Source organism: Nerophis ophidion, linkage group LG10 (assembly GCF_033978795.1).
Source record: "Nerophis ophidion isolate RoL-2023_Sa linkage group LG10, RoL_Noph_v1.0, whole genome shotgun sequence".
NCBI lineage: Eukaryota > Metazoa > Chordata > Actinopteri > Syngnathiformes > Syngnathidae > Nerophis > Nerophis ophidion.
In genome coordinates this window covers 45,321,822-45,387,180 of record NC_084620.1, presented here as the reverse complement: position 1 = coordinate 45,387,180, position 65,359 = coordinate 45,321,822, and the positions used below count along the sequence as shown (strand labels likewise).

At 40.1% G+C, this 65,359-nt stretch overlaps 3 protein-coding genes, 1 long non-coding RNA gene and 1 other non-coding gene across 5 annotated transcripts; 4 read left to right on the top strand and 1 right to left on the bottom strand.

Moving 5' to 3' along the window:
* Positions 1–10,616: 10,616 nt before the first annotated feature.
* On the top strand, positions 10,617–12,160 carry LOC133559913 (E3 SUMO-protein ligase ZBED1-like). Its single transcript, XM_061911910.1, has 2 exons — positions 10,617–10,872; positions 11,616–12,160. The coding sequence occupies exons 1-2, from the start codon at positions 10,634–10,636 to the stop codon at positions 11,857–11,859; spliced, it is 483 nt and encodes a 160-aa protein (XP_061767894.1). The 5' UTR covers positions 10,617–10,633; the 3' UTR covers positions 11,860–12,160.
* Positions 12,161–28,401: 16,241 nt separating this feature from the next.
* LOC133561296 (uncharacterized) lies at positions 28,402–35,471 on the top strand. Its single transcript, XM_061914661.1, has 3 exons — positions 28,402–28,959; positions 30,175–30,306; positions 35,172–35,471. The coding sequence occupies exons 1-3, from the start codon at positions 28,510–28,512 to the stop codon at positions 35,469–35,471; spliced, it is 882 nt and encodes a 293-aa protein (XP_061770645.1). The 5' UTR covers positions 28,402–28,509.
* Positions 35,472–44,494: 9,023 nt separating this feature from the next.
* Positions 44,495–48,655, top strand: LOC133560891 (uncharacterized). The gene is made up of 2 exons (XM_061913908.1): positions 44,495–46,043; positions 47,300–48,655. Exons 1-2 carry the CDS (start codon positions 44,793–44,795, stop codon positions 47,327–47,329), a joined length of 1,281 nt encoding a protein of 426 aa, XP_061769892.1. The 5' UTR covers positions 44,495–44,792; the 3' UTR covers positions 47,330–48,655.
* A 2,694-nt stretch (positions 48,656–51,349) lies between these two features.
* Positions 51,350–51,431, top strand: trnas-uga (transfer RNA serine (anticodon UGA)). Its single transcript has one exon. It is a non-coding gene; the product is annotated as a tRNA-Ser (tRNA).
* Positions 51,432–59,047: 7,616 nt separating this feature from the next.
* LOC133559912 (uncharacterized) lies at positions 59,048–59,589 on the bottom strand. The gene is made up of 2 exons (XR_009808330.1): positions 59,256–59,589; positions 59,048–59,197 (listed from the first exon to the last, which is right to left on the bottom strand). It is a non-coding gene; the product is annotated as an uncharacterized LOC133559912 (long non-coding RNA).
* Positions 59,590–65,359: the final 5,770 nt, after the last annotated feature.

Below are 65,359 nucleotides of genomic sequence, written 5' to 3'. Positions count from 1 at the left end.
CCTTGGGCAAGACACTTTACCCACCTGCTCCCAGTGCCACCCACACTGGTTTGAATGTAACTTAGATATTGGGTTTCACTATGTAAAGCGCTTTGAGTCACTAGAGAAATAGCGCTATATAAATATAATTCACTTCACACTTCACTTCACTTCATATACTTTCACACATACCTTAACACCCCTTCCCACACCTTTATACATCTTCATACACATCTTCACACGCCTTCTCACACCTTCATACGCCTTCATACACTTTCAAATACCTTCACACTCCTTCACACGCATTTCCACACTTTCACACGCCTTCCAACACCTTCACACACCTTAAAACGCCTTCCCACACTTTGAAACACCTTCACACGCCTTCCCACACCTTGAAACACCTGCACACGCCTTCCCACGCTTTCACACACCTTCAAACACCTTAACACGCCTTCACACACCTTCCAACGCCTTCACACATCTTCCTACACCTTCAAACGGCATCCCAAGCCTTCACACACCTTCCCACACCCTCACACGCCTTCTTACACATTCACACACCTTCATACACTTTCACACACACCTTCACACGCCTTTAAACACCATCACACACCTTCATTCACTTTCACACACACCTTCAAACACCTTCATAGATCTTTACACACGCCTTCATACGCTTTCTCAAACCTTCACACGCTTTTAAACACCTTCACACAACTTTATATGCCTTCATACACTTACAAACACCTTCATACATTTTCAAACACCTTCACAAGCCTTCACACACCTTCCCACACCTTAACACGCTTTCACACCTTCCCACACCTTCACATACCTTCCAACACCTTCACACACCTTCCCACACCTCCACACACCTTCAAACACCTTCACACACCTTCATACACACTTTCACACACCTTTAAACACCTTCAAACACCTTCATACACTTTCACACACACCTTCAAACACCTTAATACATCTTCACACACACATTCATACGCCTTCTCACACCTTTACACGCTTTTAAACACCTTCACACACTTTCATACGCCTTCATACACTTTCAAACACCTTCACACACCTTCATACACTTTCAAACACCTTTACACACCATCCAACACCTTTACACGCCTTCCCACACCTTCACACACCCGCACATGCCTTCTCACAACTTCAAACACCTTCACACACACCTTAACACGCCTTCCCACACCTTCATACATCTTCACACACACCTTCACACGCCTTCACACATTCACACGCCTTCAAACACCTTCACACGCTTTCATAAACTTTCAAATAACTTCACACTCCTTTGCACGCATTTCCACACTTTCACACACTTTCAAACACCTTAACACACCTTCACACGCCTTCCCACACCTTCAAACACTTTAACACTCCAATTCTTGATTCAAAACAATTCTCAATTCAAAATCATCCATCCATCCATCTATTTTTCTACCGCTCGTCCCTTTTAGGGTAGCGGGGGTGCTGGAGCCTATCCCAGCTGCATTCGGGTGGAAGGCGGCGTACACACTGGACAAGTCGCCACCTCATCACAGGGCCAACACAGATCAACAGACAACATTCACACTCACAGTCACACACTAGGGTCAATTTAGTGTTGCCACTCAACCTATCCCCAGGTGCATGTCTTTGGAGGTGGGAGGAAGCCGGAGTACTTGGAGGGAACCCACGTAGTCATGGGGAGAACATGCAAACTCCACAAAGAAAGACCCCGAGCCCGAGGATCGAACCCAGGACCTTCATAATGTGAGGCACATGCTAAAACCCCTGATCCACCTTGCTGCCCTGATTCAAAATCAAAACTTTTTTAATAGCATTGGGTGCCAGTTCTATGATGAACTACATTCATCCACAAAATAGATAAACATCTCTAATAAGATTGTATATTACTTCAAAGAAAACTGGTTTTGTTAAAAAAAAATTCCACCCAAACATTAAATAAAGTCAAATACAAAAATGGTACAAGCTTCCACCTACTATTGGTACCTGCTCACTCTCTCAAATTGATTGATGTGAGTCCCAAAAACTGTGTAAACACGACATAATGAACTAAACAGTCCGTAGCACAGGGCAGAAGGAATACAAAAGATTGGGAGGAAATACATAATCAAAGAAAAAGGTCAAGCGAAGATGTTAGTCATTGAATAAAGCATCAGGTAAGGATTATTTATGTATTTAATATTTGTTTACCTACTTTGTTATATTATTTATTTATTTGATGTTCCGTTATAGAGAACAAGGACATTGGATAAAATTGCTATGGTATAAAAAGGGTTAGGATTGAATAAGCTCAGCTTCTTCCTACACCTTTTCGGATGTGATGTAATGAAACAACTGGAAATAGGTGATGCATTATACGTTGTATCGCAGTGTTTTTCAACCTTTTTTGAGCCGAGGCACATTTTTTGCGTTGAAAAAATGCGGAGGCACACCAGCAGCAGAAATCATTGAAAAAAACGAAACTCAGTTGACAGTAAAAAGTCGTTGTGCCAATTGTTGGATATGACTTTAAAGCATAAGCAAGCATGCATCACTACAGCTCTTGTCTTAAAGTAGGTGTACTGTCACAACACACCATTTTTGCTGTTTTCCTGTGTGTAGTGTTTTACTTCTTGTCTTGCGCTCCTTTTTTGGTGGCCTTTTCTCTTTTTTTTGTATTTTCCTGTGGCAGTTTCATGTCTTCCTTTGAGCGATATTTCCCGCATCTACTTTTTTTTTTTACCAACTAAGAATAATTCAGTTGTTTTTATCCTTCTTTGCGGGGACATTGTTGATGGTCATGTCATGTTTGGATGTACTTTGTGGACGGTGTCTTTGCTCCACAGTAAGTTTTTGCCGTCGTCCAGCATTCTGTTTTCGTTGACTTTCCAGCCAGTTCAGTTTTAGTTTTGTTCTGCATAGCCTTCCCTAAGATTCAATGCCTTTTCTTAGGGGCACTCACTTTTTGATTATTTTTGGTTTAAGCATTAGGCACCTTTTTACCTGCACTCTGCCTCCTGCTGTTTCCGACATCTACAAAGCAATTGGCTACCGGCTGCCACCTACTGATATGGAAGAGTATTACACAGTTACTCTGCCGAGCTCTAGACAGCACCGACACTCACCAACAACACATTTGCAGACTATAATTACTGGTTTGCAAAACATTTTTTTAACCCAAATAGGTGAAATTAGATCATTTCCCACTGCACACCAGACTGTATCTCACGGCACACTGGTGTGCCACAACACAGTGGTTGAAAAACACTGTTGTATCGTATGCATGTTCCAAATAAACAGAAACTGATCTGAAACTGAACTGAACGGAACGGAATATAAATGTTGCCAAAGGCAGTAAACCTTGGGTAGTAAACAGTGTTTATTTCCAACCGTGCTGTTTATTTCAAGGTAAGCCTGCATGATGTGGTCCGTTGCCATGTTTCAATTATTCTGAGCAACGACAAAGGGTCTGTGCAATCCGTTTCCTCAAATCACTTGAAGCAGTTCTTAATCTGATTTGAAATACTTTTCAGACAATTTAGTCTGTGTATGCTTCCTTTATTTGACTACCAGGGTGTGTGTTGTGTGTTTAAGGCTTTTATTAATTTTTTACTACACACTGTCTCTTACATGTCCTGTTATCTTATCGCCATTTATGTTCGATGCTTTAACAATCAAACTTGCATAATTAAAAAAAAAGTGCATTTACCATTGGAAAAAAAAATCTTTATCAGCGGCCTTTGGACTTTCATCGTTGCAGAGATAACCTCGTCATAGAAATCACCCATAGCTTATGTAGTGGAAACCGGAATTGGTTGCCACTGAGTACAATGTAGCAGAGACTGTGTTTACATTTCTTTATCTCCACACAACATTGTTAACTTTACAAAAAACCTACACTTTTCCTTAATTAAAACATCTTAAGGCCTTCGTGGCCACATGTGTGGACAGCACCTTTTCGCTCTTATTTCCAAAATTGTGTACACTACTGAATTTTGGTCTTACTGCGGCTTATGTGGACACTTATACTGCCATCTGGTAGTGTCAGAAGAGTATAACATACAATGGAATTTGGAAAAAAAAAAAGTGTAACAATAAGAATTAGCGTGTCACTAAACTTGAAATACACGTTTGTTACTTATGGACTAAGTACATCAAATCAAAAGATGATTCTTAGTTTTTAATCTAATTAGGGTCCAATAAGCTCAAATAGCAAAGAGAAATTAAAAAAAAAGTGTGTAAACAAACAGCTTGGGCCTAAAGAGGTGTTAAGGGAAACCAGTTATGTGCAGGTGAATTTAATTAATTAACTCAAATTATGTTCTATATATGGTGAATGTTTATATTCACCAAGAAGAAAGCAAACCACCAAGTTCAATTAAATAGTGGTATTTCAGTTTGAGCACATAAATAGATAAAGACCATTTGTTCGATATTCACAAGTGGATTGAATCATTTCTCGTAGGAAAAGAGGCTCTAATTGGGACTTCGGAATGCAAAAGTGATAACCATATTGTTTTTTGTTTATTGAATGGATCCCCATTAGTTGACGCCAGGGCGACTGCTAGTCTTCCTGGGGTCCATATGGGAGCATACAAAAATAAAAATACAAATAGTACATACATTACCAAAAATTATACAAAGGAAAAATACAATACAAGATAAAAAAAGCTAGTTAAAGTTTCATGAATATGTGTGTTAATTGATTTTAAAAGCTGTTCGTAAAAGTAATCTGGTGATTGATCTAACATGATAGTTCTAAAGAACATACGGCGACTACAATACATCATTTGTTCAGCAGAGAACCAGGACATAAATGCAATATTAGTGCGCAAAGAACTTTAAGTACCAGTCCAGCCGCTCTGTTCTGAACAAGTTGCAGTTTGTTCAGGTCAGACTTAGTCGTAGCGGACCATATTATAGGACAGTAATGAAGATGACAGAAAACCAAGGACTGTATGACTTGACCTGAGGATGTCAAGCAGTTGGAGCATTTCCTGACAATGGCTAAACCTCTTCCCATTTTCATTAAAATACCATCAATATGATCGGCAGACTGGGGTTCCTCTTTTTAAAAAGGGGAACGGGAGGGTGTGTTCCAACTATTGTGGGACACACTCCTCAGCCTTCCCGGTAAGGTCTATTCAGGTGTACTGGAGAGGAGGCTACGCCGGATAATCGAACCTCGGAATCAGGAGGAACAGTGTGGTTTTCGTACTAGTCGTGGAACTCTGGACCAGCTCTATACTCTCGGCAGAGTCCATGAGGGTGCATGGGAGTTTGCCCAACCAGTCTACATGTGCTTTGTAGACTTGGAGAAGGCATTTGACCGTGTCCCTCGGGAAGTCCTGTGGGGAGTGCTCAGAGAGTATGGGATAACGGACTGTCTGATGTGGCGGTCCACTCCCTGTACGATCAGTGTCAGAGCTTGGTCCGCATTGCCGGCAATAAGGGAGACCCGTTTCAAGTGAGGGTTGGACTCCGCCAAGGCTGCCCTTTGTCACCGAATTTCTAGGCGTAGTCAAGGCGTTGAGGGGATCCGGTTTGGTGACTGCAGAATTAGGTTTCTGCTTTTTGCAGTGATGTGGTCCTGATGGCTTCACCTGGCCAGGATCTTCAGCTCTCACTGGACTGGTTCGCAGCCGAGTGTAAAGCGACTGGGGTGAGAATCAGCACCTCCTAGCCCGAGTCCGTGGTTCTCGCCCGTAAAAGGGCGGAGTGCCACCTCCGGGTTGGGGAGGGGACCTTGCCTCAAGAGGAGGAGTTCAAGTACCTCGGAGTCTTTTTCATGAGTGAGGGAAGAGTGGATTCTGAGATCGACAGGCGGATCGGTGGGGCGTCTTCAGTAATGCGGACGCTGTATCGATCCGTTTTGGTGAAGAAGGAGCTGAGGCGGAAGGCAAAGCTCTCAATTTACCGGTCGATTTACATTCCCATCCTCACCTATGGTCATGAGCTTTGGGTTATGACCGAAAGGACAAGATCACGTGTGCAAGCGGCCGAAATGAGCTTCCTCCGCCGGGTGGCGGGTCTCTCCCTTAAAGATAGGGTGAGAAACTCTGCCATCTGTGAGGAGCTCAAAGTAAAGCCGCTGCTCCTTCACATCGAAAAGGAGCCAGATGAGGTAGTTTGAGCATCTGGTCAGGATGCCACCCGAACGCCTCCCTAGGGAGGTGTTTCGGGCACGTCCGACCGGTAGAGACCGGGAAAGACCCAGGACACGTTGGGAAGACTATGTCTCCCGGGTGGCCTGGAAACGCCTCGGGATAAACCGGGAAGAGCTGGACAAAGTGGCTGGGGAGATGGAAGTCGGGGCTCCCCTGCTTAGGCTGCTGCCCCCGCGACCCGACCTCAGATAAGCGGAAGAAGATGGATGGATGGATGGATGAGCGGACCATGACGGTTGACTGTCTAATCGCAAACCAAGCAGTTTTGCTTTTTTAACCTGCTCAATAGGTATATCTGACATTGAAACATGAAGCTGAGGGTCATCAACAAGCACAGGCCTGGATCCAAAAAGAATGCTCTCAACCTTCTTCTAGTTGACTATCATTTACCCAGCGTGATTCTCTCATCAGGTCCTGATTTAAGTTATTTTCTAGGTCATTTGAGGCAGTGGTTCTCGAATGGGGGTACGCGTACCCCTGGGAGTACTTGAAGGTATGCCAAGGGGTACTTCATATTTTTTTTAAATATTCTCAAAATAGCAAGAATTCAAAAATCCTTTATAAATATATTTATTGAATAATACTTCAATAAAATATGAATGTAAGTTCAGAAACTGTGAAAAGAAATGCAACAATGCAATATTCAGTGTTGACAGCTAGATTTTTTTGTGGACATGTTCCATAAATATTGATGTTAAAGATTTCTTTTTTTGTGAAGAAATGTTTAGAATTAAGTTCACAAATCCAGATGGATTTTTATTACAATCTCCAAAGAGGGCACTTTAAGTTGATGATTACCGTATTTTTCTTGACTTGCGCCTGCCTTGAATTACTGCCGGGTCAAACTCGCTTCCCAAAATAATTAGCGCATGCTTAGCATTACCGCCTGGTCATACTCGTGACGTCACGAGTGACACTTCCCCTGTCATCATTTTCAAAATGGAGGAGGCTGATTTCAATACCGGTAATTTGAAATCGCATAAAGGGAAGAAGATTAAGAGCTATTCAGTAGGATTTAAGGTCCAAGCTTACATCACACTCAAATTTTTACTGCATACCTTTGGTAAATGCCAGAGTGAGAAGAAATTTTAAAATAATTAGCGCATGCTTACTTTTACCGCATGCCTTTGGTAAGCGCAGGAGTGAGAAGAGGTTTTAAATTAATTCGCGCCCCAGCGGCATTTCAAGGAAATACAGTACTTCTATGTGTAGAAATCTTTATCTATAATTGAATCACTTGTTTATTTTTCAACAAGTTTTTAGTTATTTTTATATCTTTTTTTCCAAATAGTTCAAGAAATATGGGTTGTACTTGTATAGCGCTTTTCTACCTTCAAGGTACTCAAAGCGCTTTGAAAGACCATGACAAATGAACAATATTTTGCACTGTTATGCAATTGAATAAATCAGAAACTGATGACATAGTGCTGTATTTTACTTCTTTATCTCTTTTTTTCAACCAAAAATGCTTTGTTCTGATTAGGGGGTACTTGAATTTAAAACATGTTCACAGGGGGTAAATCTCTGAAAAAAGGTTGAGAACCACTGATTTCAGGAATAGGCAGTACTGTAGAGTTGTGTCATCTGCATATGTAACCATATTGGTGTTTGTGGTAAGACAGGGAAGATCATTAGTAAAAAAGAGTAAAGAACCTAAGCAGCTTCCTTGAGGCACGCCGCAGTAATTGTACTTGTGTTTAGATAGGCTACCATTAAAACACACTCTCTGTGCTCTTCCTGATAGATAGCTCAACATCCAAGAAAGTGACATACTATTAAAACCATATTTTCTCAGTTTGGAGGTCATTATGTCGTGATCTATAACATCAAATGGCGCATTAAAGTCAATCAGGACAGTACCAACCATCTTCTTGACATCTATTTTGACAGCCAGTCATCTGTGAGTTGAGTTAGAGCAGTAGATGTTCAGTGACCTTGCCTGTAAGCATGCTGGGAAAATGACAACAGTTTGTTGTAGGTAAAGAAATCTTGAATTTGTTTGAAAACAACTTTTTCCATCAATTTACTAAGAACAGGAAGTATGCTTATTGGTCTACTGTTTTTATCAGAAAAATAAGTATTTTTGTCTTTGGGTAGAGAGATGACCTTGGCCTCCTTCCAAACTTCAGAAGAGACTTCATATCTTAATGACTTATAATATATGACAAATCGGAGTTGATACATGGCATGCCGCAATTCTTAACAATTTGCCATCCAGCATGTTAGCAGGTGGGGCTTCACGGTGGCAGAGGGGTTAGTGCGTCTGCCTCACAATACGAAGGTCCTGCAGTCCTGGGTTCAAATCCAGGCTCGGGATCTTTCTGTGTGGAGTTTGCATGTTCTCCCCGTGAATGCGTGGGTTCCCTCCGGGTACTCCGGCTTCCTCCCACTTCCAAAGACATGCACCTGGGGATAGGTTGATTGGCAACACTAAATGGGCCCTAGTGTGTGAATGTGAGTGTGAATGTTGTCTGTCTATCTGTGTTGGCCCTGCGATGAGGTGGCGACTTGTCCAGGGTGTACCCCGCCTTCCGCCCGATTGTAGCTGAGATAGGCGACCCCAAAAGGGAATAAGCGGTAGAAAATGGATGGATGTTAGCAGGTATATCAGATGGCAGTGATGACAACAATTTTTCAATATCAGAACTACTAACTGGTACAAAATCGAACCTGCAGCTTTTACCCTTCATTATATGATTTTCAATTATTGTGCATGAGGAGGAGCCATTAGAAGGCGTCTTATTTACTCTTCGGATTTTCCACCTTGTTTGTGAAGTAATTTTTAAACAATGTGGCAATTTTCATTGTCCATCAACTTCTATAAACAAATTTGTTTTACATGATACTGATCTTCCCATTATTTGATTTAAATTTAAAACTAATGTTTTCCATCATGTCTAAAGTCATAGATCTTTGTCTGATGCTATACCTTTTTACTACCTCTATTTATTTTAGTTACACGATTTCTTAATTTACGATAGATCATCTCATCAGAAAGTAGACCAGAAGAGTCCGCCAACTTTTTAGCTTGGTTACGTTGCTTCTAAGGCTGCAACAACTAATCGATTGAAATCGATTATAAAAATAGTTGGCGATTAATTTAGTCATCGATTCGTTGGCTGTATGCAATGCGCATGGTGAGGCTCTTTTTTTTTAATATACCGTATTTCCTCGAATAGCATAGGGGCGCTAATTAATTTAAAACCTCTTCTCACTCCTGCGCTTATTCAAGGCATGCAGTAAAAGTAAGCAGGCGCTAATAATTTTAAAACCTCTTCTCTCCCCTGCGCTTACCAATGGCATGCAGTAAAAAATTGAGTGTGATTTAAAAAAAAAAAAAAAAAAAAACTAAATTCTTCTGCTGCCGCGGCCTAGTGGTTGGGGACCACTGTTCTACAACATGTCATTGCGCCCACATTTACACCATGCTAACTGCGTGCTGGTAGGACACACTCATTTTGCTGCTTCTCAATCGAGATTGCAATGCATACTTGGTCAACAGCCATACCGTTTACACTGATGCTCGTGATATAAACAACTTTAACACTCTTACTAATATGCGCCACACTCTGTGAACCCTAACCAAACAAGAATAACAAACACATTTCTGGAGAAAATTGGCTCTATAACACATTATAAATGCAACATAAGAATTACCCAGAATTCCAATGCATCCATGACTCTTGGCTATATTATACACGTGCCCCCAACCCCGCCCACCTCAACCGACGCACGGAGAGGGGGTGGGGAGCGGGTGTATAATATAGCCAAGAGTCATGGATGCATTGGAATTATGGGTAATTTTTATGTTGCGTTTATAATGTGTTACAGAGCCAATGTTCTCCAGAAATGTGTTTATTATTCTTGTTTGGTTAGGGTTCACAGAGTGTGGCGCATATTAGTAAGAGTGTTAAAATTGTTCTATATCACAACCACCAGTGTGTTCTGTATGGCTCTGGAACAAGACCCCGGGTCTACACATAGTAAAAGCAAAAAAAAACTACCCCGCCATTTTGAAAATGACGGCAGAGGAAGCGAAGCGTCACTTGTGACGTGACGAATTTGACCTGGCAGTAAAAGTAAGCATGCGCTTATGGATTTGGGGAGCGAGTTTTACCCGGCAGTAATTCAAGGCAGGCGCTTATTACATGCCCGGCGGCTATTCAAGGAAATACGGTATATATATATATATATATATATATATATATATATATATATATATATATATATATATTATTTTTATTTTTTTGTTTTGTTTTTTTTTGTTTGTTTTATCTCCCTAAACCTTTTTTTATAAACTGCAACATTTACAAACAGCTGAGAAACAATAATCAAAATAAGTACAAAAACAGTACAAAACAGCGCCAGGGCGGCGCTGAGGCTACGTCTCATGAGGTGTCAGTAAGCCAGCTAATGATGTGTCATGTGCAACTCACGTGACCACGCAGTCTCATTTGCTTGGAAACATTGGAAAAATGGCGGAAAACAGTATCGATAGTTTGGCACAGAAACATCTGGAGGTTAATGCTGCATTGGAGAAAAGTGTACGACCTAAGTTGTCAAAAGTGTGGGAATACTTCACTTTAAACACTGCAAAGAAGACAGTTTCCTGCAAAATGTGCAGCATGGACCTCGCGTGGCATGGAAGTACTACATCGCTGCGGGAGCACCTGAAGAGGAAGCATGTTTTATCCACGCATGAAGAAAACTCACGGTACGTAACTTTTTCAGTCCATAGTCCGAGTACATTGATCCGTTGTGTCCGTGTTTTTAATAATTTGTTAACGAGGAGAATTTTTTCAGGAAGCGCAGCAGCAACTGTTGTGTATTAACTTTCAGAGTGTTAGGAACGTTTTGTATAGTGCGACGTCTTCATTTTCTGTGTTGTAATGAGTGGCAACAGCCATTCATAAGTTTATCTTTTTTGTGAGTAACGTTAACGTTATGTCTTTGTTGCAACGCGGGGCTGATAATGTGTCTCCAGCACATTGGACTCCGTTTTGAGAGAGAAAACGCACGGTTACCAATTTGGAAATAAACGTAACGAACAGAAATATCTCAGGTTGGTTTCATAATGGATCAATGTAGCCGTACCCGATAAAGTTATATAAATATATTTAGATTTGAGTGACGCTTTAGTATAACTAAACGTTACGAAGATGATGGAATATTTCATGCTATTATTCACAGGCAGCCTAAAATGAATCCTTTGTTATTCACAACAGAAACGTGTATAATATCTGATCCAGTTCTGATCTGATGAGTTACATTTCTGTGTTATTATTGGTGTATGCTGCATCCCCAATGTCCATTTATTTAATTTAGCTGTTTTTTTTTCAATGTGGTGGCGTATGTCTTTCACGTCAGAAATTATTAATAAAATCAACTGGGTATATATTGAGTTACATGTAAATGATGCTACTATGTACATTCATTATATGGTTTCTCTCATTTCAGAAAGAAACAAGCCAGCATTAGCGACTTGGTAGAAAGGAAGGTGTGCACACCAAAGCACGCGGCTGCATTGACTGATGCTATCCTGAATATGTTGCTAACTGACATGAGGCCACTATCAATTGTGGAGGATGAAGGTTTTAGACAAATAATTCACATCCTCAACCCTGGTTTAACTCTTCCCTCGAGGACCCATTTTACCAAACTGATGGAGAGGAAGTACGAGCAGAAATACCATGCAGTGTAGACTGACATAAAAGGCACCCAGAGCAAAATTGCTCTCACTACTGATGTGTGGACAAAAGTAGCCTTTCTTGGCAATACATGCCATTACATTGGAGACAAATGGAACATGAAGTCAATCTGCCTTACGACCATGCCACTAAAGGAAAGACTTTCAGTATCCAACATTGCAGAATGGTTGGAATAGGTAATAGCCAGGTTTGAAATTCCCCTAAGCAAAATTATTGCTATTGTGCAGGACAATGGTGCACTTTATACAAAAAAACATTTTTGTGATACTTGCATTATTTTATTTAGCAAGTCAAAAGGACATGGTGTCAGTATGCATTTTTTTTAAATAAAGTATTTGAAAGTCTGTCTCTTTTATCCGATTATTAATCGATTAATCAAAATAATAATCGACAGATTAATCGATTATCAAATGAATCGTTAGTTGCAGCCCTAGTTGCTTCATAAGTGCTTTGATCTCATTCCCTAACCAGGGGGCGCCATTTTTCCTACAGTTGTTTTCCTGACAGGAACATGCTTATCTGCAATCTGCAAAAATCTCTTCATGATTGTGCTCAAAGCAGCTTCAGGATCCTCCTCAAGACACGCAGTTTTCCAGTTAACATGTTTCACATCATCTTTAAATTTCACCTCATTAAAATATTTATAAGACCTTTTATGTATAGTCACACTAGGAGCTTTGGAGAGCTTGGTCTTCCTCCTTATTGCAAATAAGTTGTGGTCCGTAAAGCCAAGACCTATTGATACTGTTTTAGTTAGACTGACCATACATCCTCTTTTCCCCGGACATGTCCTCTTTTGTGGGACTGTCCGGTGTGTCCGGGCGGGGTCTTTTAAATGCCTCAAATGTCCGGCGTTTTGTGTCATGGTTGCGTGTATTTTCAATGTACGTACAATTTTAAGTTGGGTTAAAAAAAACAAATGTGACAGGGTGCGCACGCAGCAACAGTCGTGAGGGTGGTGCAGAGACAGCGTAAAAGCGAATTAGTAGATTGCTTGTCAATCAAGGCATACTTAGTCAACAATCATACAGGTCACACTGAGAGTGGCCGTGTAAACAACTTTAACACTCTTACAAATATGTGCCACACTGTGAACCCACACCAAACAAGAATGACGAACACATTTCGGGAGAACATCCGCACTGTTCCGTTTTCCCCACGGAAAGGGCAACCAAGTGTGCACCGATTATTACTCAAGATTTCCAGTTTGTATATTTTTCGTTTATTTATTTTCCAAGCAGGAGAACAACAGCAGTAGTTGTTATTATTTGGTGGTTGGTTCTTAGTTGGTTAGTTTTGCTCAATCTGAAAGGAGGAATTCAGTGCAACACTTTCGTACCAAAATCAATGCCCTTAATAATAAATAATAATAATAATACTAATAAATATCTATAATAAATATCAACCATTTATAAACTCCTGTTGATCATATACAATAAAATTCAAATAAGGTTATATATTTCATGAGCACGTTTCATCTATCAAACATAATATTTACCATTTACAAGCCTCTGTAAAATGCATTTAGTAAATCACTACAACTCCCAAAATGCCCCATGGCAAACCAGGAAGTAGCGATACCTACGCTAAGACAGGTGCTGCGATAAACAAACATTTATCTAAGCGCCCGGATCTACGAGAGCGCTATAGCGGAGTTTAAAAAGCAGCGGACACAACACAATACAGGTGAGCATGGTGACAGCGTACAACATAAAGCAAGGCAAACGGGAACTTACCAAGTGGCTGCGCACCGGGTTGAGCGTGAGTACAGACTGAATGAACTGCTACGCCATTTAACAGTCCTAACGCCGATCAGCTGGGTTAACGGTACACGCCTCTCTTAAAGAGACACTTCGGTTTTAGACTGCTGATCCTCAACTCAGTTTTACTTAAACTTAGCATCCGATCTAAACACATAAACAAACCCACAAACACAACACACACCATAACACAACATAAACACAACAGAAGAAGTACCCAGAACCCCTTGCAACACTGACTCTTCCGGATGCTACCCCCTACCCTCCCACCCCAACCCCTATTACGTCACATCAAATATTCCACTTTGAAAAATATTTTTGGTGGAAGATTTTGCGTACTTTCTGTTTGCCGTAAGAAAACATAGTTTTGTTTAACAAAAAAGGGTGGAAAACATCCATCCATCCATCCATTTTCTACCGCTTATTCCCTTTTGGGGTCGCGGTGGGCACTGGCGCCTATCTCAGCTACAAAAAAAGTCGCCACCTTATCGCAGAGCCGGGAGGAAAACAAACAAACAAAAAAACAACATTAAAAAAAAAACTACGGGCTTCATGGTGGCAGAGGGGTTAGTGCATCTGCCTCACAATACGAAGGTCCTGAGTAGTCAGGGTTCAATCCCGGGCTCGGGATCTTTCTGTGTGGAGTTTGCATGTCCTCCCCGTGAATGCATGGGTTCCCTCCGGGTACTCCGGCTTCCTCCCACTTCCAAAAACATGAACCTGGGGATAGGTTGATTGGCAACACGAAAATTGGCCCTAGTGTGTGAATGTGAGTGTGAATGTTGTCTGTCTATCTGTGTTGGCCCTGTGATGAGGTGGCGACTTGTCCAGGGTGTACACTGCCTTCCGACCGATTGTAGCTGAGATAGGCACCAGCGCCCCCCGCGATTCCAAAGGGGAATAAGCTGTAGAAAACGTATGGATGGATGGAAAAAAACTACAACATTTTGAAATGAGGAATAGATCTGAAGTTGATGTAGAGAAGGGGTCACTAACGCGGTGCCCGCAGGCACCAGGTAGCCCGTAAGGACCAGATGAGTAGCCCGCTGGCCTGTTCTAAAAATAGCCCAAATAGCAGCACTTACCAGTGAGCTGCCTCTATTTTTAAAATTGTATTTATTTACTAGCAAGCTGGTCAGACTTTTTTCGACATTTTTAATTCTAAGAGAGACAAACCTCTTTTTCTCTTTCTATCCCCTCCTGCTCTGGCCCGGCTGCACCAAATGATAATATAAATAAATACATTTAATAAAGTCAAATTCAAATAAGGCAACAAGAGAAGTATCCTACACTTCTCTTTTGTATAGTAAATCTGAACAGCCGATATGGGCATCTATATCAACTATATGATTTGCCTGAGAAGCTGGACAGGACAAAAAAAAAAAGAGAGACAAAACTCAAATTGAATTTGAAAATCCGAGAAAACATTTTAAAGACTTGGTCTTCACTTGTTTAAATAAATTCATTTGTTTTTTTACTTTGTTTCTTATAACTTTCAGAAAGACAATTTTAGGAAAAAAATACAACCTTGAAAATTATTTTAGGATTTTTAAACACATACCTCTTTTTACCTTTTTGAAGCCAAGAGCTACTTTTAGGGTACTGATAAATGCGAAGGGCTACCAGTTTGATACACACTTAAATAAATTGCCAGAAATAGCCAATTTGCTCAATTTACCTTTAATAAAAAAATATTTAAAAAAAGGGTATTTCTGTCCGTCATTCCGTCGTACTTTTTTTTTCCTTTTACAGAAGATTTTTTGTAGAGAAAAAATGATTAAAAAAAAAAAAAACACTTAATTGAATGGTTTAAAAGAGGAGAAAACACGAAAAAAATAAAAATTTAATTTTGAAACATAGTTTATTTTCAATTTTGACTCTTTAAAATTCAAAATTCAACCCAAAAAATGAAGACAAAAACTAGGTAAATTCGAATCTTTTTTTTTTTATTTAAAAATAAATTTATGGAGCATCATTAGTAATTTTTTCTGATTGGGATTAATTTTAGAATTTTGATGACATGTTTTAATTAGGTTAAAATCCAATCTGCACTTTGTTAGAATGTATAAAAAATTGGACCAAGCTATATTTCTAACAAAGACAAATCATTATTTCTTCTAAATTTTCCAGAACAAAAATTTTAAAAGAAATTCAAAAGACTTTGAAATAAGATTTAAATTTGATTCTACAGGTTTTCTAGATTTGCCAGAATATTTTTTCTAAATTTTAATCATAATATGTTTGAAGAAATATTTCACAAATATTCTTCGTCAAAAAAACAGAAGCTAAAATGAAGAATTAAATTAAAATGTATTTATTATTCTTAACAATGTAAAAAAAAAAATACTTGAACATTGATTTAAATTGTCAGGAAAGAAGTGTAAGGAATTTAAAATGTAAAAATGTATATGTGTTTAAAAATCCTAAAAACATTTTTAAGGTTGTATTTTTTTCTCTCAAATCGTCTTTCTGAAAGTTATAAGAAGCAAAGTAAAAAAAATAATGAATTTATTTAAACAAGTGAAGACCGAGTCTTTAAAATATTTTCTTGGATTTTCTAATTTTATTTGAGTTTTGTCTCTCTTAGAAGTAAAAATGTTGAGCAAAGCGGAACCAGCTTGCTAGTAAATAAATAAAATTTTAAAAAATAGAGGCAGCTCACTGGTAAGTGCTGCTATTTGAATTATTTTTAGAACAGGCCAGCGGGCTACTAATCTGCACCTTACGGGCTACCTGGTGCCCGCGGGCACCGCGTTGGTGACCCCTGTTTTTGAACCATAGGTTCCCTACCCCTGCTCCAGAGATTTAAGCGCTAAATATTAAAAAGGAAACCAGGAAACCCTGTAATAACTGCCGCTAGCATATAGCATTTAGCGAATAAAAGTCCGGTTTTTACAACAATTTCACAGAAAGTCGGGGAATTTAACCCGCATGCTTAACAGCACCTCACAAGACAGAGTGCATTCTTATAAAATACTTTAAAAGCGACAATTAAAAAGTTTATAAAACAAATAGAGGGAGAGCCTTAAACATGACTTACCAGCTCCGAGCGTCAGTGTTCACTGAAGCTGGCCACACAGATGCGACGCCAAATCACCCCCAGGGAAACAATAAGGTATGTAATGCAAAATAATAGAGTGAAACCTATTTACAATTAAGTTCACAACAAGAACTGATGTGAATAAATTACCAAAATTAAAATAAAATACAATTTAGCTCGGCTACATGTAAACAAACCCTGTTTCCATATGAGTTGGGAAATTGTCCATCCATCCATTTTTTACTGCTTATTCCCTTTGGGGTCACAGGGGCGCTGGTGCCTATCTCAGCTACAATCGGGCGAAAGGCGGGGTACACCCTGGACAAGTCGCCAGCTCATTGCAGGGCCAACACAGATAGACAGACAACATTCACACTCACATTCATACACTAGGGCCAATTTAGTGTTGTAAGCACAATACCAATGGCGCGCAATTTGCAAAATGCGCAACCGCATTTTGCAAATTTAATGTCAAATCAAATGAAATGTTTATTAGATTCATCACCATACAGTGTACATCCCAGGGACGTCACTAGACCTAATACTGTACTGGGGCACACCTGGGGCACAAATAATTCATGTGAGTGTGCAAAGCGCGCAAGCAAAAACATCTTTAGCACTTATTTATCATAAAAAATACATTAATTGTGCTTTAAACTATGAAATCATATCAGATTATGTTGTATGGATCTTTGACTAACCACCTGAAATTAACTAATGCATTTGACCTGCTTGTGCACTTTTTTACTTCAGACTTCTGAACTGCTACACCTAAAAGCAAAAAGGAAGAGCAATGAATCTTTTTGAAATATTTATTGCAGTAATCATCTGCAAATTTAACATCTACAAAAGTAAAACAAAAAATAAAGCACCCCTACATCTCTGGGTTCTTTTATATTATTTAATTTCCATTTATGGCAATGTGGCTAATCCTATTTCAGATACACAAAACTATAAAATATACACAAAACAATAAAGCCACAGTAGTATAATAAATGAACAACTGTTGTGTGTCTGTTCAGGGAATCATTTTCTGTGAAGTAAACTGTAACGTCTTGTTTTCATTTTTGCAAAGTGGTCAATCATTCTGGACAGACACGGAAATATTACAGTAACTGTTATACAGTTGACCAGTGGTTCCCAACTGGGGGGTCGTGACATAGAAGTGGATTGTGTGTCATTTTCAGTGAGTCACAGTCAGATGTGTGCATGAAAAAAAATAAGTTTAGGGAGAAAAAAATCAAATTGTGGCAACAAAACCAGATATTTTTAGCCATTTTTCTAGTGACTATTAGTGAGTATTTTAGCAAAAGGCAAACCGACTAACAAGTTGGCGGAGAACTCAGGACAGACATGGAAATATATATTTTTAAAAATCTAAATGGGGCAACAAAACCCGATATTTTCACCCATCTTTCTGAAAACAAATACAGAAATGTTACTATTTTTTCTGGAAACAAAACCAGATGCTTTAGCTGTAGCCATTTTTCTGGTGACAAAACAAGATTATTTTAGTCAAAGTCACACCGATTAACAAGACAAGTCTACTGTGCTATTTTTCTGTGAAATAAACTTGAATGATTTAAAAATTTGGCTCACGACTTGATGATATGGAAAAATGTTTTTCTTCCCGAAGATAAACCATTTGCGGAGCACTCAAATCACACATGCTCACTCCAAATCATCATTGATGCAGAACCAGCAGACAATAACCAACATTATGTTTCATGTTTATTGGAAATTCCTCCGACAGCTCGAACAGCAAATGAATATGTTTGTCTTGATACAAGGAATAACGTTAGCTAACTTAGCATGAACTTAAGACAATGATGTTGCCTAGCTAGCTAGGACTTCACTTACAGCTCTCATTCCTCGCTGCTTCTTCTCTGCTGCGGGCGAATAACTTTCTTAAATCCATCTAGGAGTTACAGTTTGAGTCAAATCAAAATCAAAATAATGTAATTGACAAATTGTTGTTGGCTAACGTTACCTACCTCAGCAGTGATTCACATCCTTTCTCTCTCTCTCTCTCTCTCTCTCTCTCTCTTTCCCTCTCTCTCTCTTTCCCTCTCTCTCTCTCTCAACCAAAGTCTCATCCACACGTGAATAAATTACCATATTAATTAGCCATGTGCTCATTGTTACGTGGAGTGAAAACAGTAGCAATCAATTACCATACTAAGTAGTATGTGCGCTGTTGTCTATATTTAATCCATTAAAGATTTGATTTGATTATATTTGTCATTAAATTAGCAAAATGCGCAAGTCAATCAACCTATCCCCAGGTGCATGTCTTTGGAGGTGGGAGGAAGTCGGAGTATCCGGAGGGAACCCAGGCATTCATGGGGAGGACATGCAAACTCCACACAGAAAGATCCCGAGCCCGGGATTGAACCCTGACTACTCAGGACCTTCGTACTGTGAGTCAACGCACTAACCTCTCTGCCACCGTGAAGCCCGAGTTGGGAAATTGTGTTGGATGTAAATATAAACGGAATAGAATGATTTGCAAATCCATTTCAACCCATATTCAGTTGAATGCACTACAAAGACAAGATATTTGATGTTCAAACTCATAAACTTTGTTTTTTTTTGGGAAATAATAATTAACTTAGAATTTCATGGCTGCAACACATGCCAAAGTAGTTGGGAAAGGGCATGTTCACCACTGTGTTAAATCACCTTTTCTTTTAACAACACTCAATAAACGTTTGGGAACTGAGGAAACTAATTGTTGAAGCTTTGAAAGAGGAATTGTTTCACATTCTTGTTTTATGTAGAGCTTCAGTCGTTCAACAGTCCGGGGTCTCTGCTGTCGTATTTTACGCTTCATAATGCGCCACACATTTTCGATGGGAGACAGGTCTGGACTGCAGGCGGGCCAGGAAAGTACCCGCACTCTTTGCTTGGCATTGTCTTGCTGAAAGAAGCAGGGGCGTCCATGAAAAAGACGGCGCTTAGATGGCAGCATATGTTGTTCCGAAAGCCGGATGTATCTTTCAGCATTAATGGTGCCTTCACAGATGTGTAAGTTACCCATGCCTTGGGCACTAATACACCCCCATACCATCACAGATGCTGGCTTTTTAACTTTGCGTCGATAACAGTGTTGATGGTTCGCTTCCCCTTTGGTCCAGATGACACAATGTTGAATACTTCCAAAAACAATTTGAAATTTTGGACTCGTCAGACCACAGAACACTTTTTCACTTTGCATCAGTCCATCTTAGATGATCTCGGGCCCAGAGAAGCCAGCCGCGTTTCTGGATGTTGTTGATAAATGTCTTTCGCTTTGCATAGTAGAGGTTTAACTTGCACTTACAGATGTAGCGACAAACTGTATTTAGTGACAGTGGTTTTCTGAAGTGTTCCTGAGCCCATGTGGTGATGTCCTTTAGAGATTGATGTCGGTTTTTTATACAGTGCCGTCTGAGGGATCGAAGGTCACGGTCATTCAGTTATGGTTTCCGGCCATGCCGCTTACGTGGAGTGATTTCTCCAGATTCTCTGAACCTTTTGATGATATTATGGACTGTAGATGTTGAAATCTCTAAATTTCTTGCAAATGCACTTTGAGAAACGCCTACTGAAATGAGATTTTCTTATTCAAACGGGGATAGCAGGTCCATTGTATGTGTCATACTTGATCATTTCGCGATATTGCCATATTTTTGCTGAAAGGATTTAGTGAGAACATCAACGATAAAATTTGCAACTTTTGGTCACTAATAAAAAAGCCTTGCCTGTACGGCAAGTAGTAGACGATGTGCGTGTGACGTCACGGGTTGTGGAGCTCCTCACATTGTTTACAATCATGGCCACCAGCAGCGAGAGCGATTCGGACCAAGAAAGCGACGATTTCCCCATTAATTTGAGCAAGGATGAAAGATTCGTGGATGAGGAAAGTGAGAGTGAAGGACTAGAAAAAAAAAAGACGAGGGCAGTGGGAGCGATTCAGATGTTATTAGACACATTTACTAGGATAATTCTGGAAAATCCCTTATCTGCTTATTGTGTTACTAGTGTTTTAATGAGATTATATGGTCGTACCTGTAAGTCGGAGGGGTGTGGCCACGGGTGTGGTGACCGGCAGCGTCTCCGAGGGAAGCCACGTTTCTCGACGAGGCGAAGGCAGCCGGGCTGAGATATTTTTTTTTCCCCCTCCTCCACGGTGTAAGCATCCGACGGTCGGGGGCGGCCAGTGGGAGGAGGCAAGAGAGTCCACAGCTGCAGGAGGAACGACGCAAGCTCTCCGCTCATGTCTACGGTAAAAGCCGACTTATTACCACCATTTTCTCACCGAAACCTGCCGGTTGACATGTGGTAGGGAACCATGTTCGCTAGACCCCTCTGTTCCATAGTAATGCTTCACCGTCATCTTTCGGGAATGTAAACAAGGAAACACCGACTGTGTTTGTGTTAAAAGGCGGCCGCAATACACCGCTTCCCACCTAAATCTTTCTTCTTTGACGCCTCATTATTCATTGAATAAATTGCAAAAGATTCAGCAACACAGATGTCCAGAATACTGTGTAATTATGCGATTAAAGCAGACAACTTATAGCTGGGATCGGTGCTGGAACAAAATGTCCGCTACAATCCGTGACGTCACACGCACGCGTCATCTACGCGTCTGTATAAATGCTCTTGCTTGGGTTCTTCTGGATCAGGAATGGCAGCACACTCCAGGCAGCGTTTACAATGTTTTAATCTTGTTACACACACATATAGTGATGGCTTTTTCAGCCCGTACTCGCAATCAACCAGTGTCACTTTTCGCTCCACCCATGCAGTCGGCTATTCAGCCGCTCGTCCTCCTCCGCGTGTCTTCCGCGTGTCTTCCGCGTTCTCCCTCTCCTCTCAAGGTCTCCCGTGCCGCTAATAAAGGAACAGGTGATTAGATAACTCGTTCCAGCTGAGATTTACCACTCACCTGTCAGCTGCTTCATGGCGGATCGCTGCACACACACCGCCCGCAGGGAACGTGTGGACCACACCCCGTGCCACATGCCTCCACCGCCAGACTCAGGCCGGACACCCATCTGGCCGCGCCCACTCCCCCCCTAGGCGAGAGAGGAAGTCGGCCACGGCCATCTGCGCGCCCTGGCTGTGGACCACTCGGAGGTTGTAGTGTTGTAATGCAAGGTACCAACGGGTGATCCATGCATTGGCGTCCTTCATGTGGTGGAGCCATTGTAGCGGTTTGTGGTCTGAGCAGAGACTGAAGGCGCGCCCCAGCAGGTAGTAGCGGAGGGCCCCGACCGCCCACCGGATGGCGAGGCACTCCCTCTCCACTGTGCTGTACCTCGCCTCCCAGTCTGAGAGCTTCCGGCTGATGTAAAGTACGGGGCGGTCGACGCCTCCCACCCGCTGCGACAGCACCGCCCCCAGTCCCCGGCCCGGCGCGTCCGCCTGCAGACAGAAAGGGTTGTTAAAGTTTGGCATGTGCAGTACCGGCTCCTCACAGAGTGCTGTTTTCACCTTCTCAAACGCCCGCTGGCACTGCTCCGTCCACTGGACCAGTTCTGGAGCACCCTTTCGGGTGAGCTCAGTCAGTGGGCTGGTCCAGTCCGCGAACTGAGGAACGAACCGGCGGTAATAGCCCGCCAGTCCCAAAAACTGTCTCACCTCTTTTTTCGTCTTGGGAGGTAGACAAGCCGCAATGCCCGCCGTTTTGTCCACTTGGGGCCGCAGCTGTCCCACCACCCAAGTGGTACCCCAGGTACTGTACTTCCCTCCGGCCAACGGCGCACTTTGCCGGGTTGGCGGTGAGCCCCCCCCCCCGCCTTAGGGACTCGAGCACCGCCCCCACCCGCCGCATGTGATGTTCCCAGCTGCCACTCTGGATGATGACGTCATCCAGATAGGCAGCCGCGTATGCCGCATGGGGTCGCAGCACTCGGTCCATGAGACACTGGAACGTAGCAGGCGCACCGAACAAGCCGAACGGAAGTGTTACCAATTGGTATAGATCAGGGGTCACCAATGCGGTGCCCGCGGGCACCAGGTAGCCTGTAAGGACCAGATGAGTAGCCTGCTGGCCTGTTCTGAAAATAGCTCAAATAGCAGCACTTACCAGTGAGCTGCCTCTATTTTTTAAATTGCATTTATTTACTAGCAAGCTGGTCTCGCTTTGCTCGACGTTTTTAATTCTAAGAGAGACAAAACTCAAATAGAATTTGAAAATCCAAGAAAATATGTCAAAGACTTATATTATATATTTTTTATATAGCGCTTTTTCTCTAGTGACTCAAAGCGCTTTACATAGTGAAACCCAATATCTATGTAACATTTAAACCAGTGTGGGTGGCACTGGGAGCAGGTGGGTAAAGTGTCTTACCCAAGGACACAACGGCAGTGACTAGGATGGCTGAAGCGGGGATCGAACCTGCATCCCTCAAGTTGCTGGCACGGCCGCTCTACCAACCGAGCTATACCGACTATAAAGACTTGGTCTTCACTTGTTAAATAAATTAATTTATTTTTCTTACTCTGCTTCTTATAACTTTTAGAAAGACAATTTTAAAGAAAAAATACAACCTTAAAAATGATTTTAGGATTTTTAAACACATATACCTTTTTACCTTTTAAATTCCTCCCTCTTCTTTCCTGAGACTTTAAATGAATTTTCAAGTAAATGTATTTGTTTTATTGTAAAGAATAATAAATACATTTTAATTTAATTCTTAATTTTAGCTTCTGTTTTTTCGACTATGAATATTTGTGAAATATTTCTTCAAACTTATTATGAATAAAATTCAAACAAATTATTCTGGCAAATCTAAAAAATCTGCAGAATCAAATTTAAATCTTATTTCAAAAACTTTTGAATTTCTTTTAAAATGTTTGTTCTGGAAAATCTTGAAGAAATAATGATTTGTCTTTGTTAGAAATATAGCTTGCTCCAATTTGTTATATATTCCAACAAAGCGTAGATTGGATTTTAACCTAGTCATCAAAATTCTAAAAAAATAATCTTAATCAGGAAAAATTACTAATGAAGTTCCATAAATTCTTTTTTAAATTTTTTCAAAACTATTCAAATTAGCTAGTTTTTCTCTTCTTTTTTTTCGGTTGAATTTTGAATTTTTAAGAGTCGAAATTGAAGATAATTGTCATTTTTTCTCCTCTTTTAAACCGTTCAACTAAGATTTTTTTCATCATTTATTCTCTGCAAAAAACCTTATGTAGAAAGAAATAAAATGTACGACATAATGACAGACAGAAATACCCCTTTTTTTCTTCAACATTTATCTGTTTCTATATATATCATTAAGATGATCAGTGTTCCCACAAAGATGAATATCACTAATTATCAACAATAACATAGAGTTAAAGGTAAATTAAGCAAATTATTTCTGGCAATTTATTTAAGTGCGTATCAAACTGGTAGCCCTTCGCATTAATCAGTAACCAAGAAGTAGCTCTTGGTTTCAAAAAGATTGGGGACCCCTGGTATAAACCTTCCGGAGTGGAAAAGGCTTGTCCTCCTCCGCGTGGCTTCCGCGTTCTCCCTCTCCTCTCAAGGTCTCCCGTGCCGCTAATAAAGGAACAGGTGATTAGATAACTCGTTCCAGCTGAGATTATCCACTCACCTGTCAGCTGCTTCATGGTCGATCGCTGCACACACCCTGCCCGCAGGGAACGCGTGGACCACGCCCCTTTCCACAGCGTCATCGTACCGCGACGCTTTCAGCAGGGTAGTTCGGGCGAAATTTAAAATTGCTATTTAGTCAACTAAACCGGCCGTATTGGCATGTGTTGCAATGTTAATATTTCCTCATTGATATATAAACTATCGGACTGCGTGGTCAGTAGTTGTGGGTTTCAGTAGGCCTTTAAACTGTTTGACTATTTGCTCACGCAGTTGTGGACAAAGGGGTGTACCTCGCCCCATCCTTTTTTCTGAAAGACTGAGCATTCTTTGGGAAGCAGTTTTTATACCCAATCATGGCACCCACCTGTTCCCAATTAGCCTGCACATCTGTGGGATGTTCCAAACAAGTGTTTGTTCCTCAACTTTATCAGTATTTATTGCCACGTTTCCCAACTTCTTTGTCACGTGTTGCTGGCATCAAATTCTAAAGTTAATGATTATGTGCAAAAAAAAAAATGTTTACCATTTTCAACGTCAAATATCTTGTCTTTGTAGCATATTCAACTGAATGTGGGTTGAAAATAATTTGCAAATCATTGTATTCCGTTTATATTTACATCTAACACAATTTCCCAACTCATGTGGAAACGGGGTTTGTACATCCATCCATTTCCCACTGCTTTTAACCTTTGAGGTTGCGGGGGGCGCTGGATATAATTTTAATTAATTTTTTTTACAAGGGGCTCTGTGCTCTTGTTTCATCATTTTGTGTTCCTGATGTCCCCCTCTTGTTTTCATGTGGGGTTTTTCTTTGCCTTTTGGTTCGGGACCCTTTGGTACTGTGTGACAAGGAGTAGCACTTTGGTGACTTGTGCAGTGCTTTTTTGTGAACGTTTGAATCTGCCTTCTGGGAGCTTTTTGGCCATGGAGACCAGCTGCTGGGTCTCTGCCACCCCAGAGTCCATTCGGTGAGACTGGAGGAGATGCGGATGAAGAGACAGGACTGCACAGCGCCGGGACGGACAAGCTTCTCAGTGTCTTGGCTGAATGAGCAGGTACAGTGGGGCAAAAAAGTATTTAGTCAGCCACCGATTGTGCAAGTTCTCCCACTTAAAATGATGACAGAGGTCTGTAATTTTCATCATAGGTACACTTCAACTGTGAGAGACAGAATGTGAAAAAAAATCCAGGAAATCACATTGTAGGAATTTTAAAGAATTTATTTGTAAATTATGGTGGAAAATAAGTATTTGGTCAACCATTCAAAGCTCTCACTGATGGAAGGAGGTTTTGGCTCAAAATGTCACGATACATGGCCCCATTCATTCTTTCCTTAACACGGATCAATCATCCGTTGCATCCCAAGAACACCATAACTACTGTGAAGCATGGGGGTGGAAACATCATGTTTTGGGGATGTTTTTCTGCTAAGGGGACAGGACGATTGATCCGTGTTAAGGAAAGAATGAATGGGGCCATGTATCGTGAGATTTTGAGCCAAAACCTCCTTCCAGCTGTGAGAGCTTTGAATGGTTGACCAAATACTATTTTCCACCATAATTTACAAATACATTTTTTTTAATTCCTACAATGTGAATTCCTGGATTCCACATTCTGTCTCTCACAGTTGAAATGTACCTATGATGTAAATTACAGACCTCTGTCATCATTTTAAGTGGGAGAACTTGCACAATCAGTGGCTGACTAAATACTTTTTTGCCCCACTGTATCGCACCTGTCTCCTTGTACGAATCCTCGCTCATCCATGCAGACTGGACACTTGCCGAGAGTTGGTGGGCGTCTCTCTTGGTTGCTTTGTTGGGTCTGCTCCTGTCTCTGGCCATGCTCCCCCCACCCCAGCAGACAATGGCGTGGAACACCACAGAGGCCACCACGGTGGATATATATTTTTTTTTTAACTTTTGTGGCTGTATGTAGAAATGGCTGGTTGCATCAGCTCTGCTCTTTTAATTTCTTTAATGTCTTTTGATGTGTCTGTGATGTGCTATGTGATTGAGTAGGCTACTTTGGATGTGGAATGCTGGTCTGATATCTTCTTAGGACAAGGACTTCGGCCAGAGAGTAGGGCACAGAGGGACTTGCAGGCAGTCTTTAATGGTGAAGTTGGACAAGTGTGGTATAGGTGTGTGTGATCTAAAGGGAACACATACAAAGAATGATTAAGATACATTTACGCAATATAATATGTAATAATACAACAGGATATGTATAATATATACAATATACTCTACAATGTGTTATAAAAGAAATATAGAAACAAATGTACATGGCCTATTAAAGCAGTCCATTAGAGATAAAAGGAGAATAAGCACCGTTGATTTAGACCAGGGGTCACCAACGCGGTGCCCGCGGGAACCAGGTAGCCCGTAAGGACCAGATGAGTAGCTCGCTGGCCTGTTCTAAAAATAGCTCAAATAGCAGCACTTACCAGTGAGCTGCCTCTATTTTTTAAATTGGTTTAATTACTAGCTAGCTGGTCTCTCTTTGCTCAACATTTTTAATTCTAAGAGAGACAAAACTCAAATAGAATTTGAAAATCCAAGAAAATATTTTAAAGACTTGGTCTTCACTTCTTTAAATAATTTCATTTATTTCTTTACTTTGCTTCTTAAAACTTTCAGAAAGACAATTTTAGAGAAAAAATACAACCTTAAAAATGATTTTAGGACTTTTAAACACATACGCCTTTTTATCTTTTAAATTCCTTCCTCTTCTTTCCTGACAATTTAAATCAATGTTCTAGTACATTTTTTTTTAATTGTAAAGAATAATAAAAACATTTTGATTTAATTCTTCATGTTAGCTTCTGTTTTTCGACAAAGAATATTTGTGAAATATTTCTTCAAACTTATGATCAAAATTCCAAAAAATGATTCTGGCAACTCTAGAAAATCTTCAGAATCAAATTTAAATCTTATTTTAAAGTCTTTTGAATTTATTTTAAATTTTTTGTTCTGGAAAATCTAGAAGAAATAATGATTTGTCTTTGTTAGAAATATAGCTTGGTCCCATGTCATCAAAATTCTAAAATTTATCTTAATCAGGAAAAATTACTAATAATGTTCCATAAATGATTTTTTTAATTTTTTCAAAAAGATTTGAATTAGGGTTAGGGTTAGGGTTGGGTTTAGGAGCCCCTAAAGGGACATGGGGATTTTTTTTTTTTTTAGACATGTATCTCGTGCGCATGAGAAACTTTTTATTAAAAAAAATGTTTAAAAAAAATGTTTTTAAATAAAAACTATCTCGTGGCCACGAGAAAGTTTCTCGTGCGCATGAGAAAGCATTGGATGCGTGCACGTGGTTTGAGGTGTGTGTTAAAATGGCAGTTTAGGAGTTTATGCGGCTCTATTTCCAACAAAGACGTTCCCTCGCCCATAATCTCCCGTTGCTCAGCAGTTTTGCTACCTGTTATTAAACAAAGATGGCTGCAGTAGATTTATTCATGTTCCTTCAAATGCGGAATATACCTGAAAGTGTCATCAACAAACTAAAAGAAGACAAGGTGAGGATACTTATTAACTTTTATATAAAGTAAGAAATAGCCTACTTTTAATGTTGCTATTTTACTGTAGGAAATATCCTTTAGCAAACCCATCCATCCATCCATTTTCTACCGCTTATTCCCTTTCGGGGTCGCGGGGGGCGCTGGCGCCTATCTCAGCTACAATCGGGCGGAAGGCAGGGTACACCCTGGACAAGTCGCCACCTCATCGCAGGGCCAACACAGATAGACAGACAACATTCACACTCACATTCACACACTAGGGCAAATGTTTTGCTTTTTACAGATCGACACCAATGTCATAGGCATTATGACGGATAAGGAGTTAAGCAAGTATATGGGACGGCGTGGCGCAGTGAGATAGTGGCCGTGTGCAACCCGAGGGTCACTGGTTCAAATCCCACCTAGAACCAACCTCGTCACGTCCGTTGTGTCCTGAGCAAGACACTTCACCCTTGCTCCTGATGGTTGCTGGTTGGCGCCTTGCATGGCAGCTCCCTCAATCAGTGTGTGAATGTGTGTGTGAATGGGTAAATGTGGAAGTAGTGTCAAAGCGCCTTGAGTACCTTGAAGGTAAAAAAGCGCTATACAAGTACAACCCATTTATTTATCATTTATATCGAAAGATATGGGGATCGACTTGCGCTCAGAGCATTTTGCCGTCAAAGAACTGTGACAAACGAAGAGTCGGGTGGAGCCGAGACAGTGAAGTCCTCCCTCATGCAGAAATTAAGAGACAGGTTAAGAACTCCTAATACTGTACAAGGCACCGCTACTGGCCAAAAAAATGCAGCCAAAATCACCCGGCGGGTTGAAATGGGATGGCTCCACTTTGAGAGTGGAATGTATCACCAGGTTAGAACGAGAAAAGGAGGAGGAACACGGAATCTGTCGGTCCAGAAATCAGTGACTATGGGTGAACTGTTGGAGACAGGCAAATGCTTGTTTTTTGCAAATGGGCATTCATCAAAAGGACTGATAGAAGACTTCGAGTTTGACATTTGTGATTACAGTCCCAGTCCTGTGCCCCGTGAAGTCACGGTGGGCCAGCTGTACGAACAGACTAAACTAAAAATGCTACGCGTCTACACAGCCACCAAGTCTAACAACATTCTACTTCTCTCTGATGAATCATCGGACATGGAGCCAACACAGAAAACGCCGCTGAAGGTAATTATCCTCTGCCACATTTGTGATATCAATACATAGATTACTGTAGGTATTCTATTTATATTGATTGCATGCGTCGCCAGGCTCTGCTTTTTATCCACAGACTTATCAGATTTAATGTTTTATTATCTCTAGCAGGGGTGTCAAAAGTGTGCCCCGGAGGCCATTTGCGGCCCACAGCTAATGTTTTAAAGGCCCACGTCACATTCTAAAAATACTAATAAAATAAACAAAAAATAACAAAAGTGGAATAAAAAGTTTAGAGGTGAAATGTAATTTAGAAAAAGGTGCAATGTTGACTAATAAAACAAAGCTGTTTTTTCTTTAAAACTGTCATTGCTCAAAACATAATATTGAATGAAAATTTATGTTTTTATGAATTATTGACCTATCCTAGGCAGCTGAGATAGGCTCCAGCACCCCCTGTGATCCGGAAAGGGACAAGCAGTAGAAAATGGATGGATGGATGGATGTTTGTTTGCCACAAAAAAACATAGTTTTGTTTGACAAAAGGGTATAAAACAAACAAACGAAACAACATTTAAAAAAAAAACTTAGAAATGAGGGATAGATCTGAAGTTAATGTAGACTCTAGAGATTTAAGCGGAAATAAAAAATATATGTATGCCCTGGCACACCATTATCATCATTTCATGACCCAAGCAAAAAAGTGTTTACACTTTTATACTGAAATAAATACACCTACCACTTATTAAATATTAATACAGAAACAAATTAAGTTAGAATCCATGAAGGAAAGAAGAATGTGAATGAATGTTTATAACTGAAGACATTTACATATGCATTAAAATGTGTTTTCTTTTGTATTATTTGTTTAATGGATTAAGTAACGTCAATAACAACCTTTTTCCAAAACACAATACAGAATGTGAGATATAACAGGATAATGCATACATTTATCATTTGTTTTAAAAAGCTTACAAAAAAGTGGAACCCCCCAAATTTAGTGTGGGGCCCCATTTTGAAAATTCCTAGCGCCAATACTGATTATGGTTGTGTACCACACCTGTCTCATATGACGGATATGATGTTGATATTCACCTTTGCTTTCTTACCTGTGGTCTTATTCAATGTGATCTGTACTTTCACAGATGTCTTTTTTTTTTTTAGGATAAATCTAGTGTCTTATTTCTTTGTCAAGTCTGTATAAGCTCACAATTTGCTGCTCACAATTTGCTGCTCACCGTTTTATAGGCTAGGTCTAGGACAATGAAGACACGATCCTTGAGGAACAAGACCAGGAGACTCAATGAAGTGGATCATCCAGAGAGCTCCTCTGATTTAGATCTATCTCCAAGTGGCTCAATGCAGCAAAACCATGAACAAGTAAGCACTCGTATTGCATTTTTATGGAACCAGTCCGTGCTAAACAGTACTGAACTTGTGTTGTCTGAAGATTTTATTGTACCAAAATGTTCGGTATTCTTTAAAATTCAAACATATTTTTATAGTTATAGTTTCCTGTAGTGTCATTTAAATTAAATCCGCATGACACAGGAGCTATGTTTATTATAAATCACAGGTGAAATATATGAGGGCACAGAAATGGCCTTTAAGAAACCATAATTTATGATTGCATTACATCCGGAGATGCTTTCTTCTTCATTCACCTTAGGTGAATGGAGCCTTGGCCAGGAGAACTTGATATCTTCAGACGGTGTCCAGCGGTCATTGGGTGTTTCGACCCTGAACCGTAACACCCTACCGCTGGTGGGCCGGCAGTGGTGGCCAAGTCACTGCCTATCTCCTCCTCCTGGCTTCCAGCTCATCCCATCTCTCCTGCTCCATAACCAGCAAGAGGCTCTCTCCGCTGCCTCCCCCATCCTGCGAGCTGCTGTCTTTCTCTCCTTCCCTGTTATTCCCAAAGCTGTGAGCATTCTCCATACCGACTGGGCAGGGAATCCTCTGCAGCCGACCTCGACCGGGAACAGCCATGCCTGCCATCCTTTTCCCCTGCAGTCATTTAAAAGGTCCTGGTATTTAGCACTTTTCCTTTCAAAGGCTTGGTCGCAACCTTCTTCCCATGGGACTGTGAGTTCAATGAGAATTATCTTCTTTGCCTCTTCAGACCACAGCACCACATCCGGTCTCAGGGTTGTTTGTACAACCTGGGGGAACTGCAGCCTTCCTCCCAGGTCTACTTTCATATCCCAAGACCGTGCCATTTGCAGTAGGCTCTTCCTTGCTGTTGCTGTGGTTTGTGGCTTTTCTCCCTCCCTCATAAACTGGATGGATTTTGTTTTCCCTTGGGGTTGCTGTTTCTTGCATCTCTGCTGCTCCAGGGTGTTAGCCAGTGTCATGAGCACCTTGTCATGACGCCATCTGTATCTCCCTTGGGTGAGTGCTGTTTTACACCCTGACAGAATGTGTGCCATGGTACCCTTCTGCCCGCAAAGCTTGCATAGTGGATCCCCTCTCATGCCCCATCTGTGCAAGTTTGTTGGAGTCGGGAGTGTGTCATACACTGATCTCAGCAAGAAAGAGATGCGGAATGGTTCCAGCTTCCACAGATCTGCCCATGTGATCTTTCTCTTAGGGAGGTCCCATTTGGTCCAAGCTCCCTGGGACGCTAGTTCCACTGCTCTTGATATCCGACCTTCCTCTTCCAGGTTTCGTACTTCCTCCTGGACCATAGCGCTTCTTTCCCTGGGTTCTGCCTTACTCCATTGTTGGACATGGGAAGTTCCAAGACCCTGTCTCCCTGTGCATGGCATCCCTATGATGTCACGTAGCCTCAATATGCTCTCAACTTGTGCAACAGTTGTGTCAGCTGCCCACTTGCGTCCTGATCTTGTAGTGACGCCTGCGTGTCTGACTTGTTCGTCCTGGGTGTCTCTGTATGTCCTTAAGACTCTGCACTTTGCTACCTTGAATTCCTCCACCACGGATGACAAGGGAAGCTGGAGCTGTCCTGATCTTATGTAGGCCTACTGATGTGAAGCTTGGAGGGATTCCCAGCCATTTTCTGAGGTTCTTGTTGATCTTTCTTTCCACTCCTTCTACGCGTGTCATAGGGATGTCATACACTGTCAACAGCCACATGAGTCTTGGTAACAGTCCATGTTGGTAGAGCCATATTTTAAATTTACCAGGGAGTCCTGATTTTCCAATCTTCCTCAGCCACTCCTCTGTCTGTTTCTCTGTACTGGTGATGTTGTTCCTGTCAGTAAGTGAGCTGTCAAACCACTTTCCGAGGCACTTTATAGGGTTCTCCTCAATCGATGGAATCACTTCTCCTTGCACTTGCAGCTTGAACCTGTTCGTCAATTTACCTTTCCGGATCACCATGCTCCTTGATTTTTTGGGCTTAAACTTCATTCTGGACCATGTTGCCTTGTGGTCCAGAACTGTTAGCACCCGTCTCGCCTCCACATGGGTTGTGGTCGTCAAGGTGAGATCATCCATGTAACCTCTTATTGGGGGTTGTTGAATGCCTGATTCCATTGCTGGTCCTCTGGCTTCTTTCCCAGCAGCTGTTATGAGGAGGTTCATACCCATGATAAAGAGGATGAGGGAGATTGTGCATCCAGTTACGATTCCCTTTTCCAGGTTTTGCCACTGAGTTGTGAAATTGGCTGTCTTGAAACGTATCTGGATGCGCCCAAAGTAGCTGGTTATCATTCCCTTGATGTGCAGAGGGATGTGGTAATGGTCTAGTGCAGTGTGAATGAGGGCGTGAGGGATTGATCCGTAGGCGTTAGCCAGATCGAGCCAGACAACAGTCAGGTTGCCTTTGCTTGCTTTGGCCTCCCGGATCATCTGACTGAGAACTCCGGTGTGTTCCAGGCATCCAGAGAAGCCTGGTATCCCACCTTTTTGGATAGAGGTGTCAACATATCCGTTCTCAGTCACGTATAAGGTCATCCTTTTTGCCAGTACAGAAAAGAAGATTTTGCCTTCTACATTTAGAAGTGATATTGTACGGAATTGATTTATGGTTGAGGAGTTCTCTTCCTTTGGCACAAAACAGCCTTCTGCCTTCTTCCGGCATGATGGAATGGTGCCCTTTTTCCAGATTCTCCGGAACAGCATCCACAGCCTCCGAAGGAGCATCGGGCATTTTTTGTATACCTTATAGGGTATACCACTGGGGCCAGGGGCAGATCCTGTTCTGGCCTTTTTCACCACATCTTGGATTTCCTTCCAGGATGGTTCACCGATGTTGAGCTCCTTTCTTGGTTTTTCCGAGCTGCCGATGTTATGGTTGGCACCCAGGGCCTGGTTTTTGCAGGTGTCATTATGGGTTTCCCTTAGGAACGCCTCCACATCTTCCCTAGAGCTGGTTAGCATTCCGGATTTTGCTTCACCCAGTAGTTTCCTGGTGAATCTGAAAGGGTTTTGGGTGAACTGTGCTCTTCTGTTCTCCCTCTCCTTCCTCCTCTTCCGAATGTTTTCTGCTCTACGTAGTCTGCAAAGACGTTCCCGAAGTTGCTTTGTCAGATCCTTGATGCCTTCCTTTTCCTCGACAGTGGCTCTTTTGAACTGTTTGTTTAGAGTTTTGATTTCCTTCCTTAGGCGATGGATTTCTCTTTCTCTTCTGCTTGGCTGATGCACCAATTTGGTGTAAACCTTCTTGTCCTCCATCCCAAAACGCTCCCTTGCCAGATTGTATGTTATTGTTGTGAGTGTATTGACTTTCTGTTCAGCTGTTCCTGCTAGAGCGGCTTCTAGCACTTTGTCAAGGTCTTCGTCTAGTTGGTTCCATTCTTTGGTGTCACTCATCTTGGGCCACTTAATTCGTTCTCTCGCAGGGTGGGTTTGGTTCTGTGAAGAGGTATGGGGTGGATCCCGCCTGAGGTCTTGAGGTGGCACCGGTACTGAGAGATCTCCAGTGCTGTGGGGTACTTCCTGACTAGAGCTCTCCTGCGTCTCACCAGGTGCTACCGCGGTGCGCTGCACCTGTGTCTCCCCTTTTCCACATGTGGTCCTGGCTTGGTGTATTTTAAGCCCTCTTGTGTTTTTGCAGGTCTTTCCGCAATGACACTTTACCTCCAACACCTCTCCAGTTATTGATGTTTGGGTGAGCCGTCTCTTTGTCCGTGATCCTTTCCTGGCTGTTACCGTTGTGTCCGTCCCATTGAGTCTCTCATCCTCCCCCCCTCTCGGGAGACTCTGGGGGTATTGCTCTTTATTGGTTTCCGTAGCTTGGGTTGGTGCCCTCTTGCGAGTGGTGTGCATGAGGTTGCTGGCCTCATCCACCCACGCCAGTCTTTCCTGGAGGTCATCTGTCTTTCCAGAGTCACCGAACTTCCTCGGTTGCCATCCAGGCTTTCCTGGAAGTTACTGGTTTCCCAGATATTTATGATTGCATTACATCCGGAGATGCTTTCTTCTTCATTCACCTTAGGTGAATGGAGCCTTGGCCAGGAGAACTTGATATCTTCAGACGGTGTCCAGCGGTCATTGGGTGTTTCGACCCTGAACCGTAACACCCTACCGCTGGTGGGCCGGCAGTGGTGGCCAAGTCACTGCCTATCTCCTCCTCCTGGCTTCCAGCTCATCTCATCTCTCCTGCTCCATAACCAGCAATAGTTATAGTTTTAGTTTTAAATCTGCAGTTAAGATGGAAGTCTGCAAATGCTTTAAATTTTATCCTACATTAAGTAAAAATGCATACACCAAATAATTTACTCAGGTGCAGAGTGTTATAGTCACATGAATATACATAGCAGCTTCCATCCATCCATCCATTTTCTACCGCTTGTCCATTTTGGGATCGCGGGGGTTGCTGGTGCCTATCTCAGCTGCATTTGGGCGGAAGGTGGGGTACACCCTGGACAAGTCGCCACCTCATCACAGATAGACAGACAACCTTCACATTCACACACTAGGGCCAATTTAGTGTTGCCAATCAACCTATCCCCAGTGCATGTCTTTGGAAGTGGGAGGAAGCCGGAGTACCCGGCAGCTTGGATGAGATTATTCAAACTATAGATTATATGATAGGTTGATTGGCAACCATAAATGGTCCCTAGTGTGTGAATGTGAGTGTGAATATTGTCTGTCTATCTGTGTTGGCCCTGCCATGAGGTGGCGACTTATCCAGGGTGTACCCTGCCTTCCGCCCAATTGTAGCTGAGTAGGCACCAGCGCCCCCCGCCACCCTAAAGGGAATAAGCGGTAGGAAATGGATGGATGGATGGATAATACATTTGTTTGTTTTCTTGTTTTTTATATGAAATGATCAATAGAGAAGAGAGACAATCAGCCAGTCAAGATCAGCAACTCCTGAGATGGGTAACACAGAGCTCCTGCATACACAACCTACTGAGGATGTTGGCAGTCATACTCAGCAGTCAACAAGAAGGCATGGATCTGAAGATGACTGTTTAACGCCTGTGCCAAGTCAAGATGCAGACCAGTTGTTAAGTGATGTCTCAGATTCCCCTCTTAATCCTTCCATTCAACAATCTCTTGAGGACTCTGAAGTGAAGTTTGGACCCATTGTTGGGTCCTATTTGCACCTCAGTTTTGCTGCAAAATGTTCTTAATGTTTGTGGCATAGCACTGTTCAAGTGTAGTCAGTGTGGACATGTTTTAGCTCTGAATAATCTGAATAAAAATCCATCTCAAATTAGAGAGTTGATGTTATCTCATTCCTCAAGTGAAGGTACAAATCCAATGCCTGATAAGCATCACCTGGAAGATGCAGCTGTGACTCTGCCATCAGAAATTTGCAAATGTTGTAGATGTCCGTGTCACATGGCACTGCTAGTTGAAATGTGCAGTTACTCTGACACAACTGTACATCAGCTCTGTCCACTGGGGAAATGCAATCACAAGTTGTGTAGAGTTATGGGAACATGTACATGATTCGGGGGCGACCACTGGGCACCCTGTCATTCTTTGATGGTCTGATGACATGTGCATCCCACACATTGATGGTCTCGTCTAATTCATCCTGGAAAAATAGTACAGAGAGAAAGAAAAGTACATTAATATGCAATTTGTTATTCTCATCATGTACTCTTTAATTTAGTTATGAGATGACTTCAAATAAATTATGTTAAATATTGAGGTTTTTGATGACGTTAGGAGAAAATGAGTGGAAAAGGCCAAATATAAATATATAAATTAATAAACATAAATGAATAAAAACAGTTTGCTGCCCACTTCAACTTCAACACTTTACTGCAACTTCAACACTTTACTAATACCCTCCTCCATTCACATCCCATCTCCCCGGATTATAAACAACTCAAATGTACTTCTAATGTATATACTTGTTCTTATGCTATCTGAAATCACTATTTTCTCTGCTGGCTGTACATATCCCACTAAATAAGACCTACACTGTTTCAATGTCCACATTTCTCTGTTGATGCAATTGTTGATGACTGAAGTTCTGATATCAACCAAAGCTCCTCACCCCCCCGGATTGAAAATAATGTAAATAATTAAATGTACATACTATGATGATTAACTTGTGTGATGACTGTATTATGTTGATAGTATATATTTGTACCATGAATTGATTAACGTGGACCCCGACTCAAACAAGTTGAAAAACTTATTCGGGTGTTACCATTTAGTGGTCAATTGTACGGAATATGTACTGTACTGTGCAATCTACTAATAAAAGTATCAATCAATCAATCACTGTGCTTGTACGGGGGGTTATTCGGGCTACAACCCCCCCCCCCCCGACACTGAACATGAATTAATAGGGTATTGTAAGACACCAATAACAGTAATTAAGAAGACACATAGACATGATGAGACACAAGTGCTAATATTCACACCCACTGTCTGCTCATGGAAGGATGTTAAAAGACAAAAACGAAAATGTTGTAATTCAGTAGTTTTTCCATTAGATGGCACTGTTGTACTGTTGATTCATTCTATCTCTGCAGACCGCTTGTAAAAAAGACATGCACTTGCTATATTACATGTGTGCATGCCAGTAAATAAAAACATCAGAGAATAGATAAAACAATGCATTGTCGCTTACCTGAATGAAGCTCATAAAGCAGAACTGAATTAGACCTCGGTCCAAGTATGTACCACCGAACAAACCACGGTCCTTCAGGTCAGTGAACATAGAGATGTAGAACTCCATTGATTCTCTTCTGAGGAAACCCCACCAACTCTCTATCCGCTGATGTAGCTGTCAATACCAGAACCGTCATCAATGTTGCGACGGAGAAAACGCTGAAAGTCTCTGACTTTAACATTTTCAGTGCCCCGATCGCCTCTGACAATCCTCGGACAACCACCGAATCTCTTCACTGCCTCCATATAGTAGCCTGCAATGATTTTTGGGTCACTGCTGGTCGTAAATGCATTCATCCAGATAATTTTCCGGGAAAATCCGTCAATACAGCCGTTTATACAGATACCAAATGGTTTCAGTTTGTCATAAGAGTCAAAGTGCCAAATATAATTTGGCCCTTTTGCGAAATAGTTTCGACGATGGAGCCGTCTCCTTGCTCTGAGTTAAACACCCCTCGGGTCAAGTTCTTTAAGAATTAAGCGTACTTCTTCTTTCTTGACGTGTAATCCATCCTCCTTGCATTTAGTGTGCATCCACCTATATCCACACAGCAGGCCACTTGTTTGTAACTGCTGCTGAATGAAATCTACCACGCGATCCAAAGAGGTGTATCCTTCGCGCCGAAACAGATTACATGCCTTCATAATTCGTTTTAAATGTCTTTCAGACACAATATACCGATGACGACTTGCAAGCAAAGCAGCAATGTCCTTACAGTGAAGTCCGAGTTGGAAATACAGCCGAATTAACTCCTGAACTGCCATTTTAACACACACCTCAAACCACGCGGCACGCATCCAATGCTTTCTCGTGCGCACGAGAAACTTTTTATTAAAAAAAAAAAAAAAAATCTTTTTTTTTTTTTTATATAAAAAGTTTCTCGTGGCCACGAGATAGTTTCTCGTGCGCACAGATACATGTCTAAAAATAAATAAATCCCCATGTCCCTTTAGGGGCTCCGTAGAATTAGCTAGTTTGTCTCTTCTTTTTATTGGTTGAATTTTGAATTTGAAAGAGTCGAAATTGAAGATAAACTTTGTTTCGAAATTTAATTTTCTTTTTTTTACCTGTTTTCTCATTTTTTAAACCATTCAATTAAGTGTTTTTTCATAATTTTTTCTCTACAAAAAACCTTCCGTAAAAGGATAAAAAATGTACAACGGAATGACAGACAGAAATACCCATTTATATATATATACATACATACATACACACACACACTGAAAAAAGTGACTTTTTGGTGCTGTAAACTCTATTAGAGTAACTGTCATAATTTATACCTAATATTTTTAACATTCAGTAAGAACTAGTTTCTTAAGTAAAATTAAACATTTTATCAACGTAATACATGAATTATGGGGGAAGAGTAAGTTTTACTTATAATTCCTCATACTATTTAAATGTTTAATAGTTGTACGTACATAAACCTAAAAATATTACATCAGCACAGCACAATAGGCTCTGGCCGACTGGCTCCGCTCCGGCCGTTAGGATCACTTCATAGAGCACTGCAAGGTGGCATTATGGGTAATTCTTATCTTGCGTTTATAATGTGTTACAGAGTCGATGTTCTCCAGAAATGTGTTTGGTGTGGGTTCACAGAGTGTGGCACATATTAGTAAGAATGTTAAAGTTGTTTATATCACAACCCTCAGTATAAATGGTATGGCTGTTGAACAAGTATGCATTGCAATCTCTTATGAGAAGCAGCAGGATGCATGCGTCCTTCTGACACGCAGACGGTTACTTGGTATCGATACGCCCAGCCCTAATTTGAAACTTCAAAAACTATTTATCAGTTTGAACATCAAATATCTTGTCTTTGATGCATATTCAACTGAATATGGGTTGAAAATGATTTGCAAATCATTGTATTCCGTTTATATTTACCTCTATCACAGTTTCCTAACTCAGGGACACTTGTAAAACAAATGTCCCTGAGGAATGTAAGGTGGGAGCACTGTAATTACCTAACGTTATATTATTATTTTTCATAATATTAACCCGACGTTAAATCAGAACTAGCTATTAATTGATTAGCAATTGCCGATTCATGTAACATTAGCTTAATGCTAAAAAGCCAGGTTACTATCTGTTAAGGTGTTTGAGCTTAACAGAGTTCTTTATGCGTGCACATGAACGATACTTTCAACGAGTCTTGAACATCAACGTCCTCTCACCGAGGAGACTTTTATTCTCTTCTTCTGTTGAACACACAACTGCTTCTGTGTTAAACACTACACAGTACCAGAGCGCCCTCAAGGGGATAACATGCGCTACAACATCCTACCTCTATAACAGTCACTGAGTAAGAGCGTGGATATATACAATCTTAACACCCCCACTCGCTATTAGCTCACTGTGTTAAACAATATTTTAAGAACATTTTCCATATCAAACATTTTTCAGATATCTCTCTTGTGACATTTTCACTAGTCCATGTGTTCGTTCAGTCTATTCCTAAGAAATGTTTTAGGATTCCCAAATCCTTCATTTTGAATCTCTGAGTAAACATTCTTTTTACATCCTGCATTGATTTTTCACTTGAGGTAGCTAAAATAAGGTCATCTACCCAAATAATAAGAATTACCTTTTGACCATATTTTTCTCTTGTATATACACAATGATCTGCATCATTTTGCACAAGGTAATTTTCACATAAATGAGTGTGTAGCACTGTATTCCAGTTTCTGCCCGGCTGTTTGAGTCCATACAATGATTTGTTTAGTTTACATACCAGTTTTTCACCAGTGTTAAAGTTTTTCTCGTAACCTTGTGGTTGTTCTAAATAGATTTCGCAGTCGATGGGTGCGCGTAGATACGCGGTCTTCACGTCCATCTGATGTAAGATTAAGTCCTCCTGTGCCGCCTTCTGCATGAGAATTCTTACACTTAACACGTCAGCTGTCGGTGAAAACGTCTCGTCGTAATCAGTTCCTGCTCTCTGGTCGTATCCTTTAGCAACAAATCTTGCCTTAAATTTATTAGATCCATCTATGTCTGTTTTGAGTGCATAAACCCACTTAGCTTTTAAAGCTCGCTTACCTGGTGGTAAGTCAGTCAACTGGAATGTGTCATTTTCCACTAGTGACTTCATCTCCTCATTCATGGCGTTTTTCCAGTGCATCGACTCGGAGGATAACACGGCTTCCTGATAAGTTTCTGGAATGTCACAAACTGCTCGATAACAGAAATCAACGCATGTTTGTAATCTATCCAATGAATCATCAGTCTCATAATCTTGTAAATAAGATGGGTTTTGTTTTACTCTGAAAGGATTCTTTCTGATTTCTGTTTCGGCATTTGCCGCTGACTGTTCCACATCTTCCTGCTCATTTAAATCCTCAGTTTTGTTTTCAGGTTGAACTCTGTCCTCATCCCTCTGGTCACTGTCACAGACTGCATTGTCTCTGTTTCCAATGTCATGTCCTGCGTATGGCTCTAAAGTTTGTGTCTCTCTCTCTACACTTGTTTTGGTTGCGAATTTCACCAATCTGATCTTTTGGACTTTTTCCATTTCTGGATAATATACAAGGAATGCTGGGCTGTTTTTATCATATCCTATGAAAATGCCCTGCTCACTTTTGGAGTCTATTTTTCCTTTTTCTTGTTTGTAACTAAAACATGTAGACCCAAATTTTTGCATTTGTGACACATTTGGTACTTTTCCTGAAAGTAACTCATATGCGGTTTTCTTTGTCCATCTATTGTAACACCGGTTTCTAACAGGAGCTGCTGTTTGAATGGCATAGTTCCACAAATAGTTTGGTAGTTTGCTTTCTATCTTTAGTGTTCTCGTGAGACGTGTAAAAACGCCAACTCAACACCAAGCCAAACCGGAGTCAATGAAGAGAACGTCGTTGTAAGCTTGACCATTTACTTTTGACAATTCCTTCATAGACAAGATGGTGAAAAACTGAAAAGAACAAGAGACACAACACACAACACACTTATTGCCTCTGTACATATTCGTTTACAATGACATATAAAAATGTAACGGTATTGTCGGAAAATGTCCAGCAGAGGGAGACTCCCGTCTGCCTAAATGACTTGAACACATTGTATCTAGTTCGACAATTATATTTAACATATCGGCACTATTACACTTTTTTAACGTGTCTGACATGTTGTTAACTTATTAAAGACGACTTACGGCATTGCTTCTTCGCCGCTTTGTGTAGGATGGCAACAGAAAGTACTACAGAAGACCACAAAATGTATCTCTAGCTTTCGAACAAATACCGGAAGTCAACCAACAGGAAGTAATTTAGCGGAAGTGACATCATCTAACTGCTGTTTACCGATTATAAAGTACAATAAATATAAACAACTTTAACTCCAAATTAAAGCATTGTAGTTACTAATACAAAATATTATCAAGTAATACAAAAATATTATAATGTAATTACGTAAATAATATTAACAGTTGACTTCAGGACAACACACTATCAGTAAGCATCTAGCCATGTCAAACAGTGTTCGCCATCCTCTCTCTGTTGTGCCATTTTGGTGTGGCAAATAAGGCGCTGACGTCTCATGTCTTATTTTGTTCTTTGTTAGTAACATTTGGAACTCTGTTTGTAAACTCAGTGCCGTTTCCTGAACGTATACACTTTATATCTCCAAAGGGTGCTACATCTGCTAAGAACTTTTCTGTCGCAGTAACTTTTTGACTTAAGGAAATATACTAATACAGCACCTGAATAGTCATCTGTGAAACATTGTGCGTATTTGTGTCCTTCTATGCTCTCAGTTTTCATTGGTCCTGTTAGGTCTGTATGGATTAACTCCAGGGGTTTGTTTATTTGCTTTAGCATCTAGCTCCCTATTTCTCGTTTGGGTAAACTTGCCTTTTGTACATATGTCACACATCTGATCCGGCTTAACATTTCCCTTGATTACCATACCTTTGACCACAGTTTGGAGTTTGATTACATCGTCATAGTTGCAGTGTCCTAGAATCTCGTGCCATGTTTGTACGTCATGACAAACTTTACACTGATCATCATTCGCATCAACAGTTGGTAGATAATACAGCTTCTCATGTTCGTGTATTTTAAATCTGTTACCATCTTTAGTGATCATGTGGCTCTGTCCTTTCTTGAAAGTTATGGTTGCTCCTCCGTCGGCTGCTCTCGCCACTGAAAAGATGTTGTGGGGATAGGAGGGCATGTACAGAGCGTTTTGTAGTTGTGCCCTGTGCTGTCGTCCATTGCTGTCCACTAGATGTATCGTAGCTGTTCCTCTTCCTTGGGCCATTCCACTGCATCTTGTCCCATCAGCTAGTTCCACTGAATGAGTCTCTGGCTGAAAAGTGTTGTCAAAGTTTGTAAAGTTATTCACATCATTTACAATGTGGGATGTCGCTCCTGCATCCACCATAATGCCTTTCATCTTTATTTTGGGTGCTGACTCACTTTCTCCTTGTGCTGCTTTGAAGAGGTAATCACTGGAATGTTCATCAGTAACCTTTCTGACATTGTCTCGTTTATCTTTCTTTTTGCATATGGTTTCTTGGTGTGTGTTGCTCTTACAAAACTTGCACCACACTTTTCGGATACAATTTCTTGCTCTGTGTCCTTTTAATCCACATTTGAAACATGTCATATCTTCATCTCCACTTCTAATTTGAGTGCTGCTGGTGTACGTCTTCTGGATATTTCTATCCTGTTTTGTGAACATTTTCATCACATTGTCTGTTGGCTCAGCAGTACTAATTTTCTCTGACTCTTTGTAAATACATAATCTCCTTTTGAAATCTGTAAATGTCACATTGTCTTCGTTTTGTGTTACATGTACAGTTAATGGTTTGTAAGCGTCAGGAAGTCCTCCAAGAATCATGGCTATGATCAAACTATCACTGAGAGTCTCACCGGCATCACGAAGTGCTGTAATCAGGTTTTCTGCTCTGATGATGTAGTCCGTAGTCGACTCTTTATCTGCTTTCCGTAGTTTTGTCAAGGACGTGTACAGGTTGATTATTCGTGGCTTGCTTTTTCCTGAGTAGTGCTCCCTCAGCATTTTCAGTGCTTTCCTTCCATCGTATGTAGCATCATGTCTAATTAAAGACAGGCTTTTATCATCGATCAACCTTATGAGCTCTGCATAGCAGTCTGGATTCTTTATTCTGTCCGCTGCTGCTTGCTCTTCTCCAACTGGTTCATTTAGAACCGTGTCTTTCAACTTTAAAATATGTAAGTGTCCCAAAAACCTTGCTTCCCAAAGGCCATACTTGCTTTCGGATCCATCGAAGTACAGTTGCGGGGATACTGCTCCAGTAGTACGAGCCGCCATTTTTGTTTAAGCGCCACACTTTAGCACTGTGCTATGCTAATTAGCTCAAACTTTGCCGCGTGTACTCTTCTTCGAGAGTACACGCTACTTCATTGGCTAAAGTCCCTTTAATGCTCCGTGTAATACTTCACGTTTGCATTACCTTTATCTTTGGTCAAGTAGTTCTCTGTTAGCTCAAGTCCACACCTGCAAACTTCCTTGGCTTCTGTGTCCGTGCGTCGACTCAACGCTACCTTGCCTTGTTTGCTTGCGTTGGCTGGAATCACTGCGGTTCCTGGGGTTGCTGCAGTTCCTGGCGTTCCTGGGGTTGCTGCAGTTCCTGGGGTTGCTGCAGTTCCTGGCGTTCCTGGGGTTGCTGCAGTTCCTGGCGTTCCTGGGGTTGCTGGGCCCATAACCTGTTAAGGTGTTTGAGCTTAACAGAGTTCTTTATGCGTGCACATGAACGACACTTTCAACGAGTCTTGAACATCAACGTCCTCTCACCGAGGAGACTTTTATTCTCTTCTTCTGTTGAACACACAACTGCTTCTGTGTTAAACACTACACAGTACCAGAGCGCCCTCAAGGGGATAACATGCGCTACAACATCCTACCTCTATAACAGTCACTGAGTAAGAGCGTGGATATATACAATCTTAACACTATCACATTCTAGGGCTGGGCGTATCGATAGTATCGACACTTGGTGTGTATCGGTATCGTATCGATACTGGCGTGATAGTATCGATACTTCACCAAATTAAGCAAATCACTCCGATTAAAAAAAAAATGTGAGCGCAGCGCAGCGCTCCTCACCACTCTACCCTCCTCCCTAATAATGGGTCGTTCGCGAACGATTTGTTCATTCGAACGAATAATTTGAGTGAACGAACTGAATCACTTAATGAAATGATTCGTTCTTTTCTCAGTGCATTTGAGTTCAGCCGCGACTGTGTCTTTTGGTGGGTTTACAAGACTCACTGATGTCTTAGTGTTTGTGTACAAGGGTCGCCTGAGCAAATAACATAAATATGAACACAATCAACAGATCATTACAAGTGAACAGACAGCCCAGTCCTCTGTGACACTGAACGGGGAGGGACCTGAGCCTGCATTATCTATTGAAAATAAAGTTGTACTGGTGTTTAATTCATGAATATGATGTTAGACAAGTCCTGTGTTGTTTTATTATCATAATCAATTAATAAAGGCAAAAGTACAAATTTGTTTTGTTGAGTAAATGTGATCTCATTGTTATTAATGCTGTTTCTGTGTATCAAGAGAGAGGCTTGCTGTTGTTGTTTTGCGCCTTCAACAGGTTATATAAGGTAGTGCAGGCTCGCCTGTGTTATCATCACGTGATCTCTTCCGGTTCACTTCGCGCGAGAGAATATGAGAGACTCACAGAAAGAAGCGCGATGAAGTTGTGTTCTATTTTCCACAGTTACCGATGTTTTGTTTCCCGGTGCTGTGAGGCATTGTACTGAACCATCCTTAAAATAAACCATCATCTTTCTTTTATATTCAACTTGAGTATTCATTGAAGATGAGTGAAGAAAGAAGAAACCCAACAGGTTATGGGCCCAGACATGCAACGGGAGGAAGATGGCAGCGCCTGGTCTTCGATGGAGACGAGGACAACTACGAACTTTGGGAAGTAAAATTTCTTGGTCGCATGAAACTTGAAGGTTTAAAGGACACAATACTTTTCTCTGGTGAAGTAGACCCAGAGAAGAATGCAGAATGTTTTGCAGAGCTAATCCAGTTCCTCGACGACAAAAGTCTCTCGTTGGTGATGAGAGATGCTGCTGACGATGGTCGCAAAGCACTACAAATTTTACGGCGCCATTATGCCAGTGATGGTAAGCCAAGAATTATTTCCCTGTACAACGAATTGTGTTCCCTGAAGAAAAACTCAGAAGAAACTATTACAGACTACATCATTAGAGCCGAAAAGATTGTGACTTCTTTAAGAAATACAAAGCAAGTAATAAGCGATGAGTTGAGCATTGCTATGGTTCTGCGGGGCCTACCGGAACCATACAAACCATTCGTCATTCACATGACACAGAGCAACGATGAAGTGACTTTTGTGGAGTTTAAGAGCAAACTACGAAGCTACGAAGAGACAGAGAAATTTGAACACAAACCAAATTCAGACAACGTAATGAAAGTGGACATAGCGTCAGCAACCTGTTATGGATGTGGGAATCGTGGACATTTTGCGAGAAATTGTCCCCACAAAACAACACCAAAGTGGTGCAACTATCACAGAAGCACAACACATACAGACGAGACGTGCAGAAGAAAAACCAAGCCTGACTCTGCTAAACAAACTATGGAGAAAGAAGAAGATTCAAAGGAAAGTGGCACCTCCTTTGTGTTCCAAGCCAGTCATTTGGTGCTTCCAGACGGCATCAAACAAAATGGACTGATGGTGGACTGTGGGGCGACGTCACACATAATCACTGAGAAGAGCAAATTTACACGATTTGATGAGACTTTTAACCCAAACAAACACTACATGGAGTTGGCTGATGGAACAAGGAAGAACAACGTGGCTCTGAAGAGAGGCGATGCAGTGGTTCTTCTACGCAACACGGAAGGTAAAAGTGTCCCCGTCACACTGAAGAACGCCTTGTTCATCCCTATCTACCCACAAGACTTCATGTCGGTGAAAGCAGCCACGACTGATGGAGCTCAAGTGATCTTCGAAGAAGGACAAAACCGGCTCATCACAAAAGAAGGAAACACCTTCAAGTTAGAAGTACACGAGAGACTGTACTACCTCAAAACGGTAAACCATCAAAAACCATACGATGACTCTGTGCATGACATGATGTCAAAAGACAAAGTGAATCTATGTTGTAATGTGAAAACATGGCACGAGATCTTGGGGCACTGCAATGTGAATGATGTGTTGAAGCTTCAAAATGTTGTGACAGGCATGACAGTTACAGGAGATACAAAGATAGAATGTGACATTTGTACACAAGGAAAATTCACTAACACTAGGAACAAATTACCTGATGTCAAAGCTAGTGCACCCCTAGAGCTGGTGCACACTGACTTGGGCGGCCCCATTGACCCAATTGGATTAGATGGGCATAAATATTCAGTCTCATTTACTGATGATTATTCAGGAGCAGTATTTGTTTACTTCTTGAAGAATAAGAGTGAAACTTCCCTTGCGACGGAGAAGTTCATTGCAGACGTTTCCCCATATGGCAACGTAAAATGTATACGCTCAGATAATGGAACTGAGTTCACTGGAAACGATTTTCAAACACTTTTGAGAGAGAAAAGTATCAGACATGAAACTTCGTCACCTTATTCTCCTCATCAAAACGGTACAGCTGAAAGACAGTGGCGAACACTGTTTGAAATGGCAAGGTGTATGCTATTAGAAAAAGAGTTACCAAAAACATTATGGCCTTATGCTGTTCAAAGTGCCGCTCACATTCGGAACAGATGTTACAATGACAGAACAAAGAACACACCATATTTCATGCTAACTGGAAAGAAGCCCAACATTTCAAAAATGTGGGTGTTTGGCTCGGAGTGTTACGCATACACTCACACTCACAAGAAACCTGAACCAAGGTGTGAGAAAGGAGTATTTGTGGGCTATAGTAAAATTAGTCCAGCATACTTGGTCTATGATCCACAGTCAAGAAAAGTGTCAAAACACAGACTGGTAAAATTCACCAAAAAGAACACTGCAGAAAAAGACACACAAACAAATGCATATGACTTGGACATCCCAGATTGCGAAAGCAATGAAACCAAATTACCTGACACTGTGTCAGAAAAATCAGTGAGCATCGAAAGTCAAACTGTACCTCAAAATGATGTTGACAACCAAACACAAACTCTCGAAGTAGAGGAAGACGTGGTGTTAGATGATGCCACAACTAACATAGAGACTAGGATAGAACAAAGAGGTCGTTACCCAAAGAGAGAGAGAATTGTTCCTCCAAAATACTTAGAGGAATATGTAACAAATATTGATGATATCAATGAAAGCCATGACATTATTGATCACTGTTGCAGGGCAGTGTGTGGAGTCCCACAGACGTATAAAGACACCCTGATGTCATCAGAGGCAGCCAGCTGGGAAAAAGCCATGAAAGACGAATTGGCATCTCTCAAAGAAAATGACACATTTGAACTAACAACATTACCAAAAGGGAAAAATGCAATAGGCGGAAAGTGGGTTTATGCCCTCAAAGAAAACACAGAGAAAGGACAGCTTTTCAAAGCTAGATATGTTGCCAAAGGATACAGTCAAACTGAAGGTATAGATTATCAAGAAACATTTGCACCAACTGCAGACATTACTTCTGTGCGTGCATTGATGCAAATAGCTGTTCAAAATGACCTCACCGTCCACCAGATGGATGTGAAAACGGCATATTTACATGCCCCCATTGATGAAGAGATATACCTAGATCAACCAGAAGGTTTTCAGAAAACATCGGACACAGGTGAAAAACTAGTATTTAAATTGAAGAAATCAATCTATGGCCTAAAACAATCAGGAAGAAATTGGTACAAACTTCTAAATGACCATTTAGAGCAAAACAATTTCAAAAGAAACCTATCTGCTCATTGTGTCTACCGAAAACAAACAGAAAATGAAACAGTCATTGTCATCATCTGGGTGGACGACCTGATCATTGCTGCAAGTAGCAAAGAAGCACTTGAGCAATTCAAAAACATAATGAAAGCCAAATTCAACATGAAAGACCTCGGTAAGATATCTTATTTCTTGGGTATTCATTTTGAACAGAAACAGAATGAAATCAAGATGGATCAAAAGATGTACATACAAAAGATGCTTGAAAGGTTTGGCATGTCAGAATGCAAACCTAGAAGCACTCCTGAACAGAAAGTAGAACTGAACAAAAATCCAGTTAATAGACAGAGGTCCAACATATTGATGTCAAATATCATTTCATTCGTGAGGCACTCACTGAAGGGAAAATTTAATTGGTCTACTGTCCTACAGAAGACATGGTTGCAGACATCTTAACAAAACCTACTACAAGAGCCAAGATTGACAAATTCAAATTATTCTTTTTTGGAAACTAATGTGTTTCACTGTTTCATGGTCATGAGATCAAGGGGGGGGGTGTTGAGTAAATGTGATCTCATTGTTATTAATGCTGTTTCTGTGTATCAAGAGAGAGGCTTGCTGTTGTTGTTTTGCGCCTCCAACAGGTTATATAAGGTAGTGCAGGCTCGCCTGTGTTATTATCACGTGATCTCTTCCGGTTCACTTCGCGCGAGAGAATATGAGAGACTCACAGAAAGAAGCGCGATGAAGTTGTGTTCTATTTTCCACAGTTACCGATGTTTTGTTTCCCGGTGCTGTGAGGCATTGTACTGAACCATCCTTAAAATAAACCATCATATTTCTTTTATATTCAACTTGAGTATTCATTGAAGATGAGTGAAGAAAGAAGAAACCCAACATGTTTTTTAAAAGTATCGATACCCCGAAGTCCCCCATCAGATAACGACGCTTCCGGTATCGGTATTGGTATCGGCTATACTGGCCGGTATTGGATCGGTATCGATACCTGGTATCGACACATTCTGTAACAGACACATAATTTCATGTAGGCTAACGTTACCTAACTTTGTCTTTTGACCCGTTTCTCCTCCTCTTCTTTTCTCTTTTTAATTCCCTGGGCACCTGACAGTTTGGGGCGTTTTGACATTTTGTGTTGATTTTTTGTTGTGGTGACGTCCAAAAAGAGTCATGATACGGGAAGGGAGGGGGTGCACCATGCGGGGGGAGGGAATGGCGGATAGTAATGTTGTAACAATTAATATTTCTATAGCTGAGATAGGCGCCAGCGCCCCCCGCGACCCCGAAAGGGAATAAGCGGTAGAAAATGGATGGATTAAATAGGCTTTACTTTGCATTTTAATTAACGTGGAATTATTTTTTTTGTATTTAGAAATAATTACCAACTTTTTTTTTTTTTCTCCAACATTTTGCGGCACTGGCGTGGCGCCCCCTTAGCATTTGCCTATACGGCCTATGATATTTATCAAAAAAGCAGGGGTCACCAACCTTTTTGAAAGCAAGAGTTACTTTTCGGGTACTGATTGATACACACTTAAATAAATTGCCAGAAATAGCCAATTTGCTAAATTTACCTTCAATAAATAAATCTATATATATATATATAGATATATAAAAAATGGTATTTCTGTCTGTCATTCAGTCGTACATTTTTTTTTCCTTTTATCAAAGGTTTTTGTAGAGAATAAATGATGAAAAAAAAGACTTAATCGAACGGTTTAAAAGAAGAGAAAACAGGGGAAAAAATGAAAATTAAATTTTGAAACATATTTTATCTTCAATTTCGACTCTTTAAAAATCAAAATTCAACCGAAAAAAAGACAAGAAAAACTAGCTAATTCGAATCTTTTTGAAAAAAATTTATAATTTATGGAACATCATTAGTAATTTTTCCTGATTAAGATTAATTTTAGAATTTTGATAAGAGGTTTTAAATAGGTTAAAATCCAATCTGCACTTTGTTAGAATATATAACAAATTGGACCAAGCTATATTTCTAACAAAGACAAATCATTATTTCTTCTAGATTTTCCAGAACAACATTTTTTTAAGAAATTCAAAAGACTTTGAAATAGGATTTAAATTTGATTCTACGGATTTTCTAGATTTGCCAGAATAATTTTTTTGAATTTTAATCATAATAAGTTTGAAGAAATATTTCACAAATATTCTTTGTCAAAAAAAAAAAACAGAAGCTAAAATGAAGAATTAAATTAAAATGTATTTATTATTTTTTACAATAAAAAAATTAATTACTTGAATATTGATTTACATTTTCAGGAAATAAAAGAAAGGAATATAAAAGGTAAAAAGGTATATGTGTTTAAAAATCCAAAATAATTTTTAAGGTCGTATTTTTTCTCTAAAATTGTCTTTCTGAAAATTATAAGAAGCAAAGTAAAAAAATAATGAATTTATTTAACAAGGGAAGACCAAGTCTTTAAAATATTTTCTTGGATTTTCAAATTCTATTTGAGTTTTGTCTCTCTTAGAATTAAAAATATTGAGCAAAGCGAAACCAGCTTGCTAGTAAATAAATAAAATTTAAATAAATAGAGGCAGCTCACTGGTGAATGCTGCTATTTGAGCTATTTTTTAGAACAGGCCTGCGGACGACTCATCTGGTCCTTACGGGCTACCTGGTGCCTGCGGGCACCACGTTGGTGACCCCTGATCTATATATACATATATATATATATATATATATATATATATATATATATATATATATATATATATATATATATATATATATAACCACACTGTGGATATATACATATACATATAGAAATATTTTTTTTTTTAAATCTTTTTTTAATCTTTTTTTTTTTACTACTTTTTTTTTTTACTACTTTTTTACTATTTATATTACTAACTTATATGTGTATGCACCTTAGGGGATCCGCTCCAATTTCGTTGTTCTTTAAACCTGTTCACCGTAATAATGACAATAAAACTCTATTCTATTCAATTGCGACTCGAGGAACTGTAGCTTAGCTTAATACATTTTCCAAGAAGCTTGCCCATCACCGCAAATACGACAGTTCATTTGCACTGTATCATAGCAACATCATGTTGCTATGCCAACATGTACGAAGTTTAAATGAAAAAAAAACTGTGGGAAAATCTGTTAAGTATTGAGAAAGTTAGAAAGTTATGATGGAATTGAATGTGCTGACACTTCATCGATCTTGTCACTAGATGGGGATGTTGACTGCTTTAAGATGGCGTCGCTGTGACGATGTCAATGCGGAGTATGCGCACAACAACCGGCTACCGTTTTGCATTTCCGGGAAGAAGTCACGTGACTGAATACAAGCACTGAGCACGGGAAATGGTGTGCGTTCGTGTGTCTCACCCTAATGTTGAACCCATTACTCCGTCCGTGACTTACGGATGAAATTTAACATGACAGTTAAATTTACCGCGACAGTTAAACGTGGATTTACGCCAACCGGGTATTTTAAGGTAGAGAAAATACCTAACTGCTCCAGTGTTACACAGTCGCTGCGATGGCCGAGTGGTTAAGGCGTTGGACTTGAAATCCAATGGGATCTTCCCGCGCAGGTTCGAACCCTGCTCGCAGCGTATTTTAGTTTATGAATATTGGTAAGATTTCAAGCTAAAAAAATAGATTTTTGTGTTGTTAATGTTCAGTTTATTGACCTTAAAGGCCTACTGAAACCCACTACTACCCACCACGCAGTCTGATATTTTAAATATCAATGATGAAATATTAACACTGCAACACATGCCAATACGGCTTTTTTAGTTTACTAAATTACAATTTTATATTTCCCGGGAGTTTCGTCTTGGAAACGTCGTGTAATGATGACGTGTACGCAAAACGTCACACAGCTAAAAGTCGTCTGCTTTAACGGCATAATTACACTATATTTTTGACATCTGTGTTGCTGAATCTTTTGCAATTTGTTCAATTAATATTGGAGAAGTCACAGTAGAAAGATGGAGTTGGGAAGCTTTAGCCTTTAGCCACACAAACACACGGTGATTCCTTGTTTAAAATTCCTGGAGGTGAAACTTTCCTATGGATCAGAGCGCGGTCAAGCGGACATGGATCTCTACCAAATGTCAACCAGCAGGTTTCGGTGAGAAAATTGTGGTTAAAAAGTCAGTTCTTACCGGAGAAAAGCTGCCGTCGACTCCCCTGAGACGGCGTGTCAAGACACCCGTGGATTCACCCTTCCGACTATCAGGTACTATTAAACTCACTAAAACACTAGCAACACAATAGAAAGATAAGGGATTTTCCAGAATTATCCTAGTAAATGTGTCTAAAAACATCGGAATCCGTCCCAATCCAATCGCGTTTTTTTTTTTTTTCTAGTCCGTCGCTATCAATATCCTCAAACACAAATCTTTCATCCTCGCTCAAATTAATGGGGTAATTGTCGTTTTCCCGGTCCGAGAAAACAATGTGAGGACGTGAGGAGCCACCAACATGTGACGTCATTGTCTGCGACTTCCGGTAGAGGCAGGGCTTTTCTCTTAGCACCGAAAGTTGCGAACTTTATCGTGGATGTTCTCTACTAAATCCTTTCAGAAAAAATATGGCAATATCGTGAAATGATCAAGTATGACACAAAGAATGGACTTGCTATCCCCGTTTAAATAAGAAAATCTCATTTCAGTAGGCCTTAAAATATGTTTGTTTTGAATTATTCAAATTATGAGTGTGTTACTTCAATTTTAACATGTATTGTTTCAGTTTTTGATGTTATGTTTAGTTTATAAAATTTGGGGTCATTATTTTCAGGGGTTCATCGTTTTTACATTTTATATTTTAAAGAGTGGAAGGCCTACTGAAATGAGATTTTCTTATTCAAACGGGGATAGCAGGTCCATTCTATGTGTCATTCTTGATCATTTCGCGATATTGCCATATTTTTGCTGAAAGGATTTAGTAGAGAACATCCACGATAAAGTTTGCAACTTTTGGTGCTGATAAAAAAGCCTTGCCTGTACCGGAAGTCGCAGACGATGACGTCACAAGGGTGAGGGCTCTGTCACGCCAAATTTCTTCCCCCTACAAAAACCTTAACCCCCCCGCCCCCATTTACTTCCGGGGTCATGATTAATACAGACGTTTTGTTAACGCTATATTATAAAAATACAGACGTTTTGTTAACGCTATATTATAAAAAAGAAATAAAAACAATTAAAAAAAACACTTTACAAACACAAGCTATGGGATGATGTTAGAGGAAACGTGTAGAAACGTGACCCCGGAAGTAAAAGCGTCATCCCATAGTTTGTGTTTGTAAATAGTTTTTTTAATTGTATTTTTAATTTTTTATAATATAGCGTTAACAAAACATCTGTATTTTTATAATATAGCGTTATATTTTTTATAATATAGCGTTAACAAAACATCTGTATTAATCATGACCCTGAAAGTAAATGGGGTGGGGAAAGTTTTTGTAGGGGGGAAGAAATTTGGCGTGACAGCTCCTCACGTCCTCACATTGTTTATAATGGGAGCCTCCAACAAAAAGAGCTATTCGGACCGAGAAAATGACAATTTCCCCATTAATTTGAGCGAGGATGAAAGATTTGTGCATGATGATATTGATAGCGAAGGACTAAAAAAAAAATAAAATTAAAAAAATAAAGTTTAAAAAAAAAGGCGATTGCATTGGGACAGATTCAGATGTTTTTAGACACATTTACTAGGACAATTCTGGGAAATCCCTTATTTTTCTATTGTGTTGCTAGTGTTTTAGTGAGATTAAATACTACCTGATAGTCGGGGGGGTGTGTCCACGGGTGTCTTGAGGCCAGTGTCTGAGGGAAGTCACAGCAGAAACAAGGACGGCGCAAACTCCACAGATCTCCGGTAAGAGGCGACTTTTTAACACAATTTTCCGGTTGACAAGTGGTCGGGAACCATGTTTGCTTGACTGTTCTGATCCATAGTAAAGCTTCAACTCCAGGAATTTTAAACAAGGAATCACCGTGTGTTTGTGTGGCTACAGGCTAAAGCTTCCCAACTCCATCTTTCTATTTTGACTTCTCCATTATTAATTGAAAAAATTGCAAAAGATTCAGCAACACAGAAGTCCAGAATACTGTGTAATTGCGCGATGAAAAGAGAGGACTTTTAGCCGCAAATAGTGCTGCGCTAATATTTCCTGACAGTCCGTGACGTCACGCGCACGCGTCATCATTCCGCAACGTTTTCAACAGGAAACTCCGCGGGAAATTAAAAATTGCAATTTAGTAAACTAAACCGGCCGTATTTGCATGTGTTGCAATGTTAATATTTCATCATTGATATATAAACTATCAGACTGCGTGGTCGGTAGTGGGTTTCAGTAGGCCTTTAAAGCTCTGTTTACTGTCATAGTGTTTGCTGAGTAAATGCAATTTGTCTTTATAGGGGCTTACTGTGAATCAGGGGTGTGTGTGTGTCTGTGTGAATGTGTAAGTGTGTGTGTGTAAGGGGAAAAGGTTATGACACTCACTTGTTCAGTCGAGTTAGAGACAATCTTTGTGAGAAAAGCAATGGAAAGTTTTAAGCGCTGCTGAGTCAGTAAGGAGAGGCCAACTTCACATATGTTACTCACAGACACTTCATTATATAATGTCAGCTCTTTTATGGGGTAGACTGTCGCCATGGTAACGGCTCATTTCACACTGAAAACATCGGGACTAACGTAACACATTTTTCCACAACATGTCGACTTTAGTGCCCTAACATGATGCCTTTTGCTTGTAAGACTTACAGCAAGTCTCCTATCATATTTCTCTCATAATAGTACAACTTTATTTTTATGACATGAAAATTGTATCATAATAGTACGTATGTATTTTTTCGATCATATGGTTGAACTGGGTCCCCTTTAGTAGGAAACAACTCAACAACACATACACAGGGCACCTCAAAACAAAAGTATCATGGATGGAAAAAAAAAATAATGCAGTGGGGCAAAAAAGTATTTAGTCAGCCACCGATTGTGCAAGTTCTCCCACTTAAAATGATGACAGAGGTCTGTAATTTTCATCATAGGTACACTTCAACTGTGAGAGACAGCATATAAAAAAAATCCAGGAATTCACATTGTAGGAATTTTAAATAATTTATTTGTAAATTATGGTGGAAAGTAAGTATTTGGTCACTTCAAACAAGGAAGATCCCTGGCTCTCACAGACCTGTACCTTCTTCTTTAAGAAGCTCTTCTGTCTTCCACTCGTTAACTGTATTAATGGCACTTGTTTGAACTCGTTATCTGTATAAAAGACACCTGTCCACAGCCTCAAACAGTCAGAATCCAACTCCACTAAGGCCAAGACCAAAGAGCTGTCGAAGGACACCAGGAAAATAATTGTAGACCTGCACCAGACTGGGAAGAGTGAATCTACAATAGGCAAGCAGCTTGGTGTGAAAAAATCAACTGTGGGAGCAATTATCAGACAATGGAAGACATACAAAACCACTGATAATCTCCCTCAATCTGGGGCTCCACGCAACATCTCATCCCGTGGGGTCAAAATGATCATGAGAACGGTGAGCAAAAACCCCATAACCACACAGTGGGACCTGGTGAATGACCTGCAGAGAGCTGGGACCAAGTAACAAAGGTTACACACTACGCAGACAGGGAATCAAATCCTGCAGTGCCAGACGTGTCCCCCTGCTTAAGCCAGTGCATGTCTTTTTGGTATAAACTCAACTCGTCGTGTTTGGAGGAAGAAGAATACTGAGTTGCACCATACCTACTGTGAAGCATGGGGGTGGAAACATCATGCTTTGGGGCTGTTTTTCTGCTAAGGAGACAGGACGATTGATCCGTGTTAAGGAAAGAATGAATGGGGCCTTAGTCCTAACATAAATAATAAATATAAATAGTTTAAGGTGCTTACTATGAGGTCCGTCACACCGCTGCCTCTATACCTGACTGTTATCTACCGACCGCCAGGGCCCCATTCGGACTTCATCAATGAATTCTCAGAGTTCGTTGCTGTCTCGTGACGCACACCGATTATATAATTGTATTGGGGGACTTTAATATCCATATGAATACCCCATCGGACCCACCGTGCGTGGCGCTCCAGACTATGATTGATAGCTGTGGTCTCACACAAATAATAAATGAACCCACGCGTCGCAACGGTAATACGATAGACCTAGTGCTTGTCAGGGTTATCACCGTTTCCAAAGTTATGTTACTCCTGTATACTAAAGTAATGTCCGATCATTACCTCATAAAATTCGAGGTTCAGACTCATGTTAATAATAATAATAACTGCTATAGCAGCCGCAACATTAATGCTGCCACAACGATAACTCTTGCTGGCCTACTGCCCTCGGTAATGGCACCATTCCCAAAGTATGTGGGCTCTATTGATAACCTCAATAACAACTTTAATGACGCCCTGCGCGAAACCATAGCACTGCTGAAGTTAAAAAAGGCTCCAAAAAAGCGTACCCTGTGGTTTACAGAAGAAACTACAGCTCAGAAATTATTATGTAGAAAGCTGGAACGCAAATGGCGCACGACTAAACTTGAGATGCACCATCAAGATGGAGTGATAGTTTAATAACTTACAAACGCATGCTTAACTTAGCAAAAACTAAATATTAATCAAATTTCATCCACCTTAATAAAAACGATCCTAAATTTTTGTTTAGTACGGTAGTATCGCTAACCCAACAAGGGACTCCTTCCAGTAGCTCCACCCATTCAGCAGATGACTTTATGAAATTCTTTAAAAAGAAAATTGAAGTCATTAGAAAGGAGATTAAAGACAATGCGTCCCAGCTACAACGGGGTTCTATTAACACCGATACGACTGTACTGCCCTCCAAAATAGTTTCTCTCATTTTGATTACATAACATTAGAAGAATTGTTACAACGTGTAAATGGACATGTTTACTTGACCCACTTCCTGGGAAACTTATCAAGGAGCTCTTTGTATTATTAGGTCCATCAGTGCTAAATATTATAAACTTATCACTTTCCTCTGGCACTGTTGCCCCAGCATTCAAAAAAGCGGTTATTCATCCTCTCCTTAAAAGACCTAACCTCGATTCTGACCTCATGGTAAACTACCGACCGGTGTCTCACCTTCCCTTTATTTCAAAAATCCTCGAAAAAATTGTTGCAGAGCAGCTAAATGAACACTTAGCGTCCATACTTGCCAACACTCCCGGATTTTCCAGGAGACTCCCGAAATTCAGCGCCTCTCCCGAAAACCTCCCAGAATAAATTATCTCCCGAAAATTTACCCAAATTCAGCCCACATATGCGGTCCTCTCCAAGGTTTCTCATAGTCATCATTGTCACTGTCACCGACGTCCCACTGGGGTGAGTTTTCCTTGCCCTTATGTGGGCTCTACCAAGGATGTCGTTGTGGTTTGTGCAGCCCTTTGAGACACTAGTGATTTAGGGCTATATAAATAAACATTGATTGATTGAGTGCTTAACTCTAAACAACAATAAATCAATATTAAATGTCAGTGTCTATCTGTAAATAATAATATATCAAGAATGTATGTTAGTGTTTATCTGTAAATAACAATATATCAATGATACATGTTACTATTTATCTGTAAATAACAATTTATCAATGATAAATGTCAGTATTTATCTGTAAATAACAATATATCAATGATAAATGTCAGTGTTTATCTGTAAATAACAATATATCAATAATACATGTCAGTGTTTATCTGTGAATAACACTATATCAAGAATAAATGTCAGTGTGGTTATATGTAACTAACAATATGTAAATAATAAATGTCAGTGTTTATATGTAAATAAAAATATATGAATAATAAATGTGTTTATCTGTAAATAACAATGTAAAAATAATAAATGTCAGTGTTTAGCTGTAAATAACAAAATATCAATAATAAATGTCAGTGTTTATCTGTAAATGACAATATATAAATAATACATGTCATTGTTTATTTGTAAATAACAATATATCAATGATAAATGTCAGTATTTATCTGTAAATAACAATATATCAATAATATATGTCAATGTTTATCTGTAAATAACAACATATCAATAATCAATGTCAGTGTTCATCTGTAAATAGCAATATATCAATAATAAATGTCAGTGTTTATCTGTAAATAACAATATATCAATACTTAATGTCAGTGTTTATCTGTGAATAACAATATAAAAGTAATAGATGCCAGTGTTTATCTGTAAATAAAAATATATACATGTCTGTGTGTATCTGTAAAATAACAATATACAAATAATAAACACCATTGTTTGTCTATAAATAACTATATATACATAATAAATGTCAGTGTTTATATGTAAATAACAATATATCAATAATACATGTCAGTGTTTATCTGTAAATACAAATATATAAATAATAAATGTCTGTGTATCTGTAAATAACAATATATGAATAATAAATGTCAGCGTTTATCTGTAAATGATAATTTATAAATAATAAATGTCAGTGTGTATCTTTAAATAACAATATATACTGTAAATAATAAATGTCAGTGTTTATCTGTAAATAACAATACATCAATAATACACGTCTGTGTGTATCTGTAAATAAAAATATATAAATAATGAATGTCAGTGTTTATCCGTAAATATATAAATTAAAAATGTCTGTGTGTATCTGTAAATGACAATATATAAATAATAAATGTCAGTGTTTATTTGTAAATAACAATGTATCAATAATGTCAGTGTTTATCTGTAAATAACAATATATAAATAAAAAATGTCTGTGTATCCTTAAATATATAAATAATAAATGTCAGTGCTTATCTGTAAATAACAATACATCAATAATACACGTCTGTGTGTATCTGTAAATAATATATAAATAATAAATGTCAGTGTTTATCTGTAAATAAAAATATATAAATAAAAAATGTCTGTGTGTATCTTTAAATAACAATATATCATTAATAAATGTCAGTGTTTATTTGTAAATAACAATATATACATAATAAATGTCTGTGTGTATCTGTAAATAACAATGTATTAATAAGAATTGTCAGTGTTATTCATTATTTTTTTTTCATTTATCTCAGGCAATGACAAAAAAAGAGTAAAAGGTTGACAATACATAATAAAATAAATGAACATAATGCAAAAGGTAATGTACAATATGTAAGCATAATTGTCCAGTGTGGCGATCTCCGACCTCGATTCTCTGTTCCTTTGCAGGAAACACCACACCTTGGCTCAGTGGGTTACACTCTTTTATTATTTTTACAACAGTTTATCGTTCAGAGTTCCTTTTCAGCTTCTCAGCTTCTGTCTCTTCACGCTGAACAGCGGGCTCTTCCGTCTGGCTCTCACTCCCAGTTTGCCAGCCCCGCTCATGGTTTCCAACGCTGCTGATAAAGGAAACAGGTGATTACATAACTCGTCCCAGCTGAGGTATCTGCTCACCTGATTGCTGCTTCACGACCGGCTGCCGCACATGCTCCGCCCGCACGGGGCGCGTAGGACACGCCCCTCTCCACATGCCTCCACCGCCCGATTCAGGCCGGCATATAAATATGTAATTATATTCCAACTCCGGTGTTCTTCTTGGTCATCGCCGCCGCTGCCACCTCCCCCGGCGGCCGACCACACCACCACAAATAGATGCCTGACCTGTCAGAAACACTGCAATCCTGCTCCCCCACTCCACCAGACAATTGAGGGACAGCGGAGTTCATACTCCAGCGGAGTTCATACTCCAACAGGCTCCTTCAGCTTCGTTCCCGCACTGTGCGATTCAAGAACTCCTTCATTCCGCACTCCATCCAGCTGTATAATCACTCCCCTATACAGCAATAGATAATATCCGTCCATTACCTGACAGCTTCTATGTCAGCTACTTTGTTTTTAATGTCTATATTCTATTTTCTGCTGGATCTACTCTCTATTCTATTTTATGCTGGGGCTGCCACATATACTGTAATATTGTACATGGTAATTGGTATATATTGTATATATGTTATAGGCATAATATATCTGTATATATAATATATTGTACACATATTAAGTATACATTGTATATATTCGCAGATATGTTATATTTTATATTGCTGTATCTAGTCTATTTATACCTTTATTGTCATTTCCATCCTTACACTCCATCATTGTAACTGAACTACTGTGTTGAACATTTTCCCTTGTGGATCATTAAAGTTTGTCTAAGTCTAAGTCTAAGTCGAATGAATATACCAACAATGGTAATAGACAACATGGCAATAATGGTAAGGAAACATTGAGCACATGTTAACACTTTGAGACAAGAGTACAACAGCAGGTCAAATTAAAGACCATCATCTCTATATTTCAACCCAACCCAATGTTTGTATAACAATTGAAATCGATTAATAGTTTGGCATTGCTTGTGTTGTAAGTCCAGTTTGTTCCATAGTTTTACTCCGCATACAAACACACAGAAACATTTACGAGTGGTTTAAGCTTTCGGCAATGAGATATATCCAAAAGCCTCTCAAGTTATAAGCCTGCACTCCTCTTACAAAAAAACGTTGTAGATCAGGCGGCAATACTTTGTTAAATGCTTTAAATAAGATCATTAATGTATTATATTTAACAAGGTCATCAAATTTGAACAACTTTGATTGCATAAACAGATTATGAGGATGTTCTAAAAAAAAACAACGTTCTGAATTAGAGGATGAATTGTGTTGTGGTAAGTATTCCTCCATGCGTCAACACAGTATGTAAGGTATGGAAGTACCACGGGGCAGTATAGAGTACAAAGAAGTATTCAACACAGTATGTAAGGTATGGGAGTACCAAGGTGCAGTATAGAGTACGGAGTGCATTTTCATTGAGGTATAGTTTTGCTTTGTTTATAATTGAGAGGTTTTAGGAGATTTTGTTTTAATGTGTCTGACATGAGGTTTCTATGATAGTTTACTATCAATTATTACTCCAAAAAATGTATTCTCATTTACGATTTCAATTTGGGTACTGTAAATAACAATATATCAATAATAGATGTCAGTGTTTATCTGTGAATAACAATATATCAAAAATAAATGTCAGTGCTTAACTGTAAACAACAATATATCAATAATAAATGTCAGTGTCTCTCTGTAAATAATAATATAATAATAATAAATGTCAGTGTTTATCTGTGAATAAAAAAATATAAATATGTCATTCTTTATCTGTAAATAACAATACATCAATGATAAATGTCAGAATTTATCTGTAAATAACAATGTATCAATAATAGATGTCAGTGTTTATCTGTGAATAACAATATATCGAAAATAAATGTCAGTGCTTAACTGTAAACAACAATATATCAATAATAAATGTCAGTGTCTCTGTAAATAATATATCAATAATAAATGTCAGTGTTTATCTGTGAATAACAATATATAAATAATATGTCATTCTTTATCTGTAAATAACAATACATCAATGATAAATGTCAGTATTTATCTGTAAATAACAATGTATCAATAATAAATGTCAGTGTTTATCTGTAAATAACAATACATCAATAATGAATGTCAGTGTTTATCTGTGAATAACACTACCGGTATATCAATAATAAATGTCAGTTTTTATCTGTAAATAAAAATATATAAATAACAAATGTCAGTGTTTATCTGTAAATAACAATATATAAATAATAATCAGTGTTTATCTGTGAAAAACAAAATATCAAAAATAAATGTCAGTGCTTAACTGTAAACAACAATATATCAATAACAAATGTCAGTGTCTCTCTGTAAATAATAATATATCAATAATAAATGTCAGTGTTTATATGTAAATAACATCCATCCATCCATTTTCTACTGCTTATTCCCTTTTGGGGTGGCGGGGGGCGCTGGCGCCTATCTCAGCTACAATCCGGCGGAAGGCGGGGTACACCCTGGACAAGTCGCCACCTCATCGCAGGGCCAACACAGATAGACAGACAACATTCACACTCACATTCACACACTAGGGCCAATTTAGTGTTGCCAATCAACCTAACCCCAGGTGCATGTCTTTGGAAGTGGGAGGAAGCCGGAGTACCCGGAGGGAACCCACGCATTCACGGCGAGGACATGCAAACTCCACACAGAAAGATCCCGAGCCTGGATTTTAACCCAGGACCACAGGACCTTCGTATTGTGAGGCAGACGCACCAACCCCTCTGCCACCGTGAAGCCCATTGATATATTGTAAATAACAATATATCAATAATATATTTCAGTGTTTATTTGTAAATAACAATATATCAATAGTATATGTCAGTGTTTATCTGTGAATAACAATATATAAATAATACATATCAGTGTTTATCTGTAGATAACAATATATCAATAAAACATGTCAGTGTTTATCTTTAAATAACAATATATAAATAATAAATGTTGTTTTTTCGGCAAATAACAATGTCAGTATTTATTTGTGAATAACAATATATAAATAATAAACGTCAGTGTTTGTCTGTAAATAATATATCAATAACAAATGTTAGTGTTTATCTGTAAATAACAATAGATCAATAATAAATGTCAGTGTTTATTTGTAAAAAAACAATATATCAATAATATATGTCAGTGTTTATCTGCGAATAACACTATATAAATAATACATATCATTGTTTATCTGTAAATAACAATATATCAATAATACATGTCAGTGTGTATCTGTAAATAACAATATATCAATAATACATGTCAGTGTGTATCTGTAAATATCATTATATAAGTAATAAATGTGAGTGTTTATCTGTAAATAACAATATATAAACAATAAATGTCAGTGTGTATCTGTAAATAACAATACATAAACAATAATTGTCAGTGTTTATCTGTAAGTAACAATATATCACTACTAAATGTCAGTGTGTATATGTAAATGACAATATATAAATAATAAATGTCAGTGTTTATCTGTAAGTAACAATATATCGATAATAAATGTTAGTGTTTATCTGTAAGTAACAATATATCAAAAATAAATGTCAGTGCTTAACTGTAAACAACAATATATCGATAATAAATGTTAGTGTTTATCTGTAAATAACAATATATACATACATTTCTGTGTAGTAATTTGTAATTGTATTATTATAATGAAGACGTGAGGCATAGTTGTGCTCCCAGAAACGCCACAATTAAAGCAGTGTTTACATGTGTTACCGATTATGGGATGACAAATGCACGTATTTTTGTGTATTTTTATCCCACATCTTTGACTGATGAGACACCTCCACCCTCCTCCCGCGCATAATACATGATCGCATTTTCCGTGTTTGCTTATAAAGTCAGATAAGTAATGACTTGACCCTACATGGGGGTTGCCAAAGGTCGCATTGATGGAAAAAACATGTTATTTTCCTCCGGCAGAAGCTCAGTGAGTCATGGGTTGAGGAATGCTAGTATTCCCTCGATGTCCTGTTTTCATGTGTCACTCCACTCTACCAATGACTACAAAGACCAAGAAACAATGATTCAGATTGGGTTTTTTTATCGTTAGTTTGCCCCTAAGCATCCACACATTTTTGGGGGATGTGTATATTACTATGCATTTTGTGGAGGATGAGGATATTACTATGCATTTTTGGGTGGATCTGTATATTACTATGCATGGTAACGCTAATGTGACTGGATAATCTGTCCATACTGTCCTTGTTTGGAATATAGTTGTTATATGAACTACTGTAATTTTATGAACACTTAACACTAGGAGCTATGTTGTCCGGGGGGCATTAAGGGGCATAAAGCCCCCTGGTAGGGTCTCCCAAGGCAAACAGGTTCTAGGTGAGGGATCAGACAAAGAGCAGCTCGAAGACCTTTATGAAGATGAAAAATCATGGACCCAGATTTCCCTTGCCCGGACGCGGGTCACCGGGGCCCCCCTCTGGAGCCAGGCCCGGAGGTGGGGCACGATGGCGAACGCCTGGTGGCCGGGCCTGTTCCCATGGGGCCCGGCCGGGCACAGCCCGAAGAGGCAACGTGGGTCACCCCTCCAATGGGCTCACCACCCATAGCAGGGGCCATCGAGGTCGGGTGCGATGTGACCTGGGCGACAGCCGAAGGCAGGGCACTTGGCGGTCCGATCCTCGGCTACAGAAGCTAGCTCTTGGGACGTGGAACGTCACCTCACTGGGGGGAAAGAGCCTTAGCTAGTGCGCGAAGTGGAGAAGTTCCGGCTGGATATAGTCGGACTCACTTCGACGCACAGCAAGGGCTCTGGAACCACTTCTCTCGAGAGGGATTGGACCCTCTTCCACTCTGGCGTTGCCGGCAGTGAGAGGCGACGGGCTGGGGTGGCAATTCTTGTTTCCCCCCGGCTCAAAGCCTGTACGTTGGAGTTCAACCCGGTGGACGAAAGGGTAGCCTCCCTCCGCCTTCGGGTGGGGGGACGGGTCCTGACTGTTGTTTGTGCTTATGCACCAAACAGCAGTTCAGAGTACCCACCCTTTTTGGGAACACTCGAGGGAGTACTGGAAAGTGCTCCCCCGGGTGATTCCCTTGTCCTACTGGGAGACTTCAACGCTCACGTTGGCAACGACAGTGAAACCTGGAGAGGCGTGATTGGGAAGAATGGCCGCCCGGATCAGAACCCGAGTGGTGTTTTGTTATTGGACTTTTGTGCTCGTCACAGTTTGTCCATAACGAACACCATGTTCAAACATAAGGGTGTCCATATGTGCACTTGGCACCAGGACACCCTAGGCCGCAGTTCCATGATCGACTTTGTAGTTGTGTCATCGGATTTGCGGCCTCATGTTTTGGACACTCGGGTGAAGAGAGGGGCGGAGCTTTCTACCGATCACCACCTGGTGGTGAGTTGGCTGCGATGGTGGGGGAGGATGCCGAACAGACCTGGGAGGCCCAAACGCATTGTGAGGGTCTGCTGAGAACGTCTGGCAGAGTCTCCTGTCAGACAAAGTTTCAATTCTCACCTCCGGAAGAACTTTGAACATGTCATGAGGGAGGTGCTGGACATTGAGTCCGAGTGGACCATGTTCCGCACCTCTATTGTCGAGGCGGCGGATCGGAGCTGTGGCCGCAAGGTAGTTGGTGCCTGTCGGGGCGGCAATCCTAAAACCCCTTGGTGGACACCAGCGGTGAGGGATGCCGTCAAGCTGAAGAAGGAGTCCTATCGGGTCCTTTTGGCTCATAGGACTCCGGAGGCAGTGGACAGGTACCGACAGGCCAAGCGGTGAGCAGCTTCAGCGGTCGCGGAGGCAAAAACTCGGACATGGGAAGAGTTCGGGGAAGCCATGGAAAACGACTTCCGGACGGCTTCGAAGCGATTCTGGACCACCGTCCGCCGTCTCAGGAAGGGGAAGCAGTGCACTATCAACACCGTGTATGGTGCGGATGGTGTTCTGCTGACCTCGACTGCGGATGTTGTGGATAGGTGGAAGGAATACTTCGAAGACCTCCTCAATCCCACCAACATGTCTTCCTATGAGGAAGCAGTGCCTGGGGAATCTGTGGTGGACTCTCCTATTTCTGGGGCTGAGGTCGCTGAGGTAGTTAAAAAGCTCCTCGGTGGCAAGGCCCCAG

Coding starts and splice junctions, on each gene's coding strand:
- LOC133559913 (XM_061911910.1), top strand. CDS start 10,634: ATGGCGGAAAACAGTATCGATAGTTTGGCACAGAAACATCTGGAGGTT. Junction 10,873..11,615: donor ACGCATGAAGAAAACTCACG/GTACGTAACTTT, acceptor CTCTCATTTCAG/AAAGAAACAAGCCAGCATTA.
- LOC133561296 (XM_061914661.1), top strand. CDS start 28,510: ATGCAGAAATTAAGAGACAGGTTAAGAACTCCTAATACTGTACAAGGC. Junction 28,960..30,174: donor CACAGAAAACGCCGCTGAAG/GTAATTATCCTC, acceptor ACCGTTTTATAG/GCTAGGTCTAGGACAATGAA. Junction 30,307..35,171: donor TGCAGCAAAACCATGAACAA/GTAAGCACTCGT, acceptor AATGATCAATAG/AGAAGAGAGACAATCAGCCA.
- LOC133560891 (XM_061913908.1), top strand. CDS start 44,793: ATGAGTGAAGAAAGAAGAAACCCAACAGGTTATGGGCCCAGACATGCA. Junction 46,044..47,299: donor GACTGTACTACCTCAAAACG/GTAAACCATCAA, acceptor TCACTGTTGCAG/GGCAGTGTGTGGAGTCCCAC.